The sequence below is a fragment of the Aristolochia californica genome, unplaced genomic scaffold (genome assembly GCF_029961685.1).
Source record: "Aristolochia californica isolate CCGP_79_NKW_82.1479 unplaced genomic scaffold, dmAriCali1.0.hap1 SCAF_4, whole genome shotgun sequence".
NCBI classification, from domain to species: domain Eukaryota; kingdom Viridiplantae; phylum Streptophyta; class Magnoliopsida; order Piperales; family Aristolochiaceae; genus Aristolochia; species Aristolochia californica.
In genome coordinates this window covers 5,401,489-5,462,436 of record NW_027182103.1, presented here as the reverse complement: position 1 = coordinate 5,462,436, position 60,948 = coordinate 5,401,489, and the positions used below count along the sequence as shown (strand labels likewise).

General features: G+C 36.1%; 2 protein-coding genes across 3 annotated transcripts; one reads left to right on the top strand and one right to left on the bottom strand.

The window, feature by feature from the left end:
• Positions 1–7,730: 7,730 nt before the first annotated feature.
• Positions 7,731–11,447, bottom strand: LOC137962684 (protein SPEAR2-like). 2 transcript variants are annotated; one of them, XM_068809696.1, is made up of 6 exons: positions 11,406–11,447; positions 9,692–11,219; positions 9,471–9,578; positions 8,778–8,944; positions 8,503–8,680; positions 7,731–8,408 (listed from the first exon to the last, which is right to left on the bottom strand). In XM_068809696.1, exons 2-6 carry the CDS (start codon positions 10,223–10,225, stop codon positions 8,238–8,240), a joined length of 1,158 nt encoding a protein of 385 aa, XP_068665797.1. In that variant the 5' UTR covers positions 10,226–11,219; positions 11,406–11,447; the 3' UTR covers positions 7,731–8,237. The 2 variants fall into 2 exon arrangements, with proteins under 2 accessions (XP_068665797.1, XP_068665796.1); XM_068809695.1 differs by lacking the exon at positions 11,406–11,447 and having other exon boundaries at positions 9,692–11,356.
• A 29,956-nt stretch (positions 11,448–41,403) lies between these two features.
• LOC137962216 (E3 ubiquitin-protein ligase ATL41-like) lies at positions 41,404–42,078 on the top strand. Its single transcript, XM_068808957.1, has one exon. It carries the CDS (start codon positions 41,404–41,406, stop codon positions 42,076–42,078), a length of 675 nt encoding a protein of 224 aa, XP_068665058.1.
• The last annotated feature ends 18,870 nt before the right edge of the window (positions 42,079–60,948 follow it).

Genomic DNA, 60,948 nt, shown 5'->3' with positions numbered 1-60,948 from the left:
GATATTTCATTTTAAATTCTTTGCATATATTCTCTTTGAATTCTTTTATGTTGTCTGCATCACTGCCAGTTACGGCGATATCATCCACTTCAATTGCTACTAATACTTTTCCCTATAAGGTGTTCTCGACAAAGATTGTATGATCTATTGAGTACCTACTGAATCCAAATCACAACACGATTTGGCTAAATTTGTCAAACCAAGTTCGAGGAGACTGTTTAAACCCATACAAAGACTTCCCTAGTCTGCATACCAACTCCCCCTCAACCACAAAATTAGGTGGTTGATGGATACATATGTCTTCGTTAATGTCCTCATTCAAAAAAGGCATTTTTTACATCCAATTGATATACTGACCAAGTGGAATTAGTGGCTAGAGATAATAAGATGTGTACCGAGTTTAATTTAACTACTAGGGAGAATGTTTCCTCATAATCTACTCCATAACATTGAGTGTACCCCTTTGCAACAAGTCAAGTTTTGGGGTGAGCAACATAACCATCCAAATTGTGCTTGATAGTGAAAACACATTTACCGTCGATGGGTTTCTTATTGGGAGGAAGATGAAGTAGGGTACAAGTCTGATTCTCATATAATGCACGTATTTCTTCTTTCAAGGCCACCTTCCATCCTCGATGTCTCAGAGCTTCCTAATATGAATGTGGAACTGAGATGGAAGAAACAGATGCAAGAAATTAACAACATGAAGGAGAAAATCTATGGTGAGAAACAAAATTGGATATAGGATGAGAAGTGGAGGGCCTAATGCAAGTCTGAGGCTCCTTATGAAGAGCTATGGGTTGAGTATCAAATTGTAGGCCAAATACAACAGGGAAAAATAGGCTTACCTCGGTGGGATCATTAAACTCCACAAGTGTGGTGTTGGCCGATGCTTTAGGGGGCTGAAGTAGATTTGCATCAAGCGACACAACGGGCTTCAGAGCTCCCTGAACTGATGAAAGACCCAGAGGAGCAACTTTTGAGGAATAAAAAGATGTATTCTAAAAAAAGTGACATCCCTAGAAACAATTAACTCCTGAAGAGAAGGATTATAAAAAATATAACCTTTTTGGGTATGAGAGTAATAAAAAAACTACACTTAAGAGAATTAGGTTCAAAGTTACTCTTCAAAGGGAATGTGACATGAAAAAAACAAGTGCAACCGAAGACCTTCAAAGGAAGGGAGAAGGGGTCTTATCCGAAAATAACAATGAGTATGCAGATTTATGGCTAAGTACTAAAGATGGTAGCCTATTAGTAAGGAAATGGGTTGTAAAAAGGACATGAGGTCATTAAAAGTAAGGCACCTTCATAGAGTAAAGTAGGTAACAAGCTACCTCAAGGAGATGTCCATTTTGTCTTTCGGCCGCACCATTTTGTTGAGGGTTGTAAGCACATAATGTATGATGGATAATGCCATTATTCTAACAAAAAGATTAAAATTCACCAAATAGGTACTCTTTGGCATTATCTGACTAAAACATTTGTATTTTTTTCCAAACTGAGTGGACACAATGGCATGGAAGGACTTAAATATGGAAAAAAATTCAAACCGTTCTTTGAACAAAAATAGCCATGTGACTTGAGTACAATCATAAAAAAAAGTAATAAAATACTTAATATGAGATATGTTTGAGACACTTAAGGGTCCCCATACATCTGAATGAATTGATGAAAATGGAGCAACACCTTTAAGTTCAGCTCGAGAGAATATATTGTCCTCGAGTGTTTGCTCAACTAACATATTTCAAAATTTAAAACAGATAAAGTTTTCAATGGTGGAAATAAGTGTTGAAGCGATGCTGGTGAAGGATGTCCAAACTAGTTGTGTCATAATCTTGCCTCTATCTAAGAAGTGGAAACCATAGTTACTGGAGGCAAGTCTAAGTAATAAATGCCCCCATGTTCATGACCTCCACCAATCACCTATTTCATTGTTAGATCCTAAAAAACAGAAGAAGAAGGTCAAAAGGTTATGGAGCAATTAAACCATTTTTTTAACTAGCTAACAAACAAAAAATTTAAGGGAAATTGGGAGACAGATAAGACATCAGTAAGCGGAAGTGATGGTGTAACAGAGGAGGATCCCTTCCCAAGAACTCTGGTTTGGGATCCATCAGCTATGGTAACAAACTTGTCAAGTAAACATGAAGACATGGAATGTAACAAACTCTTTGTACCTATAAGATGCTCGTAGGCCCCTGAGTCAATGATCTAGGATGAAGAGGAGGAAGTGGAAAAAATATACTTGAAGTAGTGGTGGCAACAACAGTAGTTGAAGATGCAGTAGAAGATGGAGAGGATACCATCATAGTTTTCATCTTTTGCAATAATGTATAATCATCATTGGTTATAGTCTTCTTGTCTCTTTGTGACTCAGATTTGTCTTCATTTTTCTCATTATTAACAGAGGCCTGATTGGCAATAACCTAGTTTGGTTTACCATGAAGCTTCCAGCAAGTATCCACCAGATGGTTTAGTCCACCGCAGTGAGTGCAAACTTGGTTATCTGTCCTTGAAGAACTAGAGCTAGTTCTACCACCTCTTGCTCGGCTTCCTCTATAATTTCTACCACACCCTCGAGTGGTAGAAGGTGTATCCCTATTACCTGAGTACACAATAGATGACACTTCGGTTGTTAAGTTGTGGATTCTAATTAACGTCTTACGCTAAGTCAACATACTATCGACCTTGTAGTTTGGATATTTCACACTTGTATTTCGGTTGCCCTAGTTTTTCTTTATATTTGGGGGTGACACTATTAGGGTTATTATCGAGGATCATGACTTGAAGGAGAGAGAGATTAGAGAAAAAATACTTGAGTGTGTGCAATTTCTCTTGTAAACTACTTCATCATCATAGTGAATTACTGCAACGATGGAAGACAAGGACGTAGTCTTACCTTGAAGCGAACCTGTACAAATATTGTGTTTTTGTGGTTGATTATTTCTTCTTCTATGATTATTATTTCTCTCATTAGTATTAAATTAGGGCGTCTAATTCCTAACATCAGTATGAGAGGTGGAGGAAGGATTTGGTATCCAAAGTAATGTTGCACTTATGTCATCGAATAATGGAAGTGTGGAGGAGCTGAGAAATTGAGTCTTAGCCACTTCAAGATATGACTTGATGTTTGACAGAAAAATAGTAGCTGCTAAGGCCTCTCGCTGTTTTTATTTAAGTGATATATCAGAGGAGTAGGGTTAAACAATTTTTCACTCCTGAATCAGCCCTTTGAATAGAGCCAAGTTATCATGTAGGTTTCCCCTTGTTTTGTATTAAACATGCTCTAAAAAACATCATATAATTTTTGTAGGTTTTTTTAATAGAATACAACTTGACACATGTATCCCATATCTTGTTGGTTGTCTCAAGGTGAACCACATTGTTGGCCACATGCTCATCCATGCTATTTATGAGCCAACTAATCACCAAAGTGTCATTCTTCAACCATTTAATATAGGAGTTGTCCTCCTCATCAATAGGTGGAGTTGGTTTGGTTAGAAGTCCTAAGAAGTCTCATGTAATAAGAAACCTCCTAACCGATTGTGACTAACTCAAGTAATTAGACAACCCTCTCAAGGGTTTAGTGGTAATCTTGAGGAGATCACTCTTAGTTACCATGTGATCTTCAACCATTAAGAATCAAATCAGAGATTACACTCCACTTATATATTAAGAAGAATGATGATATATCAGAGGCCTCAATAACAAAATTTGAAGAAAAGGAAAAACAAGACTTAGCAAGCATTAATTATGTGCTAATTCACCCCTTAAATGAATAAGTAAAACACTTTGAAACAAGCCAATAAGCCAACTCAAATATGAACCAACTCGAAAGAGAGAGAACCAAACCAAACCAAATGAGTTTATCTTAGAAAATTAAATTAACTCAAGACAGAGGGGAGAGCCAACCCAAGCTCAATCTTTGACTTTGGTCAATTAATCATGCACTAAACAAAGAAATCACATGTTAGCCGAGATCAAGTAGATAATCCACATGCATTTCTTACACAAGAAAGAATATCCAACAATGAATCAAATCATGAAAGATCTTCCTCTAAATTAGCCACTTCCTTTAAAGTTTTAGGTGCCAAGTCACCAAAAAATTTCAATCTTGACTTGCCTTAATTATTTTAGGCAAGGAGAGAATTAACTAAAGGCAAATAAAATCATGCCAAACAAAAAGATGCAAGCAAGCTAGAGATTCTTTAAAGAAGGAAACTTTTCTTCAAAGAATTAGGCACCAACTAAAGTCCCATAAACACCAGCCTATACTTCCTCCAAAATAGCATGTTCTCTTATCAAATAAAGATCGCTTTCGACACTTCAAAAAAAAAATCCTTCCATGAGTTCAAAACAAAGCAACAATTTACTTCACTTAACAACTTACCACCAAAGCAATGGAATTTGAGTACTTTTAATCACACATGTATAGCTTCATGAATAATATCATCATCTCATGAAATCATCAATAAGCGAGCTTAGCTTCAATGAATAATATCCACCATCCCATAATCATGAACCAAAAACAAAAAAATCCTTAGACCAAACTCGAAGCATGAAGTGATCATATAAAAAATACAACTTCTAGGTAGAAGCTATCATATGAGAAACTATAATTTCAAGCATTTCTGAACAAAGAATGTTATAGATCTCCAACTTTCTGAGTCATACATCAACAACCATCTTTAAAAAAGAAAATGTAAGGGGGAGGGGGGGGTGTTGTGAATTGAGATATTCAAAATAAAATTGAGTTGTGTGTGTGGTTAAAAATTCATGAATAAAGACAATTCAAAGTAAAATATAACATTCACACACCATAGGGGCAAATGGAATTTTTGTTATTGATGTTCCCCTAGTGGTAGTCACTGTCCAAGAACCCTTGCTTGGAAAAATATCACTATTTACTCTAATATTTGGAAAAAACACAAAAGAGATTCTAGCCTTTGGCTGTGTAGTTCAATACACGATTTATACAAATCCAATCTCCCCAAGAGATTGTAGCTAGATTCTAGGTCTAGTTAAGGCCTTTCTATCTAGGTTAACCGGTTCTAGATGAACCTTCCAAAAATGCATAAAAAGAAAGGGAAAAATTAGAGATGTTTTTCCTTGAGATATTCAAGTTACCTCCGTTGCACGTTGTGAAATGATCAAGGAACTTGGAATATTATGAATGCAAGGATGATTGAACGAGAATAGGGATTTCAAAGTGTTAGGCTATCTCTTTCTCTCTAAAACACTATTGATGGAAACTTACAAGATAAAGAGTAGTGGCTTGAAGATATGCCAATTAATACCCATTCACTTCTTTACTCACAGTTTGGTGGGGTATTAATAGTTTCCCCTACTAAAACTAGCCGTTATTTACCCATTTACAAAAATCAATACTTTGATTGATCGGTCATTGTAAAGTGATTGATCAATCAATTGATCATAACGACTACTTTTTTTTTAGACATTGACTTATTCATTGATGGACCGATTGATCAATATGTTACAATTGGTCTTGAAAAGTTAAGTTGATCAATCATTGCCAGTGGTTGATCAATCAATCGAGAGATTCCTTGTGGTCATGCAATACAAGTATGATTGATCAGTGTATTTTCCTATGATCAATCATGCTTGAAGTCCCTTGTTGGCAAGATTCTGAACGATCGATCTATTAGGTGGGATGATTGATCATTCCATGAAAATTTTGTTTGCTTGAGCAGAGATGATCGATTAATCAAATGGGGTGATTGATCATGCGTTATAGCATGATATGGTTGTGTCCTAGATGATCGATCATGTTTTATATTTCTTGCCTACACATTTCTGGATGATAGATCATTACTAGTGATTGATTGATCATTCCAATGCCAGTTCAAAAGTGTAGACTCTTAAAGCATGGGAAAGTTATTCTCTAAGTGCTCTAGCATGTTCTAAATGATGTTTATGATAGTCCTAAACATGTCTAAGTGCAAGTTATGACCTAAAGCTCTGATTTCACATATGTACTAAAGAAAATGGAGTTTAGAAGGCTTTCTTACAAAAATGACTATGTTTAGACATTTGTATATTATAGTTGAACTTTAGTTTTCTCATTGTCTTCTTCCTTGTCAGTGTTTCTTCAAGAGATGTTCATCAAATGTGCTTGAGGTCTTGAGTTTGGCTTTGACCTTTAGACCTTGAGATGCATTTACTCTTGAATGTGAAGTATCTAAAATACTTAGATTTTCAAGTTGTTAGTTCAATTAAGTTTTGTTATCATCAAAAGCAATACGGAAGTCAGATCAACAATCTCCCCCTTTTTTATGATTACAAAACCTAATGTGGAAAAATAAAAAATTACACTTCCCTAAGGGTTGGAGTTGAGTAAATGACACAATTTTAACGTAAGTTCCCTCTTATTCGTTGCATAGTGTGTTTTAGTCCTTTTAAGACAAATCTTATGCTTTATAATTTTGTGAGTGCTCAGGTCTTATGATCCAAGTTCCCAATTTTCTCTCCCTTTTTGTCATACTAAAAAAGATAGGCAATGAGATGCATAGGATATAACGCTCAAAGGTGTACTATAAAATTGTCAATGCTTTACAAAAACAATCAGTACAAAATATAAAAATGAATACATACAAGTATATTATCAAAACATGTACACAAGGAGAGAAAAAGATGGGTGGATCCTAGGTCAACTAAGCTGGAGGCGGGAGTCGGTTGAGGACAGTCTTGAAGTGGTGCTTGATCCTCTACTATCTTGCCTTCAACTCATCCAATGTGGATAGGATAGCTACTTGCTTAGCCTTGACATCATCCACAACATCCTCTAATGTTGGTAGCCGGTCGGTGGATGATGAACCACCTTCTTCCATGATTCTCCTCTTCATGAAGTCAAACTGATCCGCAGGAGGCTCCGGACTTTAACTCATCTCCAAATGTTGCAGATTGAGGGATGAACTCCTTTGATATCTTCTCTTTTTGAATCCATTGACGTTGCTACTTGGCGAAGCTGAACTTTCCAACGTTAATCTCCCCCTCAAGTTAAAAAGAGAAGACTTGCATACATTTCTTTTGACAGATAATTCTCCATATAAAGTCCTGTTCCTGATGGTTGTTAAATTTTTGGAAAAGAGAAATCTTCACTATATATTAATATTGGTTTTGTGAGACTTCTTACTATGAGAGTCATGTAAGAGTTTTCTATATCTGCTATACAACACTCCCCCTCAAGTTAGAGTTTGTAACTTCAGCTTGCAATGAAAGTGATTATTGGTATTCGATCTTCATTAGCTAAAACTTTTCATAGATGTTAAATCCTCATAATATGTTCTCTCCTTTTCTTGAATACAAATAATTTTTATAGTCTTATTTAATGTCATAATTCCATATACGACCTCACAATTTAAATCTAATCTATTGTATATATATTTTAACAATGGGTTTCAAGCTTTTTCAACAAACCCCAATGTTGATTGTTGAATGGCTTGAGGTGGACCACCTCTTTGGTCATCTCACCATCTACTCCTTGGCTGAAAATAGTCAACAATATGACAACACTATTCTTTTGAGTTTTTAACAACTCAAAGAACCTGGTAGTAAACATGGCAGCACTGAGAAAGCTATCCAAGACGACTGGAATTGAGATAAATTAGGAGTAGTTAGTTAACAAGATAAGAGAAATCAACTTCACCAGGAAAAATCCGCGGTTTCTTTTTCTATTTCATAGTTAGACTTCGTTGTCATCTGAAATCTTTATCAGGGAAAATCAGAGAACTGATTGTTATTTTCTTCATTTAGTTTCCTGCTTTCACGCCTTTCGTTTTGTTTTCACTTTCTATCTTTAATACTGCTTCATTGGTCTATACAATTAGAACATTAATATGTGAAATTGCATATGATCTGTTTGGTCCATTAGAACATACAACCCTCATCCACTATCCACAGTTCTACTGAATCTACTTCAAAGGTAATTTTCACACTAACTAGTTCATAACAGCTTCAAGCCATTAGCCAGTTCATTCTCCGGAGTCTCGAACCATCTCTACGCTTCTCCGCCTCCTTTTCTTTTTCACACAAGTAAAACGAACAAAGACAGTACACCATCTTTGTCATCTATTTCCAGCTAACACTCACATATCTGTAATAATCAAATCCCTCCTACCTGCACATCAGATTCCTGCAGATTGAGGTCTGGAATGACAGGTCAGGTGGTCTTTTATGTACCGAAGAACAAGAAGAGCTTCACCCACATCACATTGTCACAGCTTTAGATTGAGATCTATGACGCTCTCTTCTCCATCACCTTTCCTATCATTGGAAGTCGCTGCATTGCATGTGGGACCTGCCGGAAGGAAGCTATAGAAAGGTTGTTGTGGTGGCTGTATCTCTCTCCACTCATCAATCCTGTAAAGCCGCTCATCCATGCTTCCCTAGAACATTTTAGTGGGATCAGACATGGGTCAAAATCACATTTATCATCTTCCTGGATTTAGAATTTGCATCTTCAACAGTGAAGATACTTACTTGATATCTAGGTGAATCCAGTTCACTATAGGAAATGGGTTGCTTCAATTTTGAAATAAGAGGTGTAGTAGAGGGAGCTAATGAGAGAAAACCACCATCCATTGCTCCACTCTGTTTGGTGTAATTGTCAGGGTTATCCTCCAGTTGGACTGTATTTGAGCTAGGACCAGGACCATCCCTGTTGAAGTGGAGCAATTCCAATCAATTTACAACCAATTTAATCACCACCTACACTGAACAATGCCAAAGAACATAAACTTAAAACAACCCTTGACCTGAAAATAGTGCTGCTTGGATCAAATTTGATGGAATCAGGTACACCAGTAAATTCTTCCAATGTGTTAGATGATTCAGCAAATGTTGGCAATTTTCGGAGGTAAGAGGTCAGGTTGCCTGGTGGATGCTCAACAGCAAAGGGCCAGGGGCGCTTTAAGCCAACCATCTATACTACATTCTAACCAAATACACAATCAGAAAGGGACCCAGTTCCACAAATCAAACTTTTTTATAGAGAATATACATATGCTACCCTCCCAGATACACAAAACCGACGAAATCCTAAACGAATGAAGTGAACTAAGCTGCACAACTGATTACCCAAAGATAGAAATTGCTGAAATAAATTATTAAACAGCATGCAAAGGATGCACAACTGATTACCCCAAGATAGAAATTGCTGAAATAAATTATTAAACAGCATGCAAAGGATGCCCACAATGCCCATTGCTCATCTTTATAAGAGAGAGAGAGACCTAGTTACAGTACAGGTGTGTCTAGTTAGTGCCGGAAAAGACAGAATAAACACACCTGGAATATCAACAATCAACTTACAGTTGGTAGCTCCATACGTCCACACAAAGAACTACAGTTAACCCATTCTCATTGTTGGATGTTCTGAGATAGGTGTTCCGGATAAAAAAACACTACCAGAAAGAAAAATGAAAAGCACGATAAAGATAGATACATACCCTTTCTTCCTCGGGCCTTAGAGGAGTTGAATTGCTACAGTAGCTTTGGTTTGAAGGGGGCTCCATCTGAAGATTTACTCCAGACGATGAAGGTGATGAAACATTCACCTACAAAGTGTTGAATAGAAATTTCAGCTATATTTGACAGAAAACAACAACGATAGACTCATTAGTTACTAACAAGACATTCATAGTAGAGTTAAAAGCTTCAATTGCCTTACCAGTGAAGAGAGTTGTTGCAGCTGCGGAAGTTGTTTCTTGCTAAGAGGAACGGAGGGCAGCATAGGATCATTGTGGAAGAGGGACCGAGATGGAAACAGAGGATCAACTTTCCATCCGTCGGCGTCATGCTGATCAAAGTCCAAACCATTCCATATCATGGTCAAGGGAGCTGATGCTGCTTGTTTGGTGATGATATCACGTTGCATATAAGGTGTAAGGGGAGCTGGAAGGGGGGCTGCCGGAGGATTAAAGATTTCCAGGTTGGGAATTGAAATCCCCGCCTTGAAATGAGAATTGGGGGATGTAAAATCGGCGGGAAGAGGGACAACGAAACAGGAAGACGACCCCGCAGCGGCCTCCTTCTTTTGTTGCTCTTCCAGTCGGATCTTCTCTAGCTGTGCAACGCCTAGTCCCCTCTGGGGGATTTTTTTCTGCTTGATTTTCCTACAAGATCGTGTCCCACATCCAGCGCTACTGCTATTGCTGGATCTCTGATTTTGATGTTGGTGCTGGAGCTGATCTTCGGGTACCATCTTTGTATTTTATCAGTTCAATCACAACTGCCATCTACCCAAAAGGATCCAAAATTCTTTTTTCTTTCTTCGCCCCTCGAGTTTAACTAACTAGGCCATAAAGATCGAATCGCTGCGACACAAACAAAGGGGTTACCCGAGTATTTCATCTCATCTCAAATTACAGCAATTTGATGCTTCAGTGAACATTCGATGCAACTGACAATATCAATCAGCCAGGAAAGTCCCGGTACAAGAGAATAGATCCAGAATTTTATCGATTCACCCACTACTCGCACCCCATTGGGAACGAACAGATCAAATTCTTCTGCTTGCAATGCGGCTGAGAATATTTAAAGGTAATATAGTAAGTAATGCCCTGTGAATCAACTTTAAAATCTTCACATCGATTCACTTATCAGCACATGGATCGCTTCAAGATTCTGAAAAATCATGAGTTACTCAACAAAGAGGGCTGAGAAAAGTTTGGACGAAAATACTGGAGAAATCTGTTTGTTACCCAATTATCCGAGAAAATTATCCGAGAAAACCGAGAAGAAGGTGAGGAAAATGATAAAAAAAAAAAAAAGGTATAACCAAGGAGAAAATAAAAAAACTGCCGAATTCACATCTGAAAACGCCAGCCAAGAAACGAAGATCTCGCAGTCTCGTGAGTTAAATACGGACTATTTAAAGGAAAGCAAAAAAAGTACTAAGATTTTAAAGAGAGAAAAAATGGTTTGTATCTATTTGATAGGCGCAGATCTCTCCCCCCAGTTGCTCTGTCTGAGAGACAAATCAACGCCCTTGAGAACCACGCAAATCCAAGAACGTTATCGAATCTTTTCTCCACCCTATTGTCGCCCAAATCCTCGCTCCACCCTCTTCTGTGACCGGCTCTATAGATCTACAGATCTTTTCTTCTCCCTCAAATCCGGTAACAACAACAATACCTCCATCTCTGTTTAAACGTTTTCAAATGAACACCTGCGGATCATACTATCCAACACATTCACTGAAAACAATCCGAACAGAAAAACGCATCAGAACTAAAACCACCTCAAGGCACACGATTTTGTATCGCTCCCAACAAATGCAGCCAAATCTCCATATCTAAATGTGAAGATTTGGACTGGGAGGAGGACCCCGTTTTAGAACTAAAACAAGAATCTCGCCCGCGCTGATACTCGTGGCATTTTACCTCTCTATGCGAAAGCAGCCACCAATTGCAGCTTTAGTACCCTCTGGCCAGGACCCACGAACCCACGCGGCCCTGATTCGAAGGCTCCCCTATCTGTGTTTTGTCCTGGCCTCCATTAAATGGATTTCTCTTTCCGCTTCGGGGCGTTCAGCTCTCTGCATCGCATTCATTACACAGTGTCTGTGCATTTCTCTACGTGCCTTTTCGCGCCATGGTCGTCGGCACTTGGCACTCGCTTCGTTGGACTCCCCCAAGTGGATTCCTACACTATTTCATCTACCCTATCTTTCGAGTAACGCTAATTTGGAGGTTGGAAATTGGAATTATGTTATGTTAAAGGCCAATAAAAAAATCATCTCTTCCGTTTCTTTATAACTGTTTCGTTTCTTCTCCAACTTTTGTCTTTTCTTTCACAAAATACAGGTATTCATCACAATGCATCCCCCATATATCATCCGTTGTGACGCGCATCTCAGACAATATACATCTATACACTTGGACGACAATATCACCTGTAAAATTTCCAAGATCCAACCAAATCCATTTCCAGGTAGCGGCAACGGGTCCATCCATTCCGAGTTGCAGTGACGTACTCTGAGTGGATCTTTCTTCTGCTATCGAAACCCATTTGCCATTTTTGGGGACCCCTTCCCTCAACCAACTCCATGAAAGTTGTATTGCAACTGTAGAAGACTACATTTCCCTTCTCCGCGAAAAGCCCTACCAAACCTACAATTTCCCACGTCAGTTGGAGTTTCACAGAGGAGCTCCCACCTTAGATTTCATTAAACTTTTTCTTCGTCCTTTGTTAACTGTAGTGGAGACTGGAGTTTTCACCCGTTCTCTCTCACACAACGAGGCTTCGTTCGTAGAACAGGTGGGAAGTATTGCCTGTAACTGGTCAAAAACTTCAACTACCCCATCTCTCCCCATCCACATGGACACAGGAATAAAAGTTTTAATAGAACACCTTGTTATGGTAACTTCACTACATCCAGGCAAAGCCTTGAACCAGCGCAAGCGAGGGTAGGTTAAGGTTTTGGTGAAGAAGAAAAGGAGACGAATCCAGGTTCCAGACTCAACTCCAATATTCTGTAATTAAATGCATCATTTGAACCCTGTTTGTAGAATGAGTGGTTTCCAGCGCAAATAGATATCCTTCCATTAATGGGTATATTTCGAGGAAAGAAAGTGGAAGCACCCTTTCTTGAGTAGGAGGTGCCGAGTCTTTCTTTTCTGGGACAACATTTTTTCGGTCCCTGTGGTCTCAGTTTCCCTGCCTAGTTCGTTTCATTGAAACGGTATGTAGAATACTTAAGGAAAGTACTCCATGTGGGTAGGTCCGTCATGCCGAAAAGTTTTTTCATTTACTTTCACTCACTAAAAGTGAATTCTTAGTAATCCGACTTCATTAACGTTCACTAGCTCACTCCATATGCTCCTCTTGCCCACACGCCACTTCCCTCCTCTCTCTTGACTTTCTGAAATCTGAGCTTCCTCATTTTTGGTACCGCTTGTTTGTTCATTGCACGGCTGTTGGATTGTAAACTTGATCCATGATCCAAGACCAACTTAAGAAACTTCAAGATTAAGAGATAAGTCGGTAACTAAGTTGGTTTTCAAGAGATAAGGTCATTGAATTGGCAAAGAAGCTTGAAGAACCAGAAAATAGTATCCCTCCAAGTAGGGGTGGCTTCGAACCGAGCCAGCTCGAGTTTGGTTCGGTGTCGGCTCGGTTCAATTCGTTATCTCTTGAGCTCAAGCCGAGCTCGAGTTCCAAAATCAGCTCGTTTAAATTAACGAGTCGAGCTGGACCGAAGCAAGGTTCGGTTCGTCGGCTCGCAAGTCGGCTCGAGGTGAGTCAGGATCGGCATCGGGATTGGGAGCGGGAGCGTGAGCGAGAGCAAGGGAAGGGGGGGGGGGGATTTTCTTCCCCTCGTCACTGTCGAGCCCCTCCCATCGGCTGTTGTCGCAGCTTCTACCGTCGTCGACAGTTGCTTGCCGACCGCCTTTATGGCCGTCCGTTCGATTTCTTCCTCTCCTCCTCGTCACCTCTGTTTCCGTCGCTGCTGCTTCCGACACCGCCGCTTCAGTCGCCGTCGCCACCGCCGCCTCCGTCATAGCCGTCATCCCTGACGACAGGTCCTCCCCGGCACCGTAACCCCCTTCCCTCTGTGTCGTCTTGGCAGAAAACCAGAACCAGTAAGTTCAGGGGAGAAATTAGGGGAGAAATAATATCCCCCCTCCCCCACGCAAAGACGATTACGCATGTGCGAGATCATTAAGTAAAAAAAAAAAAAAACTTTTTCCTTAAACTTTCCTTCCTCATAGCTCTTGAAAAAATTAAAAATATATTTTATAGAAATAAGTTTCTATGAACTATTAGTGTCTCATGTTTTTTTTAAACATTTTTCTAATTAAAAATTCTTATTAAAAATCATATAATTTTCTAAGTTAGATTTTCCTACCAAGATGGGGTAGAAAACTATATAGAAATTTTTTGAATAAGTATTTAACAGTTGATGCTGTAATACTTTTAGCATGAAGCAATTTTCATTGCAATTTTGTGTTTGACATTTTATTTGATTAAAAATTTATCGATAAGTATAATAATATATTAGTTTGATTATTATTTTTTATTTATTTTCCTAGAAGAGGCAATAAAAGGTCCATTTAAATTTTCTAAAAAAAATTAAAATATTTCTTGTAATTTTCTAATAAGTCACTAATAGTAATTGGATTTTATTTAAAGGTTTTTTTGGGAATACGTATCATAGGAAAATATTTCTAGTTTTTCCTAGAATATAAATTTTCATCTAGGGGCACTAAGGAGGCCATAGTAAATTTATGGCCAGATTAAAAAATTACAAAATAAGCTAGACAACAATTGGAGTAAAAAAGATTAATATTGGTGCATTTTAATCCATTATTGAAATTCAATCCTGAACCTCCCCTATCATTCTTTTTTTTTAAAATGTATGCATAATTTTATATATAATTTATTTAAAGCCACCCCTACGTGCGAGATCATAAACAAGGAAAAAAAACTCTTTGTTCCTTCCTCTTGGCTCTTGAAGAAATTGAAAAAATATTTTAGTAGAAATACGTTTCTAGAGACTATTAGTGGTTTTTTCAATAAATGTTGAAAAGACATTTTTAGTAGAAATATAGGGACCATTAGTGCCTCATGTTTTTTGAAAATATTTTTTTAATTATAAATTCTTGTTAAAAATCATATAATTTTCTAAGTAAGATTTTCTTGCCAAGATGGGCTAGAAAACCGTATAGAAAATTTTTGAATAAGTATTTGACAGTTGATGATATAATACTTTTAGCATGAGGCAATTTTTATAACAATTTTGTGTTTGACATTTTATTTGATTAAAATTTTATCGAAAAGTATAGTAATATATTAGATTAATTATTAATTTTTATTTATTTCCTTAGAAAAGGCAATAAGAGGTCCATTTAACTTTCCTAAGAAAAATTTAAAATATTTCTTGTAATTTTCTTGTAAGTCTCTAATAGTAATAGGATTTTATTTAAAGGATTTATAGTTTTTATTTGGGTGATTGTAAATTGATAGTGATATTTCATTTAATTTTGTTGTGTTTGATTATTGTATGGAGTTTATTCATAATGTTATGCAATGTATGGAGTGTTTAGACTATTTTATGGAGTGTATAAACAATTTCATGGAGTGTTTATAGAATGTATAGACAATTTTATGGAGTGTTTATGGAATGTATAGACAATTTTATGGAGTGTTTAGACTATTTTATGGAGAGTATACACAATTTCGTGGAGTTTTATGGAATGTATAGACAATTTAATGGAGTGTTTATGCAGGTATTATGTATATAGATTATGCCTAATTTTAAGTAGAGGTCATGCCGAATTTTATATAAGTATTATATACATAGACTATGCTCAATTTTAAGTAGAGGTCATGCCCAATCTTATATATGTATTATATATATAGGTTATGTCCAATTTTATGTAGAGGTCATGCCCAATTTTATGTAAAATATATTCATAATTTTATATATAATTTATTATATATATATATATATATATATATATATATATATATATATATATATTTTGAAAAGTTTTAAATATATGTTGAAGCTTGAGCTCGGTTAAAATTTTTTGGCTCAAGCTCGATAACAATGTTAGGCTCGAGACGAGGTTCGACTCGAAGCTCGGCTCAAAATATTTAAATCAAGCTCGACTCGAACATAGGTAGGTTCGGGCTCAGCTTGGCTCGATGCTACCCCTACCTCCAAGTTCCGACATTCAATACGACAACTGGAGTATCAAGATGAAGACTCTTCTTAGAACACACGATGTGTGGGACATCGTTGAAAAAAGGATTTAGCAAGCCAGAAAGAGAGGATGAGAGGATGCACTTACATGAGCAGAAGACAACTTTGAAGGATTCAAGAAAGAGAGATAAAAAAAGTTTTCCTCCCTCGAATTGTTTTTCCCTCTATCTTCTCCTTCTCAACCTTCCTCCCCCGAATTATTTTTCTCTTTATCTTCTCCTTATCGGCCTCTGTCGTAGAGCCACCATAGCAGGAGGTCGAGTCTCTGTCACAGATCCTCTCGGCCTCCATTTCTTCTCCCTCTTGGCATACCATCGTAGAGCACGGGAGGTCGAGTCTCTGTCACAGATCCTCTCGGCCTCCATTTCTTCTCCCTCTCGGCATACCGTCTGAGTGCCGTCTCCATCACCATTGCCTACTAGCCCGTCGTAGTCTCCCACCATTATTGACGCTGTGAGGAAGACGACGCTGGTTTAATTTAGGAAAAATTAAACCAGCGTCTTAACTTCCTTATATTTATTTCGTAAAATAATCCATGTATTTTTATTTACAAATTTTTTTTTGTTTATTTAGTATATTTATTTTGTAATTACTGTATTAAATTACTAGTTGAATAGTCATAATTAAAATATTTTTAAATTAAACATTTGATAAATTGCTTTGGTTTAATTATCCCATTGCTATAATTAATTAAACCAATTTTTTAAAATTTTGTGGCAATATATTATTAATTAATAATACGTAAAAATATATATTACGTTATCGATAAAATAATATATTTATTTATCTATTATATTAATTTTTTTACTGTATTAATTAGTGATTTTTAATGTTAAAATATATCTTATGATATTAAAAAATAATTTATTTATTTATTATATTTTCTTATGTTATTTTATACTTTTATTTATTTATTTTTATAATTTATTCTAGTCACATGCAATTATTATATTAATTTATAATAAACTGGAATCATTATATTAACTTATAATAAACTGTAATCATTAAGTAATATAACATAGTCTTTCATTAATTAGTTTATAATATATTTTAATACTACACATTAAATCACTTATAAGAGTAGTAACCATGTTTATTTTAGTTAATTATCTAAGTATATTATAAAAAATTACTCATTCTCTTATTTATATCATATTTTTCATTTGGGGGCACTAACACTATAATTTATTTTCCAGTGCATTTGAACTCGTCTACACTAACACCCAAGGATCAGTTGAAGTTGAATAAATTCATTTAAGATGTATCTTATGTTATTAAAAATAATTTATTTATTTATTATATTTTCTTATGTTATTTTTTACTTTTATTTATTTATTTTAATAATTTATTCTAGACATGTAATTATTATATTAATTTATAATAAACTGTAATGATTAAGTAATATAATATAGTCTTTCATTAATTAGTTTACTAATATATTTTAATACTACACATTAAATCACTTATAAGTATAGTAATCATGTTTATTTTGGTTAATTATCTATTTAGGTATATGTTCTATTTAAGTATATTATAAAAAATTACTCAATCTTTTGTTCATATCATATTTTTCATTTGGGGGCACTAACACTGGATTTTGTTTTCCAATGCACTTGAACTCGTTTACACTAACACCCAAGGGATGAGTTGAAGTTGAATCAATTCATGTAAGATGAACTGAAATCTTAACTTCATTGATGGTGTCAAGTGAAATATCCGTAAGAGAGGCATAGAAGAAGATGCAAACCTCTTAGGAAGGAGTCGAGAAGGTGAAGAAGGTCCGTCTCATAGAGGTGATTTCGAATCCTTACATATGAAGGCATCCGAGACTAGTTCGGAGTAACATCTGTCTTTAAGAAATGATGAAAAGTTAAAAGATGTGAGAAGATACTCTGTACATCGTCGTAATGATTGAAGAAACTAAAAACTTGGAAGAAATTAAGTTCAAGCAACTCCAAGGAACATTGCAAGCTTATGAAGAAAAACACAAAAGAAAGCAAAGACTTCAGAAGATTAAAGAATCTATTTGGAGTTAAAGATCAAGTTTAAGGAGGAGTGTTGGATTGTAAACTTGATCCATCATCCATGATCCAAGCCCAACTTAAGGAAACTTCAAGATTAAGAGATAAGTGGGTATCTAAGTCAGTTTTCAAGAGATAAGGTCGTTGACCTGGCAAAGAAGCTTAAAGAACTAGAAAATTGTATGTCAATGAACTTGCCATATAATAGAGACTTATGTGGTGATTATTCACCGTTGTTATCTATAAATACCAATGTAAGCTATATAAAATGATAAGAAGAAGATAGAGAAGAGTATAGAGAGAGTTATAGAAGTTGTTCTTCTTCTTCCGTCTCTCTAAGAAAATTTCAGAAACTTACAAAGACAATAAATAGAGAGAAACAGAACCTTAAAGAGATCGTTTTATACTTACCGAAAGTACTCCATGTAGGCAGGTCCGTCATGTCGAAAAGTTTTTTCATTTACTTTCACTCACTAAGAGTGAATTCTGATCAATCCCACTTCATTAACTTTCACTCGCTCATTGCAGATGCTCCACTTGCCCACACGCGACTTCCCTCCTCTCTTGACCTTCTGAAATCTGAGCTTCCTCGTTTTTTGGTACCGCATGTTTGTTCACCTGCACGGCTGCGTAGTTTTGTAGAACCGAACGATGTTTGGTAGATCCAAAAATTTGGGAGGGGAGACGGCCCTCGAGGCACCAAGATCCTCATGCCTCTGCTGCCTTCCCACCACCCTGCAGGCAGGGCTTCTCGCCTTTCCATCAGTGCTACTCAGACATCTTGCCACCACAATGACAGACAACCCCCATTGCCTCATTTCAACGGATTCTCTTGCCTTTGGATTGATCATCCTCCTGGCTTCCGGACCTTGTTGAAGAAATCAAGCGTGTCTAGGCGCAGGGCGGGGTTTCAAAGAACAAATTCACAGCGAACCCTAATAACCATTGATCATCCTTCTGTGTGGCCCAAGCTAAATGCACAATATGTTTTGGATGAATCCACGAAGAACCATGTGAAGAAAAAATCTGTGAGGAAGTAGAGCGGCAACTTAAATCTAGGAAGTGTGTTTATTTTCTCTTTCTGATTATCATTATTATTTATGATTATGAAAGTAATTATTTAATTTTGATGGAGGATGATGTTTGTCTGTGCATGATTTTATAAATGTTGGCTTCATTTACTTTTAATACGTAAATGTTGGGCATCGGGGCTCCATTTTTCTTCTTTTGTTCGAGTTCATTATAATCATAAATTTTCCTTTCTTTCGATTCTCAAAAATACAAAGAAAAGAAAATTATGCTTACCTATAATTTAAAAAACTAAAAATAATTTAAAATAAATTAATTTATTAAAAATTGATGTTTATTATTTGCTTAATTTTATACCAAAATATATTAAAAAAATTTAATGTTTTCCATTTTTTTCAATATAAAATTTAATTTATTTTTTATTTTCATTTTAATTTATTTTATTGAATATTAAATTATGTATGTATATTTATTTGTGTTATCTATTTTTACTTAGTTTAAGTAACTATGTTTGCTATTTTTTGTATTTAATTGAATTGAAAATGTTATTTTATTTTGTAATTTTTGTATTAATTTAGACTAAACTAAAATTTATCTTATTTTATTAATAAAATACACTATTTAATAATTTATTATATTCATGACTTTAATATTATATTAAATTCCTAATTTAAGAGTGACAATTAAGATATTGTAAAAGTCAAAATTTGATTAAGTATCTAGACATTATAAAAGTAACCATGTTTTTTAGGTATATTTTTTATATTAATTAAATTAATATTATATTAAATTCCTAATTTAAGAGTGATAATTAAGATATTGTAAAAGTCAAAATTTGATTAAGTATATAGACATTATAAAAGTAGCCATGTTTGTTTAGGTATATTTTTTATATTAATTAAATTAATATTTATTTTAAAATTTGAAATTATTTTACTTATTTTGTTAATTAAAAAGTTAAATAAAACTAAATTAATAAAGTTAAATCTATCATAATATTTTATGAATAAACTCATTCTCCACTTTCTACTATATTTTCCATTGTGCACATTAACACTAATACGAAAAAGTAATTCACTTTCACTTTCACTTTAAAAGTGCACAAACCAACACAACCTCCCCCCATATATGATAGATCAATGTCTTCTTCCCATCCTAGGGGCAAGTGCAAGGACTCTAGCCGGGTTCTTGCCCTATCGACATAAACTGCGAAGGTTATCAATAGAAGTTGGCTTACAAGAAAATCCCATATGGGGGAAAGCATGCTATATTTGAGACTATGATATGCTACCAAAAATAATTTTAAATTTCTGCGGCAACTGGAATGGATACTGTTAAGTTGTGGAGTCTAATTAACATCTTACACAGAGTCAACACTCGGATTGAATGCAGAGGTAAGGTCGCCATGGGGGTTGGACTCTCCCCTCCCGGTGGACCGGGGGTGGAGGCCCCTGTCAGAGTTGGGTGGTTCCGTCCACCACTGATGGGTTAGGTACTTGGCTTTCCGCACTTAAAAGACCGGTCTTTTGGGTTGTATTGGCTAGACGTTTGACATGGTATCAAAGCTAGGCACCACGTTCCGCGTTCGAATCCAGACGGAAGCGGTAGGGAACAAGAACGGTAGGTGTCAAAGATAGGTGGTTCCGTCCACCACTGATGGGTTAGGTACTTGGCTTTTCGCACTTAACAGGCCGGTCTTTTGGGTTGTATTGGCTAGGAGTTTGACAGCCCCGAAAGGTTCATGATATATTGACCTTTGTTTCATTAAGGGTAGTTTGGAAATTTCACATTTATTTCGGTTGCCCTTATTTTCTCCTAGCATTTGGGGGCACCGTCATTAGGTGATTGATGATCATGAGTTGTATGAGAGAGAGGTTAGAGAAAAAAATATAGAGACAATGGTGTGTGCGATTTTGTCTTGTAAACTTTTTCTTCATCATGTTGAATGCATAGACGGAAGGACAAGACTAGGGGTGGCATCGAGCCGAGCCGAGCCCGAACCTGCCTATGTTCGAGCCGAGCCTCGTCTCGAGCCTAAAATTGTTATCGAGCTCGAGTCCAAAAATTTTAACCGAGCTCGAGCCGAGCTTCGAGCCGAACTCGAGCCTCAACATACATTTAAAAATTTTCAAAAAATATATATCAAATAAATTATATGTAAAATTATACATACATTTTACATAAAATTGGACATGTCCTCTACAAAAAATTAGGCATAACCTATATATATAATACATGTATAAGATTGAGGCATAACCTCTTCTTAAAATTGAGTATAATCTATGTATATAATACCTGTATAAAATTCGGCATGACCTCTACTTAAAATTGGGCATAATCAATATACATAATACCTGCATAAACACTCCATAAATACTCCATAAACACTCCATAAATTCTCCATAAACACTTCATAAAATAGTCTAAACACTTCATACACTGCATAATATTATAAATAAACTTCATACAATAATCAAATACAACAAAATTAAATGAAATTTCACTATCAATTTACAATCACCCAAATAAAAACTATAAATTCATTATAAAATTACAAACTATAATTGTTTCTCTTAATGCTAGAAAATAATATACGTCCCTGCATGAGCAAAATCTTCACCTACGACAAAAAAAAAAAATTAGTTATTGTCAGATAAAAAAATACTCTTCCATTACTAGTTACTTAATGTCATTAAAAATATTAAAATTACCATGATGAGAGAAACATGAAAAATCATGTAGCTGGTAGCATTATCTCTACACTCTTCTTTTCAGGCTGTAATCATAAAACAAAATTTTAATAAATAAAACTAAAAAATATACTAAAAAATATCATAATAAAGAATTGATCAAAGAAATTCACCTTTTGATTTTTCTTTACACCGTGAAGAACCCGAATCCAATCACTGCCACAAATCAAAGCTTGAACTGTACTTGGTGCCAAGGAAGAACGATATGAGTCTATTACTCTACCACCAGCACTAAATGTAGACTCTGAAGCTACTGTGGATATGGGAATTACAAGGATGTCTGCTGCCATCTTAGATAATACTCGAAATTTCATATGATTCACTTTCCACCATTCTAAAACATCAAAATCATATTGTGAAGTTTCCTCACAACTATATACACCTTCTTCAAGATAAATTTCCAATTCTGACCTTGGTGAATTAACTACATCCTTTTGTTTCATATAACTCATCAACTTTGACCAACCTGAACTTGATGAAGGCCTACGACTTGTGGAAACACCCATAGAGCTACTAGTACTTGAAACAATCTCTTCATTTCTAATATCCACATTATATAAGGATACATATTCATCGTAAATCTCATATAAGGTGCGTTGAACTAAATTTATATTCATTGTAGCTTCCTCCATAAAATATATCACTGGAAAACACATTTCGATCAACTTTAATTTGACCCTTGGATCCAAAACTGAAGCAACAACCATCAATAAATTGCATTCACCCCAATACTTCTCAAATTTCTCTTTCATTCTACTAACCATTGTCCTAATGAAAACATTTTCATTTGTAGAATGAAAATCCAGAACTTCTTTTACCCTATATACCTCACTAAGGTACAAATTAGAAGTAGGGTAGTCATTCCCAGAAATTATATTAGTAACTGCATTAAAAACTTCTAAAATCTCACACACCATGTCAACCTTTTCCCATTCATCAAAACTTGGCAAACAATCATATGTTGGTTCTCTAACTTTAAATCTAGAGAATGCATCTTTGAATTTTAATGCATAAGACAACATGTCATAAGTGGAGTTCTAACGAGTTGGACAATCAATAACCAACCTCTTTTCACCAAGTTCTAATTGTTGTACAATTTCAGAAAAAGTACGAAGTCTAGCCTCAGACAGATTTATGAATTTGACACTTTCACGCACATTATCAATGATATCTTTAATCTGAACAAGACCATCTTGGACTAGTAAGTTCAAAATATGAGCACAACAATGCACATGAAACAACTTTCCACCACACACCAAATTTTTTTTCCTTGAAAAATCTTGTTTCAAAACTTTGATACAAACATCATTATATGCAGCATTATCAACTGAAATACTAAAAACTTTATTTTCAATCTCCCACTCTTTCAAACACTTGTAAATAGCATCTGCTATATCAACGCCACGAGGAGGAGGAGGAACATGCACAAAACTCAAGACTCGTTTTTGTAGCTTCCAATTACTGTCAATAAAATGCCCAGTAATAACCATGTATTCAATTTTTTTATTTTGAGACTTCCAAAGATCCGTGGTAAGACTAATCTTGTTAATCTCTTTTAACAAAATTTTCAATTTCTTTTTCTCTGCCTCATACACCTCCATACACTCCTTCTTAATAATCTTACGAGATATTTTCTCATAATTCATATTTGCTATCTTCATTACAAAATTAAATCCCTCCTCTTCTACTATCATGAATGGATGCTCATGCATAAGAATCCAATGAGCAATGAGTACTCTCATTTTAGCTTGATCATATTTTCCTCCAAAATCCATAAAAGGAAGTCCAAATGGGCTCTGATCAACATTAGACCCCGCTCCCATTGGTTGAAAGTTTAAGGTTTTTTGTTTTCTCATTGCCACTTTTCCACTAGTGCAACGTTTCAAATGTCGACTCATATGTGTGGTCACTTCACTACTAATAACACTCAAATTGATTTTACAATGAACACACTGAGCCTTTTTTGTACCATTAATTGATACTTCTTTGAATTCTAACCACACATGAGACTTTTTTTTGTCTTTTTGAAGTATGAGTAGAATCACCTTCATCCTCATTTATGGTAATTTCATCTGGGCCCACTTCTATGACAGAGGGTAGTGACTCTGGTGGACTTGAGTCACTATTTATAGTCACACTAGAACTAGTGTTAATTATTGATGTCAATTGAGGAGGTGTTGACATTCTTACTTCTACAAAAAAATAAAATTACAAATTAAAAACATAAAGAAAAGAAAGTTATCCGAACAACAAAGATCCTACACATAATTTAAGATACTTGTTTATTCTTAGAGGAAGGTACGTGACATTGTGACAATCGGGAACGACCCTTGTCTTTCAATGCAGCGGGGTCTCTTTGACCCAGTAGCCCTGCATCCAATAGTTTCCAGTCCAATATACCAATCCTTTTTTTATATATAAATTTAAAAACTTCTAAGATAAGGAAATAAGCACACCAACATTCTCTTCTAATATTCTGATGAAATTCAACCTCAATACCAAGAAATTAATGATAAAAATGAAAAAAAAGTCAACACTTACAGAACCCGAAAGTGTGTTCGCCGTTCAGGGATATCTCCAAAAGCTTTTCCAAGAAAGAAGGAGCACTGCTGAAACGAAGCAAGAGTTAGAAATTTAGTAGGGTTAGGTCGACGACAAAAAAAAAAAACATTAAATAAAAATCTTACCTCCCGTCGGACCGTCGCTTTCGTCTCGTCAGCGAGGAAGAACTTCGGATGAAGAAATCGAAGAGGAAGGATAAAAATCGATTGTAAAAAAGAGAGATAATTTACATCCGTCTATATCTAACGTATCAATTCAACGAAATATGAACATTTGACAAGGTTTAGGCATCATATATCATCCGATGAGTAAATTTAAGACATCAAAGGTTCACACACAAGATCTCAATTTCCAAAAGATATAAAAGGAACTATCAAATCACTTTTGCTAATACATCAAGCCATATAACATTTGAGAACAGTAGTAGATATAAGTTCAATGAGAATTAAGAAAGAAGGACAAAAACTAACTTTTTTTTATTCTTTTTTATAATAAAGAAAAGTTGGATGCAATTAAGAAAGCTCCTGATTCCATTAACTATAATAGAGTATTACTGAATAGAATATGTTATTAACACTCAAAATCATGAAATAAAATTCCATTGCTAAAATATATCAAGTAACAATTTGAATACCATTGTTGTTTATTGCTGAAATGTATGATAAACGTACACAATTTTATAAGAGGCCAGACACCTGAAAATAAGAAGGCAAAAAAGAAACAAGATCCCACAACATAAAAATATTTGAAAGTCTAGAATAATAACTTCATTTATGAAGAACAATGGAATTTGAGCAAAAAAAAATCATTGACAACCAACCAACTATTTTCCAAACATTATAGCACTTGAGCTTAGTAAGTCATTCTGAGATATACAAAAACATAACAAATGACAAGGTGGGGGAATTTTCTCCCCCACCCTTCCTTTCCTTCTTGAATGTTAGCTTAGTATGAAGTTTCCTGGCTCTCAGCCAGCTAGAATGCAATTGATGGCACACTCAAGAAAAAAATTAAAAAAAATGAAAAAAAAATTAAGAGAATAAAATAGGTCAACCTTATACAATTTGTATAAAATGATCTTCTTACCTTCTACCCTTAAATCAAGAACTCATCGTTTCAAAAAATCAAACAGTATCAACACTCAAAATCATGAAATAAAATTCATACCAGTTTTCTTCCAATGATTTCTTCCCGAGTTTACTTTGAACTGTCAGTTGGAAATATCAGAAAAAAAAACAGAGCTGAGAAAAATAACATTTGCTTACAGAAATAGTGTGTTTGCCGTTCGGATATCCAAGAAGACTTTCCAAGAATGAAGGAGCACTGCTGAGAAACGAAGCTAAGAAACGAAGCGAGAGTTAGAGATTTTTTAGGTTAGCTCGGCGACGAAAAAAAAAACAGAAAGATTTTTTAGGTTAGCTCCCTCTCCTTCCGTCGGACAGTCAATTTCGTCTCGTCAGCGAGGAAAAACTTGGATGAAGAAATCGAAGAGGAAGAAGAGAAAGAAATCGTAGAGGAAGAAGAGACAGAAATCGTAGAGGAAGAAGTCGAGGAATCGAAGAAGGAGAGGGAGAACGAGGGATTTGAAGACCAAATTCCCCATTTCCCCTGAATACCTGCCGACGGACAGCGATTTTCGCAAGAAATCACGCTGAAATGGTATGGAAATTGCAGAGTGAGGTATGGGTTTCGCAGAGAGATTTCCCGAATCTAAGAGAGGCCTCCCGATCCCCGATCCCCGATCCCCCGAATCGCTCATTATATTAACGAGTTGGCTCGCGGGCTGATGAGCTAAACCGGGCTCTGCTCGAGCTCGACTCGTTAATGTAAACGAACCCATCCCTGAGTTCGAGCTCGAAATATAACGTTTTGAATCGAGCCGAAACCGAGCCGAACTTGAGTGGCTCGCGAGCCGGCTCGGTTCGAAGCCACCCTTAGACAAGACATAGTCTTACCTTGAGGCGAACCTATATAAATATTATGTGTTCGTGCTTGATTATTTCTTTTTATGCAATTATTATTGTTCTCGATAGTATTGAATTAGGGTGTCTAATTCTTAACAGATACAATGGACCACTCTGTCTACAAAACATTTGGACCTCGCAAATTACTTGGCTAAAAGTGAATAGAATTAGATCCACTATTTATGGCTCAATGTCCTGACCTTTCTTGTTTTTTTTATCTAGTCCATTAGGGGTTGCCATGGTATAGCAGAAGTCTCAAGGGATATTATGTTTACAAGTTTCAAGGTCCCAAATATATCTATTGCTTTATTTGAAAATATAAAGGGTGTTTTATATTCATTTATTTACCCGATTATCAAGGTAATTAAAATTATAAATATAATATAAATAATTTTTTTATAAAATCCAATAATAACATTAAAATACTATGAATACTACAAAAATTATAATTAAGTATTTATTTAAATTAATTAATTTTTTTAAAATTAACTCATACTCAAAATAAAGAGATTTTTTTCTTACACTTATATACAGAGGGATTAAGACTTACAAAGTAATCCTTCCATTTTTTGGTTATTGGGTAATCAAATACAAATAACTTTTAGTTATACTCATTCTATTCAATAAATGGTATATGCAAGTAAGTATGTCAATCCTAACATAGATGAAGAATTTTATTTCAACCCTATTTTTGTTAGATATGTGGAACAATAACATAGAAAAAAACAATCACCTCTACTACGTATTAGGAGTAGGGGGGTTTGAATTGAGTTTTTGAAATAAAAAATAATTTATGCGTGTAATCAAAATATCATGCTTAAAAGCAATTCAATATAAGTATCGACATGCACACACCACACAGACAAAAAGATTTTTTGTTCTCGATATACCCTTAGTAATGGTCACCACCCAAAAACCCTTGCTTAGAAAAATTTTACTATTTGCTCTAATAGCTAGAAAATTATAAAAGAGATTTGGCTCTCTTTTGCCACATGTAACTTAATAGATGAATTTACACAATGCCAATCTCCCCAAGAGATTGCTACTAGATTCTAGTTCTAATTAGGTATTTCTATCTAGATTAACAAGTCCTAGAAGAACTTTTTACAAATACATAAAAGAAAGGAAAAAAATTGCACCCTTACTTGGTGAGATGCTTCTCCTTGAGAGATTCAAGCTACATTCTCCTTTGTAGCATGTTGTGGAATGATCAAGGAGCTAGTACTATGATGCATGGAAGGATGATTGAAAGAGATAGAAGGTTTTACAAAGATATGGCTCTCTATCTTTCTCTCTAAAGTACTTTTGGTGGGAATTTGCAAGGTCAAGTTGTATGGCTTGGAAATATGCCAATTAATGCTCATTCTCCTCTTTACTCACAGTTTGGTGGGGTATTTATAGCTTCCCTAACTCAGACTAGCTATTATTTTCTTGTTGGCAAAAAAATCAGACCATTGATTGATCGATCGCAGGTAAGTGACAAATTGATCAATCAATCATAACGACTACTTTTCTATCAAACAGTGACTTATAGATTGATGGACTGATCGATCAATATGTTACCATTGGTCCAAAAAGGTAAGTTGATCGATCATTGCCAGTGGTTGATCAATCAATTTAGGTTCCCTCTGGCTGTGTATTTACAAGTCTGATTGATCAATTTATTTTCATTTGATCGATGACGCTCAAAGTCCCTTATTGGCAAGATTCTGATTGATAGATCAATCTGGAGCGATGATTGATAATTCCATGTTCAATTTGCTTGACTAGACAACTATGATCGGTCAATCTCTAAGGGATGATCGATCATCCGTTATAGCATGGAATGGTCGTGTCTTGGTTGATCGATCAATCGTTTATGGTTGATCGATCATGCTATATATTTCTGTCATACACAGTTCTAAATGATCTATCGCAATTGTGACTAATCAAGAATTCCAATGCCAGATAAAAATATATGTCTTGATAAAGAATGAGAATTTCTCTCTATGTGATTTGACATGTTTCTAAATGATATGTATGATGATTCTAAACATGTCTATATGCAATTTATATCCTAAAGCTTCAATCTCACAAATACTTAAGGAATAGAAGTTAGAAACTCTCTTAAAAATATAGACTGAGTTAACACGTATGTCTTTGATGCTTGAACTCGAGTCTTCTTGTTGTCTGTGCTTCTTCAAGAGATGTTCTTCAATTATGCTTCAAGGCTTTATTTTGGCTTTCAAGCTTTAGACATTAAGATGCTCTTGAAGGTTAAGTATAATTTTTTTTAGATTTGCAGTTATTAGCTCTATTAAGTTTTGATATCATCAAAAGCAATGTTGGAGTCAACCTATGGTCAGCAGGTATAACAATTATGCATAATTTAGGATTTCATGGTAGAAGTCCTCGGTCAAGGTAGTGGAGAAAGGGAGGAAGAAGAAGAAGAGATAAGAAGAGAAGAGGAAGAGAGGGATGGCTGGTTGAGAAAGAGAGAAAAAACTCTTGGGAGAAGAGAGAATAGTCTGGGACAAATTTGAGATGAGGAGAGGTTTGATGCTCTACCTCAGGCCTTGATGCTCTTATTTATAGTTGTGGGAGGAGGTTTACATTGACTACAATGCCCTTAGGGGGTACAAGCTTTATGAATGAAAAGACATAAGTGGACATACATCATCTTACATAATTACACCATTATGCCATCCTTATGAAGATCACTTTATTTACCTCATGTGCCACCTCTAGATGTGGGTGTGGAGTTCTTCCTTTTTACTAGTTATGCCACCATTACATGGGTGCCTTCTAACACTCTCCTTCAAGCTGGTGATGAGAACACATCATATATCCCCAACTTGATACTCATAGTGGAGAAATATTTTGTGAGTATATCCACAAGTTGGTTGCGAGATGAAACATGCCTGAGACTTATAATACTTGCTTGTAGCTTGTCTTTGACAAAGTGACAATCAACTTCGATATTGTTAGTTATTTCATGAAAGATGGGTTGGAAGCAATGTGGATTACAACTTGATTACCATAGTGGAGTTCCATCGGGCCATTTTTTTTGTTAAATCCCATTTCTGCTTGGAGGGATTTAATCCCTAAAAGTTCGTTTAATGAATGTGCCATAGCTCGATATTCTACCTTGGCATTGGATCTTGCCACTACATTTTTTTTAACTTTTTCATGTCACAAGGTTGTCTCGACTAGGGTACGATACCCTGAGGTGAATTTTCTGTCATCAGAAGACCCAACCCAATCTGCATTAGCAAAGCTTTCAACATTGAGAAAATCATGGGACTTATATAAAAACCCTTGTCCTAGAGCTTTCTTCAAGTATTTGTGGATTCTTTCTAGTGCCTGCCAGTGAGAAATTTTGAGGTTTGTTCATGTATTGGTTGCCAACACAAATTGCAAATGAGATATTAGGTCTAGTCACTGCAAGATAAATTAGTTTTCTCACCAGCCTTTGATGTTTTCCCACATCCACATCTTCACTAGAGCCTGCACATAATTTCACATTTGTATCCATTGGAGTATCAACAACTATGAGGAGTCCCATGTCTTTTGTCTTAAATTCACTGTTGATCTTTTCTTTAATTTAACTTATGCTCTTGGCATTACTTCTTGTCAGAATAATGTCATCCACGTGTACAACAAGTAGCACTACACCCTTCTTAGTGTGCTTGACAAATACCAAATGATCCACAAAACACCGGGTGAATCCAATTCCCCCTCAACCACATAGCTAGATGGTTGCTACATATAAAGCTCATCCTTAATATCTCCATTGACGAAGGCATTTTTCACATCGAGCTGAAGCACCGACCAACGAGAGTCAGCAACAAGAGATAATAAGAGGGGTACTGGGTTGAATTTGGCGACAGGGGAGGAGGTTTCCTCATAGTTAGCACCATAGCATTGAGTGTGGATTTTTTCTACGAGGTGATCTTTAAGGCGAACCACAGAACCATCTGAGCTATGCTTAGCAGTGAAGACCAGTTTACAGCTCACTGGTTGTTTCCTGAATAAAAGGGGAACAGGTGTCCAAGTTTCATTTTCATGTAGGACTGCCATTTCTTCATCCATCATTTCTTTCCATCCTGGATCCAGATGGGCCTCCTAATAAGACTAAGGAATAAAGATAGATGATATGGAGGCAAGGAAATAGTGACAAGATGATGATAACTGATGAGTTGATAAAAATTTGGAGATCGGGTGAGAGGTAGATGGTCTTGTACAAAACCTGGACTCCTTCCAAAGAGTAATTGGTGGAATATCAAAGGGAGGACCAAAAATACGAGGATAAAAAGGATAACTTACTTTTGAATGAGTTAGAGACTCCATAGTTGAGGTGTTGGCCAATGCTCAAGGGGCTGAAATAATAAGTCTTCACGGCCATGAATTGTTGAGTCTTCAATGGGCACAATAGGCTTAAAAAAATCATTCATAGGAGAGAAACCAAGTGGGGCACTAGTGGAAGAATAAAAGGATGCTCTCCAAAAAAGGTTACATCTCTCGACATGAACATTTTTTTTGAGTCAGGATTATAACACACGTATCCTTTCTGAGTATGAGAGTTGCCCAAAAAATATATTTAAAGGCTTAGGGGTCTGATTCAGTCGTATGTCGAGATGTGACATGGATAAAACAACTACACCAAAATACTTTCATAGGAAGAAAAAACATGTCTTTAGTAGGAAAGAGACGGGAGAAGGGTGAATGATCTTTTAGAACTGAAGATGGCAACTTGTTGATGAGAAAACATGTCGTAAGGATAGCATGGGGTTAGTGGAAGCGGGGCACATGTGTTAGGAATTAGACTTATGAGAGGAATAATAATAAGTGCAGAAGCAGGAAAAGAAAGCATGAGAACAAAGACAAGATTTATACAGGTTTGCATCAAGGTAAGACTACGTCCTGTCTTCCACTGCTATAGTAATCCACTATCAAGATGAAATAGTTTAAAGAGAAATCACACACTTACAGGTGTTTTCTTTAATTTCTCTCGGGCCACAACTAATGCTCCTCGAATGATAAAACCCTAATAATGGCTCCCCAAATATAAAGATAAACCTAGGGCAATCACGATCCACGTACCGACTCAGCGTAGGGTGTTGATTAAGTTCCACAACTTAAGAACATTTATATGTTGAAGAAGGGCCTGAGCAACCTCAATAAGGTGTCTATTTTTCTTTCAGTCACTCCATTTTGTTGTGGTGTGTGGATACAAGAGGTTTGCCTTATGATTCCATTATCCTTGCAAAATGATTGAAATTCTCGCGATATATATATTCTTTTGCATTATCTGACCTGAGAATCTTTAAGGTGGTATTAAATTGAGTAGAGAGCATAGAAAAAAAGGATTTGAAAGTAGGTAATACCTCAGATCTATAATTAAGTAAAAATAACCATGCAACTCAAGAGAAGTTATCAACAAATGTAATAAAATACTTTGAATGAGAAACATTAGATATGTTCAAGGGTCCCCACACATTTGTATGAACTAAAGAAAAAGGAGCAACACCTTTATTATCGCCTTGATGGGAGTAAGTAGTCTTCTAGTGTTTACTTAGTTGACAACTTGCACAATTCAATTGCAAAATAGACTGTAATATGATGAAATCATATGTTTAAGGGACTATAGAGATGGGAAACCTAGTCTATTGTGCCAATGAAGGGACTTTTACTATGAATTGATTGCAGTTGAGATTTCTGACTGGTTGGTATAGTATAGACTTCCTTGTTCACGGCCTCCACCAATTACCTATTTTGTCTGCAAGTCCTGAAAGACACAAGAGGTAGGGAAAAAAATAATGTAACAATCAATTTTTTTTGTTAATTGCCTGATTGATAGAAGATTTAAAGGAAATTGGGAGAAAAAAGCACATATTGTAAGTCCGAGTTGGCTGGACTCGCTAGGTTAGCTCGACAGCTTTGAGTTTTATATAGGAGAGCTTTTTGGTTCGATTGTCAATGATCTGATTTTTAAGCTCTCACAGCGCTTTCTGGCGGACAAGACTATCAACGAAGGCAATCCTCTCGATAAAATCCTCCGCATGGTTGCCTCTGGGCATACTGGCATGGTGACACTTACTAGCAGCAAGGAGCGCAAAAAAAAGGGCACGCTAAAGAGAAAAAGAAAGTTTAGAATTTTAAAATACCATAGCTATGAGTCCTGAAAAGCAATGCTCTGATACCATGTTGATTTTTAGGACTCCATGGATTTTGCTCATGGTGAAAAGGAGGGACGACATATTGGGAGAAAACAAGAGGAAGAAAAGGTTTATGGACTTGTGTCCTAACCCTCCTCCTGAAGCTCAATTTATAGATTAATAAGATTATAATATTATAATAATACCCCTAAAAATTAAACTAATTACATCAATGCCATCTTTATGAGATGACTCTTTATTTACCATAATTCCATCATTATGTGGGCTTGTGAGCCTTCTCCTTGGTCTATGGGCTTGAGCCCATCTTCCACCTTTCTTGGATGTGTGGGCCTTCCTTGGTCTTGTGGGCTTGAACACATCTTCCACACACTTGGACGTGTGGGTCTTCCTTGGTCATGTGGGCTTGGGTCCATCTTCCAACACTAATCATAATCTAAGTCAACAACTACTTAAAGATAAATTATAGAATAATTAAACAACTCTTCATAAAGTAGAAATATGAAAATACTAAATTTCCTCCTTGGTTACAACTCCTTTCCATGAGAGTCATATAAGACTCTTCCATATCTATTCTTCAACAATTCACCTCACGCTGAAGTTTGTAACTTCAGCTTGTAGAGAAAAATATTCCTGATCTTTAACCTTCTTCGGTTGAAAAAATTCTTCATAGATGTCAATTCTTCATCTTTTGTTTCTCCCCCTTACATAGAGATTCTAGTCACATAAAATTTGACTACCACATTATGTGGAATAATTCATTGTAGGTTACCTCTTACTTATATTTCTTCTTCTACTTCTTCCCCTCAAGTTGGGGATCACTTTTTTCTTTGTCAAGAAGCCCAATTTGGGAAATCAGAATTTTAAGCTCATTTCTCATAAAGAAGTTTGTGTTTCAATTCTGGTTATTTTTCCTTTTACATAAATTCTAGGCTCCAACGTTTAATTTTTTAGTCACAAGCGTCAACAATTTTTAAGCATGCACATCTAGTCTTTTCTTCTCGATCAAAATCTTGTTTTGCATGTACCATATAGCAACCATCCATGCCAAGGTTGCTCTTTTTTCCTCTCTCCTGTTGTTACTTTCAGTTTGTATGTCATAATTCACTCCTACATGTACAAAAATTCCTTTAAAAAGTTTCATCTTCAACAAACCTTTTTTTCTTGACAAAATTAACTTTTCTCCCACACGACACACTAAATAAGGGTTTGAGGTTATTTCAAAAGAGAAACAAGAAAGAACAAGGGTCTATTTCCCACATTTACTATCTTCTAGTGTAACCTCTGAGTCTTCCTATATTGATGTCTCTTTCTAAAAACATCAAATTGAGAAATGGTTTATTGGGTTGAAAACTAGACTCAGAGAGATTTTGTTTTAAGATATAAATCCCATATAAAGTCCCTTTATTTATGGCATAAAAAGTCAAAAAACTGAAGTCATTGTCACTCAAGCCTTTATTGCTACCTAACCTTTGTAGCTTCAGATGTCAATTTATCTATGTAGAAAACTCTGACTACCAAAATTCATTTTGTGTTGAAAAATAAGGTAATTTTTTTTTGAAAATATATAATTTGTGATATGAAAAGTATAGTATGGATGTGCAAAATCAAATGAAAAATGGAATTGAGACAAGAAAACATCAATCAAGGAAAAATTAAAATACAAACCTAAACTAATAGAGATGACAAATAAAAAAAGGATCACATTATCTTTGTGGGTTGACCAAGTGAACTCATTGAACCTACTCAGTGAAGAAAATAATTCATTGATTGGTCGTAAATTGAGTACATTTGGGTTCTATTTATAATAGTGACAATACATATATTCTGAGTTACATTAAATGACAACATATCTCAATTACACCAAAAGTATAATTCTTAAAGATAAATCCTTTAACACTTAAACAATTCTAACAGAAATAGCAATCTAGTAATACTAAACCTCTTCCTTGGTAGCAACTACTTCCCATGAAACCCCTTTTCTGTTAGATTCATGTAAGACTCTTCCATATTTTTTCTTCAATAAATATATGAAGAATTAGAGATGTTGGGAACATGTATTTGGTCCCTGTACATTTGAGTGAACTAAAGAAAATAGACCTTTACTATCTTGGATTGAGAAGCGAAACTACTTTGATGATGTTTTCCATGTTCGCATGACTCACAAAATAACTTGCTAATAGATTTTAATGAGGGAACTATGGATTGCAAAGCTGGTAAATTTGGGATGTTTGAGCCAATTGTGCCTCTTTAAAGCATCTTTAATTTTTGTTGCTACAATTGAAATAATCTGATCATAAAGAAAGTAATCCCCCTTGCTTATGGCTGCCACCGATGACCTGCTTGGTTTGAATGTTCTGGAAAACATAATGAGTAGAAAAAAGGTTACACTACAACCATGTTTTTTTGTCAATGGACTATCTGACATGAGACTAAGAGGAAATTTAGGAATAAGAAAAATATTAGAAAATGAAAAAGATGAAGATAGAGCAAAAGAGCCTATTCCTTGAACTTGTGTTTATGTACTATCGAGAATACAAAAAAACTAATTTGTAGAGTATTGAGATAAAGAGGATAGATTCCTAATTGTAGCACTTACACTACAACCAAGATTTTTTGTCAATGGACTATCTAATATGAGACTAAGAGGAAGTTTAGGAAAAGACAAACATTAGAAAATGAAAAAGATGAAGATGGAGCAAAAGAGCCTATTACTTGAACTTGTGTTTATGTACTATCAAGAATAGAAATAAACTAATTTGTAGAGCATGGAGATAAAGAGGATAGATTCCCAAGTGTACCACTCAAATATTGAGAAGCCCCAGAGTCAAACGATCCATGGTAAATAATTAGAACATAAAACAAGGAAAAATAGATCAATTATGACAAAAATGGCAATCATAGTAGTTGACAACTTATTTTTCTCTTTTTTCAATGCTTCATAATCTTCAGTGATAAGAATTTTTTTACCTTGGGATGAGTCTGAGGATTTCTCAGTCATGTACTCATTACTAACATGATCTTGTTTATCCAAGAAAAAAATCAGGTTTGCCATTTAGTCTTCAACATCTTTCAACCACATGATTATACATGCATACCTTCGAGTTTGTGAAATAACTATTGTTGGAGTTGCCTCTGAAGTTTTTTTAATCACTTGCCTGGTGCTCTTCACCACAACCACCATGGGCACCTCCCCATATTACTCGGGCTCTCCTATGTTACTACCACCTCTACTTTGAGAGAACATTGCAGAAGAATCTGTAGAAATTGTAGGAGAAGTCTAGTGTCTTTGTTGGAATTTTGAACATGGCAACAAATATGTCATAAAAGGAGGAATTTCCAGTAGAGATTAAAATTTATGATTTTGCTACATCACATTATGACTTCAGATTTTCTAGGCAGAGGACAGATATCAAGGCTTCCCTCTATTTTTATTTTACACAATATCTGTAGAGAAAGGTTGGGCAAGTTTCCATTCTTGGAGCAGTCCTCTGAATCGAGCAAAATAACCATGAAAGATATCCCTTTGCTTTGTACTATAATAATCCTAGAACATATGATAAAGCTTCTGACTGCTGATAGGGGTAGAATATTGTTCAAATATATCCCAAATTATCTTTTGTGTATCTAGATGAACTACATTGTTTAAAACTAACTCTTTCATATTATTAGTTATCCAATTAATAACAAGAGTATCTTCTTTCAATAATTTTTATGTGCATCATCTTTTTCACTAGTAGAGGATGGTGGTTTTTAGAGGTGGCATAACTTTTAGCATAAGCTTCAAAATTGATCCAAGGTAGTAAATTTTCACTTGGATAGCATCAACATATTACATGCTCATTGAGGTTCTCTATGGAGGCTTAAATTCTATCAACTTCTTTGTTGTTAGATCAATGATGCCATTTCAAGTAATTTCATTTTGCTACGATTGTAATAGGTAAGCCCACCATGGTTTCAGTTTTCCATACAATAATAATGTTACCATCTTACTTGCATGAAATGACTCACGAAGATAGACTTTAGTAGGATGGATAATATAGGCTTGGTGGACTTTAGAGGAGTGGAAGATAGAGATCTACATGTTTTTTTGTTCAGTGCTTTAGAATGGAAGCCATGAAATCTCTTACACATTTTTTGGTTTTATGATTGAAGGATGGATTTGGACTATCTTACATAGACTCTTGAGACTCTTAGGATGTAGAAGAAGACTTGTAGAGACTTTTGGAACTTTTGGAAGAAGAATGCGAATGTTTTGAATAGGAAACAACTCTTTTTTGGAGTCGACACCACTTAAGGTAGCTAGAGTAGAAAGTTTTGTTTCACTAGGATTTTGTTGGACTTTGGAGACAAGAACTGAGCTTTTCGACAATTGGACTCTAAAATAGTTTAGGAAACTCAAAGATTTATTTAGTTAAAAATTTACTTAGGAATGAGTTTGATAATATCTTTACTAATTTCATTTGCCTAATTTAGGTCTCTCTCATTAGTGAGATACTAACTTGGATTAGGACTTTTAAATATGACTCCTTGGAGACTCTAATGGAAGGGAAATTGCTTCCAAACACTTATGGAGGATAAACTAGGAATCTTTTTATAGACTTTTTTTTTTTATAGAATAAGGACACTAGAGACTACGTACACTTAATGTATAACTTGTGCAGGACACTTACTCTGAGAGCCACTCCATTAATGTGTGACTCTCTTGATAAGCATAATTCACACAAGTAAACGATAAGATTAGCTTAAAATAACCATAACTCTTTGATATTAATCATAAAATAGCCTTGAGCGACTTAGATTAACTAGAGTAGATAGTTTCACTTAGATAGTATCACTTGCCACACATGACCCTCACTATAGCTAGTCATATCTAATTAATCTAATCACAAGAGACTGAACAAGACTAAAGCAAAATAAGAATGAAAAACCAAATTGGCTTACCTTTGGCATAGGTAAAACCTACTCAGAGAAGGATAGAAATCGATAGGAAATTTTAAAATTCTCTAGCAGTAATGAATAAAAATCCCCTCTATTTTAATTAAAGTGAGACCACCCCATTGAAATAAAGGTTTGGCTGGGAGAGCTAAGCCTCTAGCGGCAAGTTGACAAATTCGCTGGTACCGGAAATATTTGTACCAATGAATATGTATAATCGTTGGAGCAGTTTTTGTAGTGCTAGCGAATTTGTAATTCGTTGGGGTACTTTTGTTCTCTACCAAAAATATTCATAATACGCAAGAAAGGAAACCCGTTCCGACAATGAATTTTCCATTCACTGGTAAATGGTTTCGTTTTTATAGGTTGAATTTCTTGTAGTGTATATGTGGGTTAATATGATTTAGGTACTTAAAAAAGAAGGGTATTGGTACTATTTTCTGTTGTACCGTTATTTGAATGTTTACTTATACTCATGTGTGCTTTTTTTGAAATGGTAATTTTTTTTATTCTTACCAACTATAAAATAATATATGAAACATTTTACAAGGGGGAGTAATCTCTAAATGACAAAGGGAGGGAGCTTCCAACAGGCAGATTGGTGTTAAATTTCTAGAAAAGTGAAAAACATCATTGATTTGATGTAATTTGAATACAATGAACCTCTATTATAAATAGAGAAAGCAAGTAGAATCCAATTATAATAAAACTACCCTTATTCCAATTACAACTAAAGTTAAACACTAAAAGATAAGTCCTACAACAATTGAAAAACTGAACATAAATAGAAGACTAACATAACTAAAACAACTTTAATTGAGACTCTTCTGTAAGACCTCCTTCTGTGAGACTCCTATAAGACTCGACCATATTTATTCTGGCTATGTGAGACTTCTTACTATAAGACTCTTATATATCTACTATTCAACACTCCCTCTCAAGTTAGAGTTTACAACTTCAACTTGCAATGAAAAAGACTCTTGGTCTTCAATCTTCATTGACTAAATTTTTTTCATAGATGTTAAATCTTCATCATTTTTTCTTCCTCTTTCTTGAATATTTTGGTTACATAAAAATTATCACAAAATGTGGAACAAAATACCTCTTTCTTGTACTTCTCCCCCTAAAGTTGGAAATAAAAAAGACAGAGACCTAGCTTGTACAAAACACAATGGGGGAGAAGAAAATCACTCCTAGCCATACGACAAAGCTTCATACACCAGTAAAAAAATGGGCATAGTTTGAATTGAACTCTGCTAAATGTTAAAAGTGAAGAGACTAGTCAATTTTTAAGGATAACTCAAACACAAATCACCTTTTGGATGAAGAATAAAAGACTTGACTCAAGTTGGATGTTGGGCACACTCTATAATTTTTAGTTAGTGGGTCTAGGCAACTTTGCAACACTCATACTTCCAAACAAATCTAGAATGTGACCTTTTTTAAAATAAAAAAAACAAGGGAGACTATAATAATAGTAGAGCTTAATAAATTTGACCAAGATAACATTTTTTGGGGGTGACCACAATTTTCAGCGTTGACAATGCAGAAGATAAACAACCAAGTAACAAAAATACAAAACTTGAAAACAACATCGACGTAGAATTTTTTTGCATACCTTGAACGAGCACATCATGGAGTGATTAAGTTTGACCAAAACTCTCTTATTACAAGAGAAATTTGGCAGGAAACTTGGATTTAGGAGAAAAGAAAACTCAATTCACGTCAATCAATGGAGAAATAATAAGAGATAAAATAAGGAAAATGAGAGATTTTTTTCTTGAATTGGGCGTCAGGACTTCTGATATCAATATCTCCCACAATATAGATTAGAATCACAAACTGCTATTGCTTAAGAAACTAGACTCAAAAAGCTTTAATTTGATATCTAATTTGACATTAAAAGCTTCTTTCTTGAATTTGTTATGACCTCTATATTTTATTCATTCTATAGTTTAATGGTTGCAGACTCCAATACAAATATCTGCTTATATATAGATTAGATTGACATAAAATTTTCTTCTTCTAAAACTAGAGTTCGATACATTTCATTCAAGTATAATAGTTCTTCAGAAAATACAATTATTTTGAGAGAAATAATTTGATAAATTTTGGACTTTGTAATCTAGCCAACTTAAATATTCTTTCTTCTTTTGCCATCATGACAATTGAGTCTTACAAGATTGAAATCTCCCTCTAGAGACTTCAACCTTAGAATTGGTGTAATAGGTAAGAAAATAAACTTGTAGTCTTGCCAACTTGAATATTCTTTCTTCTTTTGCCACATAATTCTCTATATAAAGTCTTATTCTTGGTAGCCTAAAGTGTCTTAAAAATTGAAGTTTTTTGCTGCTACTCGAACCTCTCTTGCCATCTGACCTTTGATACTTCAAATATTGATTTCTCCTCATGAAAAACTCCAATTACAAAATTATATTACTATTGAAAATTAGACTCAAAGATACTTCTGTCGATATATAATTTGCAATATGAAAACTTCAGTATGGAGGTGAAAATGCCAAGAAAATAACGGGTACTGGGACAGGAAAGAAAGTAAGAGGATAAAATACAAACCTAAACTATTAGAGATGATAGATAAAAAAAGGATGACATTATCTTTGTGGGTTTACTAAGTCAACTCACAAAACCCGCTCTAATACCTATTGAATTTCTAGAAAAGTGAAAACTTTATTGACTTGATGTAATTAGAGTATAATGAACGTCTATTTGTAATAGAGGAAACAAGTAGAATCTAATTATAATTAAACTACCCTTATTCCAATTATACCCAAAGTTAAACACTAAAAGATAAGTCCTAAAATAATTTAAAACCTGAGTATAAATAGAACACTAATATAACTAAAAAACTTTTAACTAAGACTCTTTTTGAGAGACCTTCTCTTGTGAGACTCCTACTAGAGTCCACCATATTATTTTTAGCTCTGTGAGACTTCTTACTATAGGACTTCCATATTTACTCTTCAACAATGGACTTAGTTACAATTGTTGAGATTTCGACTTCTCTTCTTTTCTTTCACTTAACATCCACATAATGCAGAGATAATAGACTCAGGTCATTTTTTAAAAATGAGTTTCTTAGTGGATTGTGGTAGCAAAACCACAATCTCGTTTTCTCAAACGAAGTCTTTTATGCTATTGATAGTCTCTTCCTATCTCATTTTGTTTGTTTTTAATTAATTTCAAATTTTGATGAGTTTGATATTTTTTCATGTGATGTGCTAAATGCTTATTTTAAAACATTTCATTGTATGTTGTCTTATAGATGCCTGAAGGAAGTACTAAGCGACTATGAAGACCATAACAGATCGCAGTGATGAAGGTATTGACAGAACAGAACCAACAGAAGTTATTGGGAATGATGTTTGAACAGGATAAAAAAGAAGATAAAGATGATTTGAAGGAAGAAATTAAGTAGCCTATAATATCAACATCAACGAGGAAAAAGAGAAATGAACAAACTAAATTAACTAATCATTTTTGTAATAATATATCAAGCTCAAATGTGAACAACATATGGAGTGAAATAGTTGACTTAACATATGGATTTCATACCGAAGGTTTCTATGAAAATGTGTATCCTAAGAAAAAAGACTTAAACTTTTTTGAGAAATAAATTTCCAACCAAAGGTACCAACGGGGTCTTAAAATATGTAATTGAACCTCATGTTAGGTGACCTGCCTGTATGATTACGGGCTAATTGGATTAGTTTATTTCTGGCAGTCAAAGTAAAAAACAATCAGAGTAAAAGGAATCGTCTCCGATCTGTTTGAATTCGTAGCAGTTGTTGTTGACTACAGACACGAGAGAGATTTTTGTTAGTGGCGGTTTCTCACGCAATTTGCAGGAACTTTCCTGGTCCGAGTTTAAGAGAAAACATGCCGCGTGATTGAGCCATTAGCACTTGAAAGTAGGAACACGGCAACTCAAAACCTCGAGTTTATACTTGACTTCTCTCCGCCTCTCGATTCAACCAAACTCACCGTTCGTCTTTTCGTCACTGCTGGACCCCCTTAATCGACTTTTCTCCATCACGGAAGCCTGTCTAAGTCTGTTTTCTCTTTTAAAATTCTCGGCACAGCAGTATAATTTCAAAGAGACCAACTACGCAGAAAGTTCCACTGCCAAAGATGAAACTTGAGACCAACGCCATTACTTTTGAGGAGGTTCTACTCCTTTTATTTGATAAGTAGCAGGGGTTTCAGCATCTAATCTTTGCAGCCACCGGCACCATGGCATACGAAGATCATTGGTCCATTAGAAGGCAGTATGGCTTCAATAATCGGATCATGATAATCGCTGTCGTCTGCCTATTCTTTGTAGTTTTCCTGGTACTCTTCCTCCATCTATACGCCAGATGCGTTATGAACCGACGCCGACAAAGACGCCGGGCCATGGCGCTTGCGATGGGCATCGACCTGGAATCCGATCGAGCTCAGGCTCATCCAGAACCGCCGAAGACTGGACTTGATCCGTCTGTTATCGCTAGTCTTCCTATATTCATCTACAAAGCGAACCAGTCGACTCAGGAGGCCTCGATCGAGTGCGCAATTTGTTTAAGTGCGTTGAAGGAAGACGAAGCAGCGAGGCTTCTCCCCAATTGCAAACATACCTTCCATGCGCAGTGCGTAGACGTATGGTTGAATCACCACTCGACGTGCCCTATTTGCCGAACAGGGGCTGAACCCCGGCCAGAGGTGGCTACCAACGACTCTGGGGGCGTAGGACCGTCGGCGCCACAGTTGGATAGAGAGGGTACACCGGACGTCGTGGGTCAGACGTCGAAAGCGAGTGCATCATCAAGCTCGCGATTGAGCTCGTTCAGTTTCAGGAGGATACTCAGTAGAGAGAAATCGGATAGAAGATTACAGCACGTTGATCAGTCGGAGGATCCAGAGAGGCAGTGAAGTATCGTGTGAGCGATTCTAATTTACTTTTCTTTTGATTCTTCAGACAGGAACTTTACCATGTTTAATTTCATCTTTACCTCTCTGGTGGGGAATCGTCTCTGCACATCTGGAGATGGCATTTGCAGAGAATAGAATTACAACAATTTTTGTTTTTAGTTGCTTCAAGGAAAGGGATTATTATTCTTTTTTAAAATAGTGCATAAGAATAAATAAATATTGCAGATGTATCTGTTTTACATGTTAGTGTTGTTTCGATTATGCAAAAATGTAGATAATTAGGAAAAAGTAAAGACTTGACTTTATGATCATAAATCAATGTGTATCTCCCCTACAACCTCATTGCAAAACATCTTCTCATGCTTAAAGGCCCTAAATAATAATTAATCAATATTAAATATTTATAAATATCTACTATTTAATACAAAATAAAAATAATCTCATAAGTTGTAATGAAGTAACATGCATATAATATTTAATTGATCAGTATTAAATATATATATATAATATTAATTTTTTTATTATACGTAATACTTATGGTCGATATTTAATGTGTATCGTGAATTGATAATATTAAACAAGCATTATTTAGTATTGAGAAAATCTAAACCACGATAGAAGTATGAGAGAAGTCTTCAAAGCACCAAGAGAGAAAGGTGGAATTCTTCTATGAAATTTGTTTGAGAGACTGTAGTACATGGTTGTTTAAATAGCTTTTTAAAACATCACAAAAAGGAAGAACTAAGCTTGGATTACACATGTTGGTGGCTTCAAGGTGTCACCTAGTTGGTTTTCAATTTTTAGATAAATTACACACATTGGTGGCTTCATGGTGTCACCTAGTTCATTTCTATTTTTTAGATTTAGGCATTTGTTCCTTCTATGCCCTACCTTGCTGTTGAATTTAGGACCCTTTTACTGAAATCTTGAACAAGGTGTGAGAAGGAGAAAAAAGAAAGAGAGAGAGAGCTCTCAGGTAGAGAGGAGAGAAGAGAGTAAAAAAAAAAAGAGTTTAGGCTAGAGAGGAAGTCTTGACGAGAGAAGTGGAGAACTACTTCAATTTTTTATTATTAATTAGAGTACAAACACTTCTATTTATAGTAGAGGAAAGTAATAGAGTCCAAGTACAATTAAACTACCATTCTCCTAATTATATCCAAACTATAACTCTTAAAGATAAGTCTATCATAATAAAATAACTTAACATAATTAGAAGACTAACATAACTGAAACTAAAACTCTTCTATGAGGACGTGATCATATGATAAAGATGCCAGCTCGTGGTTATCTGATCTTCCAACTCATGTGATAAGGATACCAGTTGTGGTTATCTTTGTGGGTCCCACTTGATCTTCAAATCTTACAACTCATTCCAGCTCGTGCTTCACATCTTCCAACTCATTTCAACTAGTGTGATGACTCATCATGTCATCTCACGTTCTCATGGTGAGCCCCACCGGCTCGTGCAACCATGGTGGGTTACACATTGTAACACTCCCCCTCAAGCTGGGGTGAGAAAATATCGTAAACGCCCAACTTGCTATAGATGGTGGACAAGATCTTATAAGTGACTGGTTTGGTGAGAATTTCTGTAACTTGGCTTTGTGAAGATATATGTTTGAGAGATAATATGCTGGTTTGAAAATTTTCTAGTATAAAATGTCAGTCTACCTCAATGTGCTTTGTTCTCTCATAAAAGACCGGATTTGATGTGATACGTATTGCTGCCTGATTATCACAATATAGATCCATAAGAGCTTCTTTATAGAATCCTAGTTCAGTGAGAAGGGATCTAGTCCATAGAAGTTCACTAACTGTGTGTGCCATGACTCTGTATTATATTTTTACACTAGACCTTGCAACTACATTATTCTTCTTGCTTCTCCATTTCACCAAGTTCCCACCAACCATTGTACAATATCCCAAAGTAGATTTTCTGTCATCCGGGGATCCAGCCCAGTCTACATCTGAGAATCCTTCTATGTTAAAGTGACCATGGTTCTTATAGAGAAACCCTCTTCTTCAAGCTCCTTTCAAATATCACAATATCCTTTCTACTGCTTGCCAGTGATTGAGTTGTGGCTTGTGCATGTATTGACTCACCACACTTATTGCATATGATATATCCGGCCTTGGTACACAAAGATAAATGAGTTTCCCCACAAGTCTTTGATATTTTCCAATATCCACATCTTCTCTAGTACCTGTAGATAATTTTGTATTCGAGTCCATAGGGTTTTTGCTAGTTTACACCCCATCATTCTTGTCTCTTCTAGTAGATCAAGGACATACTTCCTTTAAGATAGTACAATCCCATGTCTGGACTGTAGTACTTCAATACCCAAAAAATATTTAAGGAGTCCAAGATCTTTTTTCTTGAATTCTACACATATCTTTTCCTTGGTTTCCTGAATGCCCACAGGATCACTACCCGTTAAGACAATGTCATCAACATATACTGCCAAAATCACTTGCCTTTAGGTGTGTCTTTAATAAATACAGAGTGATCTACAGAACATCCGTGAAATCCTGCCTGTATGAATGTTTGGCTAAATTTATCAAACCATGCACGAGGAGACTGTTTCAGACCATATATCTCCATTAAGAAAAGCATTTTTCACATCAAGCTGATATACCTGCCAGGAAGAATTAGCAGCAGAGATAATAAAATACGTACTAAGTTCATTTTGGCCATCGGAGAAAATATTTCCTCATAATCAATTCCATAACACTGTGTATAGCCTTTAGCAACTAGGCGAGCCTTAAGGTGAGAAATGAACCCATCCGGATTGTGTTTCACAGTAAAAACCCACTTACAACCTACAAGTTTCTTATATGATGGAAGGGGAACAAACGCCCATGTCTGATTTTCATAGAGTGCCTGCATGTCTTCGTCCATTGCCGCCTTCCACCTTGGATGTTTGAGAACCTCCTGATAGGACTGTGGGACTGATATAGAGGAGATAGATGAAAGAAATCGACAGCATAAAGGAGATAAACGACGGTGAGACATAAAATTGGATATGGGGTGAGAAGTAGAGGACCTAGTGCAAGTTTTGGGTTCTTTTCTCAAGGCAATGGGACGAGTATCATATTGTGGGCTAAAAACAACAGGAGAAGATGAACTTACCTCGATGGGATCCATAAACTCAGCAGGTGTTGTGTCAGCAAGTGTGTCTGGGGGTTGCACAAATTCGGTAGTACGGGGCACAACCGATCGAGGAGAAGCTAGTACTGAAGATAGACCTGGAGGAGCATTGTCAGAGGAATATGAAGAGTCTTAAAAAAAGTTACATCCCTAGACACAGGTAACCTTTGGAGAGTGGGATTATAGCAAATATAACCCTTCTGTGTGCAAGAGTATCCTAAGAAGATACACTTGACAGATTTGGGATCAAGTTTATTGTGTTGTGGGGAGGTAATATAAACAAAATATTGACAACCGAAGACTTTCAAGGGAAGTGAAAAAGGATCATCATCTGGAAACAATAAGGAGTATGGGGATTTATGACCGAGAACGGAAGAGAGTAGCCTATTTATAAGAAAGCATGCAGTAAGGATGCCATGCGGCCAATAAAAGTATGAAACTTTCATAGTATACAGTAAATTGCAAGCTACCTCAAGAAGATGATGATTCTTCCGTTCTACTACCCCACTTTGTTGAGGAGCGTAGGCACACCATTTTGTAGCTATTCTATTTCTAGGAAGACTCCCGTTATTGTTGTCGAAGAAGATGACTCTGCTATTTAATCTTGGTAAGCTTTGGTATGCCATCACCTTCATTGCTTGACTCTATCTGTTGAGTATCTTCGAAAATATTACGACTATTAATGACAGAAAGTTCCAATTTCAGTATTCCATATCTTCGTAGAATTGGAAATATTCCATTATCATCGTATCACGATGATAGTAGGCTGCAGCTGGAATAACTGATCTGGCTTGTAACTTTGTTGGAAATGGTTCGAATGGATTTTCATGGTGTTTTGCTACTGCGTTGCTGTCTATTCTGAGTTTTGGCCAACTGATTTACTTAACTGGTTCTGATTCTGCTCTATTCGACGCCGTGGGGAAGAAGAAGACTTTGTTTTCGTTTTATTACATTCGCTGAGACTTCGGGAGTGTCTTTCCATTTCTGTTCTCTAGTTTGCCGGGTTGGTTGTCATCTCTATTTGGAAGGTTCTATGTTTTTTTTTTTTGGAAGTAGTTGTTCTTCCCTTGCCTTTCCATATCGAGTTGAGCAGAATTATCTCTCTGCCATCTTGTTGTTGTTTCTAGAGATGACTCGGTTCTCTGTTGTGCTTAGCAATCACCAACACCACTGAGTTTCTATTTCTAGATGAAGGTTGTTTCTATCGAATCCATTACATCTTCGGTGTCAGGGAAGAAGATTATTGTAGCTGAATTATATTTTCCTGTGTTAGGAAAAAATTGATCCAACGTCGATTCAGCCCAACCTGGACCAAACCGAATTAACCCAATGAACCTGCCGAATCGAGGTTGCATCTGTTCTGCCAAGTTAACTCGGTCTGGGTCAACCTGACTCGGTCTACTTATTTTCTACCTCGGTATACGTGTTCGGGTCCTGAGTTCTATACATATTTCTTCTATGACTCGGTTATATTAGTCTACTATTTGACTCGGTTCGACTCAGTTCTCTATCTCCGGCTGAATTATTATCTTGGATTATTACTCGGTTCCAACATACCATTTGGTGCAACTTCCTTATTTACTGATGGACTTGCTGCGGACTATTTCATGTGTCCTTATTACCCTTAAGGACTTTTATTATTTATTGGTTATCCGCTAATATACAACTGCACATGTGGTGCATGTTATTTGGGTATTGGCCCGTTTCTGTTACTGCTATTGTGTCTCTTTGATTGAGATATTATTTCAGAAGAATAACTTGGTTTCTTGCCTTGGGTTCATTATTTGTTGACTATTATCGGCATTGGTTCGTTTGATGCGGAATTTGAATTTTTTAGGAAAATAAAGCACATGGTGGCCTCAACATCATATCTTCCTCCTTACCCATTACCCATTGGTTATTTGGCTGCCTTTCTCCTACCATCCTTTATTCGACTCTCACATACCACTTTGGGCTAACCTCTTGTGTGTTGCTTCAATTGGTTTACCTTGATATATATATATATATATATATATATATAAATATATGGGTGTTTTAAGTCCATTGAGACTTTTTATATGTATCCATGGGTCTTTTATCATCGTCTTGTGAATGACAGGCATTACCCAGTTATCACCCATTTCTTTGAGAGTTAGTGCCCGGGTTAAGACACCGCGATGGTGGAGTTTATTACTACATCTATGTTATTTTGTTTAAGCTAGGATCACTGCCATTACCTCCAAGTTTGAGGGGGAGAAGTAGAAGAAGAAGTACAAGAAAGAGGAATTTTATTCCATATGTTGTGGTAAGTTTTATGTGACCAAAATGTTCAAGAAAAGGGGAGCACAAAATTCGAAGTTTTTGCATCTTTGAAGAATTGTATTTGTCAAGAATTTTTTTTCAAAAAAAGAAAATTGAAGACCAAGAATCCTTTTCATTGCAAGCTGAAGTTATAAACTCCACCTTTGAGGGGGAGTGTTGAAGAGCAAATATGGAAGAGTCTTACATGATTCTCACAATAAGAAGTCTTACAAAACCACAATTATTATGGAAGCAGGTCTCATAGAAGAGTTTAAGTTTAAAGATGTTTTAGTTATGTTAGTCTTCTATTTATGTTGAGTTATTTAATTATGCTAGGAGTTATCTTTAAGTGTTAGAGTTTGGGTGTAATTGGGACAATGTAATTTAATTGTTATTGGAATCTACTACTTTCCCCTATTATAAATAGGGATTCATGTATTCTGATTATATCATGGCAATGAAGTTTTTTCCTTTTCCATAAATTCAACAGGAACACTTGTACAAAGTTATATTCTAGTACAGAGAATTTAAAAATGTTACATAATGTGTTACAAAACATGCTTAATACGAAGCAAAGGGACAATCTACTTGTCTCGGTTTCGCGGTTTAATACAAGAGTGGAAGATCACTCAACCATACTCCACCGACATATCGGTTCAAGAAAAGCAAAGGGAAGCTTTAGTGGCAGCCATTTGTTTGAAAAATATCAAGTCTTACCTTTAAGTTACCAAGAATCAACTTCTTAGCTCGTCCACACTTCCATCTTTCGATGATATAAGTGTCACTTTGCTAAGAATTCCATATACTTCTTATGATGTCTCATCTGCTATGAATTTAGGTAATGTAGGTGCCTCATCCTTCAACCGAGGCTGTGGTAGAAATTATAAAAGATGACAGAAAGAGGTGATAAAAGTGGTTCTAGCTCTTCTAGAACAGAGACTCGGGTATGTACTTATTGTGGTAGTCAAAACCACCTTGTGGGGACTTGTTGGAATCTCCATGGTAAACCGGAATGATCCACGGCTACTCCAGCCTCTGTTACCAAGTGACAAACGGAAAGACAAGGCTGAGTCCCAAACAGGAAAGATGACCCTCACACATGAGGATTGCGAATTTTTTTTAAAATGAAATCTCTAATGGTGTCTTCCCTTACACCTTTTCCCACGGTAGCTGCCACCATTGCTTCAGGTATGATTTCTTCCACTTCCTCCTCTTCATCTTGGATAATAGACTATGGGGCTTCCAAACACTTCACATGTAACAAGCATATGTTACAATCTTTATCTCCATGTGTTCTCGATAAGTTTGTTACTATAAGTAATGGTTCCAAAACCAAAGACCTTGGCAAGGGATCATCTTTCATTATACCTTCTATTCCACTTCATGATGTCCTATTTGTTTCTCAATTTTCTTTAAACTTACTCTCTGTCAGTCAACTTACCAAACATCTTAATTGCTCTATTACATTCTCACCCACTTTTAGTTTTTTTTTGAGGATCTAACAATGAAGCGGGTGATTGGTGGAGGTCGTGAACAAGGGGGTTTGTATTACTTGGATTTGCCTCCTTTATTTGTAATTTCATCCTCTCCATCTGAGGCACACTTATGGCACAACCGGCTTGGCCATCCTTTTACATCTTCTCTTTGGCATTTATTTCCTTCCTTAAAGTCTTTGTCTACTTTAAATTGCGAAGTTAGTCAGTTAAGAAAACACCAAAGGAGTACATATTCTCCTCCCTCTACAAATAAGAGTATTGCTCCTTTCTCTTTAGTACACTCTGATGTATGGGGATCGTTGAGTGTCTCAAATATTTGACAATTTAAATACTTTGTTAACCTTCATTGATGATTTTACTCGGGTTACTTGGCTATTTTTATTTAAAGAGAGATTTGATTTTTTTCTATATTTAAGTCTTTTCATGCAATAGTGATAACTCAGTTTGGCATGAAAATTCAAGTACTTTGGTTTGAAAATGTTAAAGAGTACTTGTCTAGTGAATTTCAGTAATTCTTTGAAGATAATGGCCTTATCCATCAAATATTTTGTGCTTACATGCCTCAACATAATGGGGTAACTAAACAACTTATGGCCTACTTTCTTATCCGTACGTGGTCATAAGATTCCACATTCCATAATATTTCCTAGTGAAGACTCATTTTCTCTTCCTGTGAAGGTCTTTGGGTGCACTTGTTTACTCCATCTCACATCTCCTCAGAAAAGTAAACTTGCTCCTTGCTTTATGAAGTGCATTTTCTTGGGCTACTCTCAAACCCAGAAATGTTATATCTGTTATAATGTTACTCTTCGGCAGCTACTTGTGTCTAGGGATGTAACATTTTTTTAGGACACCTCATTCTATTTTTGAGACATTGATTCCCTAAATTGAAGCCCTCATTCTTGTTCTACAACTTTTCTATAATAGGCCATCGGGGTGGTTTTGGACTAGTTGGACGGTCGTCGTTAGATGCCTCACTTTCTTCTTTTAGGCGTTCAACTTCTTTGGCTGGTACATTCAAATAGTTTTCCAAACAACTGCTTTAATGTCTTTTTCCTCTCTTGGTCATTTGGATGCTCTTGGTCTAGTTGGCCGGTCTTCATAAATTGTTCCTCCCGCTTTGCTTCTGGACTTTTGATTGATTGGCTTAATAGGTTCTTATATTGCCCTTTTCTATCTTATTTTTAACCAGATGGGGGTATTCTAATTGTTTTGTTTCTGATAAGAGGTCAACGAGGCCAAAAAGGGGCTATGAATGGTAAATTCGAGTGAAGGATAAGGGTGAAAAGGGAAGAAAGAACAAGGAAAAGGAGAAGGTGGCACTAGGATCACTAGGACAGAAAATGTCTAGGAACTACTAGAAGGAGACACTAACTTAAAGGAATGCAAAAGGGGACGTCACATTAGGAGTGCCATAATAGAAGCTTGTAGGGGAAGGTGAGAAGAAACTTGTATCGCAAGCTACGAGAATTCTCCTATTAGTCTCACAACTTGAGTAAGAATGCTTGTTATTCAGGTATATTCTCAAGAGGTGGGTGAATCGAGAATGAAAAAATAAAATTAAGTACTTAATGTGAAAAGATAATTGAAAGCTTAAGTAAAAATGCACATATCATAAGGAGGCCAAGATTATTTTTTCCGATGTTCTCCTAGTAGTAAGCACCACCTAAAAACCCTTAACCAATTTTTTTACTAATATGCTCTTTTAGACAAAATTACAAAACGAGACTTTGGCACTCTTTAAGCCAAGTGTAATACCCAATTACATTTTCCAATCTATCCAAAAGAGATTAACATATAACAAGATTCTAGACTTAAAGTTTATAGCAAAACCTTTTAAGAAAGTAAAAAATACAAAATATAAATGGAAAGTTATATGATTCGTCAGTAATAACTTAATTAGTCTTTTATTTGAGGATGATTGAGTTATCAGTAGTAATGTATTTGTCTTTATTTATTTAGCAATGCGGGAAAAATTAGCTTGTCTAAAGCTGAGCTATTGAGTTATAAAGCTTAGCTTTACTGAAGCAAAACTTTTGAGTTGTAATATATTATAAATAATGAAAAAAAGAATTTAGACAGGAATTTTTTGGAACCTTCTTTTCACACACTCTCATGCCCCCTCCCATTCTCTCTCTTTATTCTCTTCTTCCTTTTCTCTCTCTCTCTCTCTCTTATCTAACCCCAACTCTTCCCTCTCTCCTACTCTTGTTCTATCCCTTCCTCAACTCTCTCACATCCTCTCTCTAATTCTTCTTCCTCCCCTCACTCCCATTCGCTTCTCTTCCCCTTAGTATTGCTTCTCTCTCTAATTCCAATTCTCTCTAATGTTTCCTCTTCCTTTCCCTACAATCTCCTTCCCTTCTCCAATTTCCTCCTACCCAGATATCCAAATTAAGGAACATATTAACAATATCAGAGTAGTTCTATCTTGGGATGATTTTTTTTTTAATTTTCAGGATTCCATGGTGTTTATATCTTCAAGTATGTACTAGTGGAAGAAGCAAGAAAGAAGGAGAAGAGAAGAGAAGAAGAAAGAAGAGAAGGAGAGAACGAGAGGACGACTGAGTTGGAGAGAAGGAAGAGAGTGAGGAGACGTTGATAAGTGTGGAGAGGATTAGGGTTATGAGCTTACCCTAATCCCTTCCCCTTAAGTATAGTTGAATTTAAGAGCCCATGTTTGAAACCTCGAGCAATATGAGAGAGATAGAAGAAAGGGGAGAGAGAAGACAAGAAAAGAGCAAAGAGAGAGAGAGAGAGAGAGAGAGAGAGAGAGGAAAGAAGAGAAAAGAGAGAAGAGGGACTTTAGGCTAGGAGAAAGATTTTTCCACGAAATTGAGAAGAGGAGAGCTTGATTGAAGCCTTCCACCAAGATCCCTTTTTATACTATTTTTATTACATATTTAGGAAAACTCCTCAATCAATTAGGATCCCTTATTATATCAATCACGATTAGCTAAATTACATCAATCAAAGGAAGATCAATCAATTACATTAATCAAGGAAGATTGCCAAATCTTCCAACTCGTGTGATGAGGATTCCACCTCATGTGATGACTCATCATGCCACATCAAATGGTGACCAATCATGCCACCTCGTGTGAGCATGGTGGGTTTGGTCCCACCTTCTAACACTCCCCCTCAAGTTGGGGGTAAGAAAACATCGTAGATGCCCAACTTGTTGCAGATGGTGGACAAGATTTTATGAGAGACTGGTTTGGTGAGAATGTATGCAACTTGCCCTTGTGAGGAGATATGTTTGAGAGATAATATGTAATCTTGGAATTTCTCTCATATAAAGTAGTAGTCCACCTCAATGTGCTCTGTTCTCTCATGGAAGACCTGATTTGAGGTGACATGAATTACCACCTGGTTATTGCAATGTCGATCCTTTTGGAAGATAGAGCCCAAGCCCACACGACCAAGGAAGGCCCACATATCCAAGTGTATTGGAAGATGGGCTCAAGCCCATAAGACCAAAGAAGTCTCATACATCCAAGAGATATAGAAGATGAGCTCAAGGCCCATAGATCAAGGAGAAGGCCCTTAGGCCCACATACAATGATGGCAAGATGGTAAATAAAGAGTCATCACACAAAGATGGCATTGATGTAATTAGATTAAAGTTCCAAGGTTAAAACCCTAAACCCTAAACCCTAAGTTCAATGGTATTACTGTAATACAATAGTTTCATTAATATATAAAAAGAGCTTCAGGGGAAGGATTAGGAAATCAAGTCCATAACCTCTTCTTCCTCTGGTTTTCTCCCAATGGGTCTCTCTCCCTTTTTCTCCATGAGCTAAATTCATTGAGTCCTGAAAATCAACATGGTATCAGAGCTTTGATTTTCAGGACTTGTAGTTATGGTTTCTTTTTAGAATTCCAAATATTTTTCTTCTTTTCTTGTTATTTTCTTCCTCGAACTATAGCCTATGATTTTTCAAGTAGGTTCAATTTTTTTTCTGAAACTTTTCGCCTACCATCTTTGCTTGATAATCCTTTGGAAAAACATAAAGCACGTCACTACTGTTTCTTTATAAAATCCCAGTCTGTTTGCTTCACAAGGAGGCCCATCATTGCCGCAGATTGAGACGCAGTGAGTCATCGTTTATTTCTGGAAGTCGTATTGATCTACATCGTTGGAGAAGACTCTAGTTTTTGTTTCTCATGTAGAGATGAAAAAATATTGCTGTCGTGGGAGTCGTATTGTGTCCTTGACTTTGTTTGGCCGATGTCCGACTACCCCAGTCTCCATCGAGTTACTGAGTTGCTGTTCATTACAGCTTCCGCTATGGGGAGAGAAAAAAATTTTAATTTGCCTTTGTTTGGCACCATGGGGAAGAAGAAGACTTTATTTCCATTTTATTAAATCCGTCGAGCCTTCAATAGTATCTCTCCATATTTTTTCTCTGGTTTACCGGGTTGGTTGCCATCTCTTATTTCAGAAAGTTCTCTGGTTCCTCAGATATATATTCCAATCTCTCTGCTCAAGTTCTGGAAAGTTGCCTTTCGAAGACATCGTTGTTCAGCTCTATTCGGCCGCGGGGAAGATGATATTGTTGCCGTATGTGGGGAAGATGATATTTCTAGAAGGTCTCTTCTGGAGTCAAGTATTTTCAAAAAGTCCTCTTTTTTGGAAGTGTGCTGCTATTGGAAAGTTTCCTCCTGAAGAGCTCTGGTTTTTTCGCTCTGTTCGGTTGACAGGAAGAAGAAGATACTAATTAAAGATTTGATGTTTCCTAAGTTAGCAAATGTATTAAATCCAGGTCGAGCGCCTACTTCAACGAGGACCAGACCGGGTCAACCCAACAACCTAGCAACCCGAGGGAAGTTACTGCTTCTGCACTAGCCAGACCGAGTCAACTCAAGTCCGGGTCAACCTGACTCGGGCCACTTATTTTTTGCCTTGGTATACGTGTATAGACCAAACCTTATACATATTTCTGCCATGACTCGGATATATTGGTCTACTATTTGACTTGGCGAGACTCGATAGATTTTCCTCTGGCTGGATTACTATTTTTTAAGTATTAACAAATTATTCTTTGGTCAGCATATTATTTGGTATAGATATTTGCATTAGATTATTTCATGGGTCATTTTTACAAGAATTATTTTGGTTCGTGTTATATGGGCACAAGCCCATTTCAGTTGCTGCTATTGTGTCTCTTTGGATGAGACATTATTATTAAAGAAGAGGTGGCCTCAGTACATTTTCTCATACCATAATTTGTTTGACTCTCAAAATATCACGGTTGGGACACCATGAGGGTCGGTACCCGGATTGGGACACCATCATTTATTTAACTCTAAAAAATATCACGGTTGGGACACCATGAGAGTCGATGTCCGGATTGGGACACCATGATATATAAGCCAATTTTCCCCCATTAATGTCATTTATTACTCCTACCACTTAAGAGTCATTGTCTTGTGGAGGGACGCCGTGATGGAGGAGTTTTTTTATTACACTTCAAAGCAATGCCGATAGACACACTACCTACAGAAGACGGAGTGTGCCCAACATCCAGCATGAGGACTGGAGTATGGAGCAATATCTTAGTGGCTAGGAGTGATTGTTATGTTTTATTACACTTCAGAGCAATGCCTATAACTAACTACCTATCAGAAGATAGAAGTAAGCCCAACATCCAGCATGAGGACTAGAGTATGGAGCAATGTTTTAATGGCTAGGAGAGATTTTACTCTCACTTATCTTATGCCAACTAGGCCTCATGAACGAGAGCACTACCGTGAGGGGGAGTGTTGGAAGATGAAGGCATATTGGAAGATGTGCCATTTTATACAAAAATAATTTTATACATCATTTGCTACAAGCTGGGAGTTCATGCTATTCTCAGGGAGAGTGTTGGATGATAGGGCCCTAGCCCACACAACCAAGGAAGGCCCACATATCCAATGTGTTGGAAGATGGGCTCAAGCCCATAAGACCTAGGAAGGCCCATACATCCAACAGATATAGAAGATAGGCTCAAAGCCCACATATCAAGGCGAAGGCCCATAGGCCACATAGAATGATGGTAGGATGGTAAATAAATAGTCATCTCATAGAGATGGCATTGATGTAATTAGATTAAAATTTCAGGGTTAAAACCCTAAATCCTAAACCCTAAGTTCATAGGTATTATTGTAATACAGTAGTTTCATTAATCTATAAATAGAGCTTCTGGGGAAGGGTTAGGAAATCAAGTCCATAACCTCTTCTTCCTCTGGTTTTCTCCCAATGGGTCTCTCACTTTTTCTCCATGAGCTAAATTCATGGAGTCCTAAAAATCAACAGATCCATAGGAGTTTCTTTATAGAATCCTAGTTCAATGAGAAGGGATATGATCCATAGAAGCTCACTAACTATGTGTGCCATGGCCCTGTATTTTGCTTTTGCATTGGACCTTGCAATTACATTCGGCTTCTTGCTTCTCCATATAACCAAGTTCCCTCCAACCATTGTACAATATCCCGAAGTAGATTTTTTGTCATCCGAGGATTCGACCAAGTCTACATCTAAAAACCCTTCTATGTTGAAGTAACCATGGTTCTTATAGAGAAGCCTTCATCCTAGAGCTCCTTTCAAGTATCGTAATGTTCTTTCTACTGGTTGCTAATGAGTAAGTTGTGGGTTTTGCATGTATTGACTCACCACACTTACTGCATATGATATTCGACCTTGTTACGCAGAGATAAATGAGTTTTCCCACAAGTCTTTGATATTTTCAAATATCCATATCTTCTTCAGTGTCTGCAGATAATTTTGTATTTGAATCCATATGGGTTTCTACTAGTCTATACCCCATCATTCATGTCTTCTCCATTAGATCAAGGACATCATTCGAGATAGTATAATCCCATGTTTGGACTGTAGTACTTCAATACCCAAAAAGTATTTAAGTAATCCAAGATCTTTTGTCATGAACTTTTCACATAATCGAGTTATCCCATTGCTGTTGTCAGATAAGACAACTCTACCGCAAAAATAGCCTGAGACTCCAAGGAAAACTCTCTGCATCCATCTACTCTGTTATTTTATTTTGGGAAGATTATTTTCGATCGTGATTCGATCATGCTTTATTATTCGGAAGGATCTCCAACTGTAGCTTTTCCATCGTCTTCACTATTGTCATTCTGAGTTATTGAATCTGATTTATCTGCCGAAGATCTTCAGTTCACTAGATTATTTCTCCCACCGAAAACTTTGACAAATACCCATGATTTATTATCTTAGGGAAATAATCGACTAGGTTGTTGTCTTTGGTCTCCTTATCTGTTCAACATCGTGAGGAAGACGATGACTGTTGTGAAATTACATGTTTCCTAAGTTAGGAAACTTATTTAATCCAACGTTGGTTCTGCCATCCTGGACCAGGCCTTGCCGGATCAACCAAGCAAACCAGTGACCAGCCAAACTCATTCTGTCTGCTTAGGTTAATCTAGCGGTCCGGACCAACTCGAACCGAGTCAACCCGGTCTGGGTCAACTCAGTGAGTCAACTCAGACATGGCCCACTTATTTTCTGCCTTGGTATACATGTTCAGGACCCAAGTTCTATACATATTTCTTCCACGGCTCGACTATATTGGTCTACTATTTGACTCGGTGCAACTCGATTCTATTTCTCCGACTAGATTATTATTTTGTAGTGGCAACATATTCCTTGGTCAACATATTATTTGGTACAGACTGACATTGGATTATTTCATGGGTCCTTTTACAAGGAGTTTTATTATTTGGTACGTGTTATTGGGCCAGACCCATTTTTAGTTGTTGTTATTGTATCTCTTTGGATGAGACGTTATTATTGAAGAAGGCATGGCCTCAACATCCTATCTTCCTGGTTATTTGAGAACCTTACTCCTACCATCCTTTATTTGACTCTCACATACATCTTTGGGCCAACATTTTAAGAGTTGATTTGGTTAGGAGTTTCAGTCTACCATGTATATAGGTGTTTTAAGTCCATTGAAATTTTTTTTATATGTATACCGGTGGGTCTTTTATTTTTGTCTTGTGAATGACAGGCACTACCCACTTTAGTGATTATTTTCACTATATTTGTTTAAAATCTTTTGAGTTGGTTTTGACTTATGTTTTATCACCCATTTCTACCTTTGGGACACTATGATAGAGGACCTTATTACTACATCTATATTATTTGGTTCAAGCTAGGATCACTGGCATTATCTCCCAGCGTGAGGGGGAGTATTGGAAGATATGTAAGGCTGCTATTTTATACGAAAAGATCTTATACATCATTTGTAGCAAGCTGGGAGTTCATGATGTTCTCTCACCCCCAACTTGAGGGGGAGTGTTAGATATTGGGCCCAAGCCCGCACAACCAAGGAAGCCCACATATCTAAGTGTATCGGAAGATGGACCCAAACCCATAATCACACGAGCTAGTGGGACCCACCATGATCATGTGAGGTAGCATGAGGAGTCTTACACAATAAAAAGTCTTACAGAGCCAAAATTATTATGGAAGTAGGTCTCATAGAAGAGTTTCAGTTTAAGGTGTTTTAGTCATGTTAGTCTTCTATTTATATTGGGTTATTTAATTATGCTAAGACTTATCTTTAAGTGTTAGAGTTTGGGTATAATTGGGATAAAGGTAGTTTAATTGCAATTGGGCTCTACTACTTTTCTCTATTATAAATAGAGGTTCGTGTACTTTAATTACAAAAAAGTCAATGAAGTATTTCTCTTTTCCATAAATTCAACATGAATCAAGTGAAGAGAAAACAATTAAAATTTCATTTGAGGAGAAAATTATTCAATTTATGATCTAGGTATTCGAATAACCAAAATGTATCTATTAGTTTTAATTTAGAGGAGCTTCCTACCAGTTAGTTGTGCTTTGTCTCTTGTGCACTAAAGCAAAGTGGACTTGCCTTGGTTGCATGTTGTATCTTAGCTGCTAAACAGTCTTAAGTTTCATTCACAATTCAGTGTTATGAGATTCATTATGAGGAAACTTTTCACTTGTCACCAAGCTTAACTCGGTACATCTTTTATTATGTCTTGCTGCTAACTCTCAATGGCCTATTTTTTAGCTAAATGTGAATAATGCCTTCCTCAATGGCACATTGAGGGGGAAATTTATATTCAGCAACCACCAGGATATGTGGTTGAGGAGGAGTTGGTGTGTCAATTAAAAAAATTGTTATATGATTTGAAGCAATCTCCACAGGCCTTGTTTGACAAGTTTAGTCAAGCAGTGCTTCGACTCAGGTTCACAAGGTACTCTGTGGACCATTCCTTATTTTTCAAGCATACTGAGAGAGGTATGATAATACTTGTTGTATATGTGGATGATATTATCTTGACAAGTAGTGATACCGATAACATCCAACAAGTCAAACACAAGTATGCATTAAATTCAAGACAAAGGACTTGGGACTCCTTAAGTACTTCCTCGGTATTGAGGTTCTCCAGTCCATGCATGACATCATCTTATCACAAAGGGAATATGTGATTGACTTGCTTAAAGAAACAGGAATGCGGGGATGTCATCCTCTGACACCTTTATGGAGACAAATATAAAATTATGTGTTGGTTCTAGAGAAGAAGTAGATGTGAACAAGTACCAGAGGCTAGTTGGCAAACTGATTTATCTGACTATGACCAGATCGGATATTTCTTTTTCAGTTAGCATGGTCAGCCACTATAAGCATAAACCTCAGATCTCTCATTGGCAAGCATTGGAGAGGATTCTCAGGTACTTGGACAAGGCACTAGGACAAGGACTTCTATACAAGTGTCATGGTCATTTCAATATTTAAAGCTTTGCCAATGTAGATTGGGTTGGATACCTAGATGATAGAAAATCTACTTCAAGATATTGTAATCTAGTTGGAGGCAACCTTGTTACATGGAGGAGTAAAAAATAAAATGTAGTTGCAAGTTCCAGTGCAAAAGCATAATATAGAGTCGTGATACATGCGGTAAGTGAGCTCCTATGGATTAAATCCCTTCTAGCAGAGTTGGGATTCAGCAAAGAAGACCCAATGGAACTCAACTGTGACAACCAAGCTGCAATCCATATTGGCTCCAATCGAGAGAACTAAGCATATCGAGGTAGATTGTCACTTTGTGAGAGAAAAGCTGCAAGTACATATTATAAGTCTTAAACATGCTTCAACTCACAGACAACTCGTTGATATATTCACAAAGTTAGTTAACTCCAAGGTTCTCTCCACTGCATTCACCGAGTTGGGGATATATAAAGTCTTCTCACCACCAGCTTGAGGGGGAGTGTTAAAAGATCTAGGCAAGCTTACATGTCATTGATGTAATTATCTTATGATGTATGTCCTTAATTCACTCCTTTTAGGGTGAAGGGTATACGTATAATATTTATTTTTTACACCTATAAATAAAGCTTAAGGGGGAGGGTTAGGTCACAAGTCCTTAATCTATTCTCTCCTTCCTTTCTCTCATTGATGTGCACTCATCTCTCTCTTCTTCTCCTTGAAGTTTTCTTCTTCTTCCTCTCTTCTCCGCTCTTCTCCTTTCTTATTCTTCTTCTTTCTTCTCTCCTTTGCCTAAGGTTCTTATCTATGGAATTCCGAAAATCAACAGACCATTGTATGGAACTTCACCCATTCATCATGTGCAGAAGGCATGTTTGTGGACTCACCATGGTCAACATAGTTTAGATGTGAGCTCTGACAAAGAGGGTGAGGATCAACTTCAACTATTTTTTAATGCACCGCAAGATAGAAGTGGCGAACAACATGTGAGTGGATGATTTGCCCTATAGGCAAATCATTATAGTTACCATGGATCGCCACGGTCTTTAGTTTGAGCATGAGGTCCCACTTGTCACTACCAAGAAAATGATTATCAACAAAGTAAAAGTTAACTAGTATGCTAACCATCTTGAAGCATGCTAGGGGGAGAGAGCCCCAACAAGCAAAGTGCTTAGCTAAAGAGCCTAGTCCTGATCAACCAAGACCAAGCTAACATTTATACATTTTTTTAAGAGAAAGAGAGGTGAAGGTTCTTCTGGTTCAGATAGGTTGAACCAATTGGAGGAGAATGTGGCTGAGCTCAAGGAAGGCTAGAGAGAGATCAAGGAAGCTCATAATGAGATGAAAGCAGCTCAAGCTGGGATGGATGAGCTCCTTTATACCATCCTTGCTTGCATTACACTTACACCTCCACCTCCACCTCCACCTCCAGCCCTGCCTCCAACTGAGGAGTAGAGTCTAGGCCTCTAACTACACAACTCTTCATCATTTTCCCATAGGATTGACATTAGTTGTTTGTTTTTTCTATTTTTTTATTCCAAATATTTAGCAATTGTTTTCCATTCTATAATCACATATTGAGAGAGAAGTGAATTAGCGGCAACTAGATAGCCTTTTGCTTGGGTTAGGTTTGATTGAAAAATAATGTGCAAAAAAATAGAAAGACTATATAAGAGAAAACAAGGAAGACTTGAAGGGTTGGGTTCAATGATGTTGGGTTGGTTCTACTTTTCTAAAAATAAAATGGGTTTAAATGAGAGAAGGCTAAATATAAGGGCATATTTGTTCAATTGGCAATGTTTTATAGTTTCAAAAATAATGATCGAACCGTAGTATTGGAAAAAAGTAAGTCAATAAATCGTAAACTTTTCCTAAACCTATCCAACCAACCACCACCACCCCCCTAACACACACATGCACCCTCTCTAGGATTTTACTTGTGGGACTTAATAGCTTTATGCAGATATTTTGGTGGCAAAGGCAAGTGAAAGTGCTAGAGCTTGTCATTGTGGATCTTTGTTATTCAACCTGAATTTGAACCTAGGTACTTAGAAACTTCGTACTCTGGTACCACTTGTTAGGTCTCAACTAGCTATAATTGAGAAGGAGGTGAACAGGTTTATAGATGCTAATCACAATTCTTCAATTCTTTCTCCAATTATTTCACTTAAAATGCAATTCA

Coding starts and splice junctions, on each gene's coding strand:
- LOC137962684 (XM_068809696.1), bottom strand. CDS start 10,225: ATGGTACCCGAAGATCAGCTCCAGCACCAACATCAAAATCAGAGATCC. Junction 8,945..9,470: donor TAAGGCCCGAGGAAGAAAGG/GTATGTATCTAT, acceptor AATGTAGTATAG/ATGGTTGGCTTAAAGCGCCC. Junction 8,409..8,502: donor TGGATTCACCTAGATATCAA/GTAAGTATCTTC, acceptor AAAATGTTCTAG/GGAAGCATGGATGAGCGGCT.
- LOC137962216 (XM_068808957.1), top strand. CDS start 41,404: ATGGCATACGAAGATCATTGGTCCATTAGAAGGCAGTATGGCTTCAAT.